Source organism: Aulonocara stuartgranti, assembly GCF_965226115.1.
Source record: "Aulonocara stuartgranti genome assembly, chromosome: 7".
Lineage (NCBI taxonomy): Eukaryota > Metazoa > Chordata > Actinopteri > Cichliformes > Cichlidae > Aulonocara > Aulonocara stuartgranti.
The window spans coordinates 64,574,693-64,646,066 of record NC_138945.1 but is presented as its reverse complement, the minus strand read 5'-3'; the positions used below and the strand labels follow the sequence as shown (position 1 = coordinate 64,646,066).

General features: G+C 39.4%; 4 protein-coding genes across 9 annotated transcripts; 2 read left to right on the top strand and 2 right to left on the bottom strand.

The window, feature by feature from the left end:
- Positions 1–14,520: 14,520 nt before the first annotated feature.
- Positions 14,521–15,623, bottom strand: phlda2 (pleckstrin homology-like domain, family A, member 2). The gene is made up of 2 exons (XM_082542621.1): positions 15,006–15,623; positions 14,521–14,859 (listed from the first exon to the last, which is right to left on the bottom strand). The coding sequence occupies exon 1, from the start codon at positions 15,460–15,462 to the stop codon at positions 15,046–15,048; it is 417 nt and encodes a 138-aa protein (XP_082398747.1). The 5' UTR covers positions 15,463–15,623; the 3' UTR covers positions 14,521–14,859; positions 15,006–15,045.
- Positions 15,624–24,487: 8,864 nt separating this feature from the next.
- On the bottom strand, positions 24,488–35,813 carry nap1l4a (nucleosome assembly protein 1-like 4a). Of its 4 annotated transcripts, XM_082541818.1 has the most exons (15): positions 35,716–35,813; positions 34,774–34,811; positions 33,787–33,859; positions 32,968–33,112; positions 32,343–32,429; positions 32,040–32,174; positions 31,883–31,954; positions 31,640–31,779; positions 31,253–31,398; positions 28,361–28,380; positions 28,119–28,238; positions 27,959–27,994; positions 27,731–27,784; positions 26,551–26,585; positions 24,488–26,195 (listed from the first exon to the last, which is right to left on the bottom strand). In XM_082541818.1, exons 2-14 carry the CDS (start codon positions 34,787–34,789, stop codon positions 26,580–26,582), a joined length of 1,050 nt encoding a protein of 349 aa, XP_082397944.1. In that variant the 5' UTR covers positions 34,790–34,811; positions 35,716–35,813; the 3' UTR covers positions 24,488–26,195; positions 26,551–26,579. The 4 variants fall into 4 exon arrangements, with proteins under 4 accessions (XP_082397944.1, XP_082397941.1, XP_082397942.1 ...); XM_082541815.1 differs by lacking the exon at positions 26,551–26,585; XM_082541816.1 differs by lacking the exons at positions 26,551–26,585; positions 35,716–35,813 and adding an exon at positions 35,600–35,706.
- Positions 35,814–53,627: 17,814 nt separating this feature from the next.
- Positions 53,628–59,657, top strand: th (tyrosine hydroxylase). Of its 2 annotated transcripts, XM_082538516.1 has the most exons (14): positions 53,628–53,806; positions 54,084–54,179; positions 54,281–54,484; positions 55,114–55,288; positions 55,385–55,473; positions 55,583–55,650; positions 55,746–55,796; positions 56,488–56,633; positions 56,786–56,921; positions 57,283–57,352; positions 57,438–57,494; positions 57,817–57,912; positions 57,994–58,127; positions 58,730–59,657. In XM_082538516.1, the coding sequence occupies exons 1-14, from the start codon at positions 53,723–53,725 to the stop codon at positions 58,887–58,889; spliced, it is 1,566 nt and encodes a 521-aa protein (XP_082394642.1). In that variant the 5' UTR covers positions 53,628–53,722; the 3' UTR covers positions 58,890–59,657. The 2 variants fall into 2 exon arrangements, with proteins under 2 accessions (XP_082394642.1, XP_082394643.1); XM_082538517.1 differs by lacking the exon at positions 54,084–54,179 and having other exon boundaries at positions 58,730–59,655.
- Positions 59,658–61,234: 1,577 nt separating this feature from the next.
- igf2b (insulin-like growth factor 2b) lies at positions 61,235–70,314 on the top strand. 2 transcript variants are annotated; one of them, XM_082539919.1, is made up of 4 exons: positions 61,235–61,433; positions 62,307–62,461; positions 65,056–65,233; positions 66,551–70,314. In XM_082539919.1, exons 1-4 carry the CDS (start codon positions 61,359–61,361, stop codon positions 66,788–66,790), a joined length of 648 nt encoding a protein of 215 aa, XP_082396045.1. In that variant the 5' UTR covers positions 61,235–61,358; the 3' UTR covers positions 66,791–70,314. The 2 variants fall into 2 exon arrangements, with proteins under 2 accessions (XP_082396045.1, XP_082396046.1); XM_082539920.1 differs by lacking the exon at positions 61,235–61,433 and adding an exon at positions 61,868–61,958.
- Positions 70,315–71,374: the final 1,060 nt, after the last annotated feature.

Sequence of the window (71,374 nt, the reverse complement as noted above, 5' to 3'; positions counted from 1 at the left end):
AAAAGCCTTTTTATAGCTGAGGCTCCCACAGAGCTTAAATCTGGGACTCTCCACCATTTGACCCTAGAACTGAAGAAGCTTCTTGGATGAGAGGTGAAACGTCTTCAAGCAACTTAAAGAAATCCAGACACTTTTCTTTCTAAGCTCCTTAGACCATAGCTCAGGCCCATTTTTTTCGCTAGCTGAGTCAGATTGACTCTGTAAATACTGTTGTTTACATTGTGCATTGTGCATTTTAAGTGTATAGTTGGTCTAGCATATATGGCAAAAGGTTGCCTCTGTGCTCAGTCTTGGTGCAGCATGTGAACAGAGGAGACCATTGTGTATCTGGGGAAAGACCCTTGAGCCTTGAAAAACAGGACTTCCTCTTATTTCAAGCTTTGGTCTTTCCATTTCCTCTCTCTGTAGGGGAGTTATAAAACAGCCACTTATAGCTGTGTAATTTATGTTGTTACAAAAATTCAGCAGTCAGCGTTCAGTTTTTATGAGGCCACACTGTTATTCTGACTTCTACTCAACAACGCTTGAGCACCGAGTGAACAAGATAAGCCCTAGTCAGCTGGCCGTGCTGTAAATTCTAGTTTTCGCTGGCCACTTGCTAAAAGCTCAAAAGTACTGACCAGGATTAGCTATTCATTTAGACTTTCAAGTGTTTGCAATCCAGTTTTATCCCGTGGAAAGACCTTATGATTCATTTAACAATACTATCTGTAACCACACCCTTCTACTCACAGGTCATTGAATACACCTGTTCAACTGCTTGTTAATGCAAGCATCTATTCAGCCAATCACATGGCCATGACTCAGTGCATTTAGTCATGTAGACATGGTGAAGACAGTCTGCTGAAGTTCAAACTGAGAATCAGAATTGGGATAAAAGGTGATTTAAATGAATCAGTAAGACCTTTTTCTCAGTCACAGACGTGCTTGCTTGAGTATTTCGCAAACTGCTAATCTACTGGGATTTTGCCATCTCTCTAGGGTTTACAAAGAGTAGTCAGAAATAGAGAAAATACACAGCCACACAGATCCCAGTGGCCAAAGAACAATTACTAATTTGAGTTTATTAGATGGTAATAACAACTCAAATAACCACTAATAAAAACCAAGCTATGCAAAAGAGTATCTCTGAATGCACAACATCTCAAAACTTGAAGCAGATGTTCTACAGAAACAGGAGACCATACTGGGTGCCACCTCTGACAGCTAAGAGTGGGAAATGGAGGCTACAATTTGCATGGACTCAATAAAAGTGGATAACTTCAGTAATTACTTCCTCCAAACAATCAATGTGTCTTTTTGACCCCATTCCTACAAGACTGGTAAAAGGAGTCCTACCATTAATTAATGCTTCAATCTGAAATAAAAAATATTTTTATATCTAAAATACTGTCTCTAATAATCGGCACGGGCCTTCAAGCTAGCAGTAGTTAAACCTTTACTTAAAAAGCCATCTCTTGACCCAGCAGTCTTAGCCAATTATAGACCAATCTCCAACCTTCCTTTCATCTCAAAAACTATTGAAAGACTAGTTGTTTAAAAAGCAGACAGATCATCTGCAGAGGAATGGCTTATTTGAAGAGTTTCAGTCAGGTTTCAGAGCTCATCACAGCACAGAAACAGTTTCAGTGAAGGTTACAAATGATCTTTTTATGGCCTCTGACAGTGGACTCATCTCTGTGCTTATCCTGCTAGACCTCAGTGCAGCATTCGATACTGTTAATCATAATATCCTATTATAGCATTTAGAGCATGCTGTAGGTATTACAGGTACTGTGCTGCAGTTGTTTTATATCATATCTATCTAATAGACTCCATTTTGTTCATGTAAATGGAGAGTCCTCTTCACACACTAACTAACTGATGTGTGTTATCTGGCTCCATGGATAGATAAAGTTGAGTGTCATCTGCATAGCAGTGAAAATGTATGCTATGCCTCCTGCTGATACTGCCTAAGGGAAGCATATATAATGTAAACAGAACTGGTCCTAGCACTGAACCCTGTGGAACTCTATAATTAACTTTAAATTGCAGGAATGTCTTAAAGACATAAAGACCTGGATGACCTCTAATTTTCTGCTTCTAAATACAGATAAAACTAAGGTTATTCTACTCAACCCTGAAAATTGTAGAAATATGGTATCTAACCAGCATTACCTTGGCCTCCAGTAGCTCTGTGAGGAACCTTGTGTTACGGCCGAGAGGGCCAGGCTGTGGGTGTGGACTCAAATACAGACACAGAGGGAGGCAAAATGGGCGTGAACACAGTGCTTTATTTACAGTGCCTAGTTAACTTACAAAGCAGGAAACTATGAATGCTATGAACGGAGAATGCTATGAACTGTGGAAGCTATGAACTGAGAACTATGAACATGAAACTCTGACTGAGTGCTATGACTAGGTGCTAGATTTCATGGACGGATCCTGGGAATGGAAAAAGGGGCAGCGGCTTGGATGGAGGTACGCAGTCACTATAATGAGAGGAGACAAGCAGTCAGTGGCAGTCTAGTGAATCATAGCCAAAAGATTAGACTGTGGTGGTTAGGGCTTACGCGTTGCAGGTTAAAGTGTCATACGAGGAGGGGGTGTCCAAGGGGTTCCGGGTGAGGAGTGTCCAGAGAGGGTCCAGAATATACTTGGAGCAAGGGACTTGGCAGGGAGGCAGGCAGGTGGAGTCTTATGATGAAAAGGAAGCAACCAGATGACAGAACCAGCGTTCAGGCAGAGATGCGAGTAGTTTAGCTTGGGAAACGACCCACCTGCCAGGTGGGTCGTGAGTTAGCAGAAGGTCTGGCAGAGGTCTGTTATGAGTGCTGGTCTTATATGCTGGTGACTTGATTGGAACCAGGTGTGGAAGCTGATTGGCGTCTCTGCCTGAAGGTGGAGCCCAGCGGAGTGGAAAAACCCCGCACTCACCCTGGCCATGACACCTTGGAGTAATTTCTGACCAGGACATGTCCTTCAATGCACATATTAAACAAATATGTAGGACTGCTTTCTTCCACTTGCCCAATATCTCTAAAATTAGAAATATCCTGTCTCAGAGTGACGCTGAAAAACTAGTTTATGCATTTATTACTTCCAGGCTCGACTACTGTCATTCATTATTATCAGGATGTCTTAAAACCTCCCTGAAAAGCCTTCAGTTAGTCCAAAATGCTACAGCAAGAGTACTGACAGGGACTAGAAAGAGAGAGCAGATTTCTCCTGTATTGGCTTCTCTTTATTGGCTCCCTGTTAAATCCAGAATTGCATTCAAAATCCTGCTCCTCAAGGTCTTTAATAATTAGCCCCCATCTTATCTTAATGACCTTGTAGTACCATATCACCCTATTAGAGCACTTCGCTCTCACTCTGCAGGCTTACTTGTTGTTCCTAGAGTATTTAAAAGTAGAATGGGAGGCAGAGCCTTCAGTTTTCAGGCCCCTCTTCTGTGGAACCAGCTTCCAGTTTGGATTTGGGAGACAGACACTATCTCTACTTTCAAGATTAGGCTTAAAACTTTCCTTTTTGCTAAAGCATATAGTTAGGGCTGGACCAGGTGACCCTGAATCCTCCCTTAGTTATGCTGCAACAGGTGTAGGCTGCTGGGGGATTCCCATGATGCATTGAGTATTTCTTCTTCAGTCACCTTTCTCACTCACTATGTGTTAATAGACCTCTCTGCACTGAATCATATTTGGCATTAATCTCTGTCTCTCCTCCACACCATGAGTGGACTCCTATATAGACTCCTGTCTACCTTTTCTCACCCCCACCAGTCACAGCAGATGGCCCCGCCCCTCCCTGAGCCTGGTTCTGCCGGAAGTTTCTTCCTGTTAAAAGGGAGTTTTTCCTTCCCACTGTCACCAAAGTGCTTGCTCATAGGGGGTCATATGATTGTTGGGTTTTTCTCTGTATTATTGTAGGGTCTACCTTAAAATATAAATTGAGGCGACTGTTGTTGTGGTATGGCGCTATGTAAATAAAGTTTTATTGAATTGAATAGATAGTAGGTCTAAAGGGATACAAAACTACATAAAAGCATGAATCCATCCTGCAATGTGTTAATGTGGACCAAAATTACTGAGGAATGTTTCCCGCACCTTTTTTAATCTGTGCTATGAAAGACTGTGCAGTTCTGAAGGCAAAAGGGATCCAAACTGGTTCTAGTAAGGTATACATAATGAAGTGGCACTTGACTGTATACTAACATTGTCATACGTACAGAAATTAACTGATAACACTAAGACTAGACAAGAAAATCAAACTTCCAATAAAAGCTTCAACAGAATCAAATGACTTTGAGTAATACGTAAGAGCTCACAACAGAATTAATGCGCTGCTAATTGTTTTGGTTTTATGGCTTCTCTTTCATTTTTTTTTTTTTTGGTTCATTCTTACTGCTCAGCAATATGTTTAATGACCTCAACAGGCATTACATATTGCTGGTACATTTATTAAACACTAACTTTCCAGTATTAAATAAACAGATAAAGTTGGCAAAGAGAAAAAGCAGTATGTTTCCCTCTGTGCTTGATAAACACCAAAAACAGAACTGCAAGAAGATTAAGAACAAGACTTGTTTGCAAAACTACGCGATTGCTGTTGTCTGCTAGATTTGTTTGCAAGTATTTTTAAACATGTCAGATAATAGGTTGATGTATCATTCACTGACAAAAACAGGATGTGCCACATATCATTTGTCAGATAATTCAATTGAAAATGATCTCAAAGACACAGACATGGTTGAGAGGTCTAGTTCAGTGACTCGAATTAGTCAATCCAGGAAGTTCAAGCTTTAACATACCCAATGGCTTCATTTGTCAGCCCTTGAGGTTGCTGCTTGGGTTTCCTCTAATAGGAAGAAACGAAATAAAAGGAACACGAGTAAGCTTGTAAAATATTGTGTCTTTCCATTAACTTGGTTTGAATTTCTTCTTCTCATCTAATTCAGCCATTCATAGGGTAAAGGTATATCTGCATGGAAATGAGCCCGCATATCAGTGTCTTTCAGCAATGCACATCTGTTGTATTCAGCTATGATTAATGGAATAATTTGCTGCTGTGTCTATACCATACTGTTGAAGTGATCAGGGAGCGGGAGCCATGCAGCGAAACAATACGGAGGATCTGGGACCCCAGGAATGCATTGTGTGAAAACCTGTGCTCTTACTGTGGGACTTTCCAGCTTCCCACGCCTGCATCTTGTCATCCCATCACACTGAGAAAGGCATTTTCGGAGCAAAATAGCCTTTTTTCTGTTTCACAGCTTGTTATGGCCCTGTCCATAATCTGTTTTGGTGGCTGTTGTTGTCTGTGCCTTTAAGTCTTTGCAGGTCCCGGAGTGGATGAGCTGACGGCTGCTGATTGGTCCCCTGGCCATGTGATCTTCATTCAAATCCCTCACCAGCAGTTGTCCCGGGGCAGCCACTGACAGCAGCAGCAGACCTGACCCTGGCCTCCAAAACCTGAGACTTTTTTGGAGTTTTGTATATAGTGTGTACATTAGTTTTCATTGTAAATAGCCTTGTAAATAGCACTGCAACAGAAGGGGTGAGCTGCCTTATTGTTTTTCCTTGCACTGTTTTCTCCTGTTTATTTCAGTTAGGGAATTAGGTGTAGCGCTTGTCTTTTGTTTGATGTTTGATTTCACATAGGGTTGTAGATAACACCTCCTCCTGACTTAGCTTGTTTTGTTTGTTATTTTGGCCTTTGTTCACCCCGGAGCTTCATTTTTGCAGTGCAGAAAAATAAATCACGATTCACTAAGAAATTGGTTTCCCTTTGTGTATGGTTTTGGGGACCAGGGCGGGGCAATTCTTTCAAACTTGTGTTGCGTTCCTGTACCCTTAGGCTGGGGTGTAACACAGCTGCATATACTAAAAATATCAAAATGGAACCTTTTTTCTCAACATTTCAAATGATGGTCAAATCACAAATTACAAAAATTATACTAATATAGTAGGCTAGAGATAAAAGAAGATGTTGCATATATGTTAGATCCTCTAATATGATACTAAATTACCTGGAAAGCTTATCTGTCTACACTATAGGTGTTGTTTGATTTCTTCAGAAAGACAGGGTGAAAGATTGATTGAAAATCATTTAGATGATTATGAGAAGGGTGCATTATCCTGATGCGTTACCAGCCCAATATATTGTTCCTGGCATGTTGTTAGCTTTGGTGTGGCACGGGGGAATTTTTCGCCCCTCTAAGCAAACTCTTCTGCTGCTACGTGAGATATTATCAGTGCTGGAATTTTTCCCTCCCTCCCTTTATGTGTTCATTTATCTTTCTTTCATTCTCACTTGCTTTCCTCTTGTGTAATTTCTGCCGTAAACTAATTTCCTCGTCTCTGGGCCTGGGGTCATCATTACAGGTTATTGAAGCCATTCGTTTCAGCTTCAGTTTCACGTTGCTGGCTTATTTGTTGCACTGACAGTCAGATGCAACTTGCAGAAACATGTGAGTGATGGCATTTAGTGACACTTGAAAAGAATCACACAACCCTGTGTCACCTGCACCTTGCCCTTGTAGTTTCACTGCCATTCTTTCGCCTTCTGACTTTGCATCTCCTTTCTTTATCTGCGCTGCTGTTATAAAGTTTGTTTTATAGATGATCGGCGTAAAGCGTGGGAAGAGTTGAGAAAAAAAGCTTTTATCAGACAAACAGAAAATCTCCACGCTTTTCTCCAGACATTGTAATAATGTCTTACACTAAACCCAATGAGAACATGTTTTCTGTGTTCCTTCCTTGGCCATCTCTTCACACACCCACACAGACAGGTGCTGGTAACTAAACCTCCCCTCAGGACCCGCGATAGTCTGTGATCAGACTCTGATTGTAGAGAGCAGCTCCAGACCTGCAGCCCAGCTGCTCAGCTCCACGGCTCTGAAACACATATCATTTAAATTAAATAGACAGAAGTTTCCAGCCAGCCAGATAATGCTGTTCGTTTTGTGAAAAGGTGGATAAAACGTCTATGAGATTTCAGCCGCCACATACTAAAAGAAATGGAGGGAAACTGATATTTCAGAAGCTTTTTTTTTTTTTTTTTTTTTTGCTTAAAATTTTGGATGAATATGATGGGAAATATCTGAGTAGTTAAAAAAAGGGTTGTTTCTGTTGCTGTGTACTGAGTTACTCCAGTTTTGTGGATCAGGAGGTGGCAGGATTGACATGAGTGCAGCACTTTACTCCAAGTCAGAGACTGTGGATGAAAGATGAATGTACTTTCTGGATCTGAAAAATGAAGCCAGTGTGGAAATGACTCATGGAGACTTTCTAAAGGGCTGCCCATTAAAAAGTCTTATTGTATAGAAGTCTCTGAGAAAATGAATCGCCTGTCACTTGATGCAGTGACTCAGTAAGCAGTTTCATAATGAGTTTATGGTCTCTGACAGGGTATAATCCAAGGTGTGGCTACCTTGAAGTTCACTTGAACTAATAATGACTGTGTGAATTCCTTCACAGTAATAAAAGTTTTAGGCCTCAGATTGGATTGAAGGCCTGGTGGGCCTATCAGACTTTGATCAGGTGACATGAACCATCCCTTTGTTATGCTGCCCCATGATGTACTAAGCATTTCTTTTTCACTCACGTCACTTTCCTTGTTTCCATGTACCACTACTGTATTTTATCTTTAGAAACTACTAAACTCTGGGTGCCCCTCCCTAAGTCTGGCTCTGCTGGAGGTTTCTTTCTGTTAAAAGAGAGTTTTACCTTCCCACTGTAGCCTGTAAGATAAGATAAGATAAGATAAGATAAGATAGAACTTTATTAATCCCTCGGGTGGGTTCCTCTGGGAAATTCGATTTCCAAAAAAGCACAGCACCGACAGAAGTTACAGAGTTACAGAATATTATATATATATATATATATATATACACACACACACACACACACACACACACACACACACACACACACACACACACACACACACACATATATAAATACAGAGACAAATATTAATAAAATATACAAAGGGGATAAATAGAATAAATAGGAATAAAAATACAAATACAAGTGAATTGCACTTGTATTTGTATTGTAGTGCTTGCTCGTAGGGGGTCTTCTAATTGTTGTGGCTGCTGTTTGTTTTTAATGTAATTATTTTAAATGAAATTTTCAATATTGTAAGTCTACAGTATAAAGTGTCTTTTGTGAAATGGTGCTATTTAAATAAAGTTGAATTAAATTGTAATTGAATCTATTTTTCATGATTTGTGGTGTGGACTGGAGAAGTTAAGCAGTTATTAGAGAGATTTCCCTAAATTTTGGTTCCCAGAGATTATATCCTACTGTATGTCAGAATCAGAAACAGAATCAGCGAGACTTTATTTATCCCCAAGGGGCAATTAAGATTTGGTTAACCTGTGACTTTTTCTTTTGTGTCCCCTCAGCAGTTCAAGGTTTTCACTTATCCTGTAAAATATTTAAATATTCATGAGATAAACCACAAAGCACGGTGATACGGCGGTTAGCACTGTCGCCTCACGAAGAAGATCCCAAGTTCAATTTCACCATCTTTCTGTGTGGAGTTTACATGTTCTCCCAGTGTTTGCGTGGGTTCTCTCCGGGTACTCCGGCTTCCTCCCACAGTCCAAAGACATGCACTTAGTGGGGATAGGTTAATTGGAAACTCTAAATTGTTCATAGGTGTGAATGTGAGTCCGAATGGTTGTCTGTGTCTATGTGTTAGCCCTGCTCCAGCACCCCCTGCGACCCTGAAAAGAATAAGCGGAAGCGAATGGATGGATGGACGAGATAAACCAAAAAATGTCTTTATGCACAGTGCTTCTAACCTGCTTGGGTGAACCTCACCTAAGTACCATTTGGTTTGAATGGCTCCACATTCATTAGATGAACTTGTTTGGTAAATGATAGTCTAGTCCTCATGTATTGCTTTCCTGATCTAATCTCTTAAGATCTGAGGATAAAAGGATTTTTTTCAGTTTAACTTTTTTCGTGATTTTTGTGTCGACTACAGAGGACACAAATGCTTAGGCTGGGTCTCAGGAGGCTAACTGAGCACTCACAGTGTTACATCCAACAAGCTTCATTCACATATATATAAACTCAAAAATATATTCTATGCTTTTAAGCAATTTCTTGCTACCACATACAGTCACACTTTGATGGATTCATCAAGAGCAATTTGGGGTTCATTATCTTGCCCAAAGACACTTAGGAATGCAAAGTGAAGGCACTGGGAATTAAACCACCAAACCTATGATTAGAAGATAACCCTCTCTACTTCTTGAACCTCACCTTCCCACAAATACACGTGTGCTAATCTTTAGTATGTTAGGAATTTATTATTAAAGAAAATTAGCCTTTGTAGTGCTTGGTTTATTGAAAAAGACAATACCAGGACATGTGACGTTAACATTGTTGTCACAGCAGCCTGATCAATATTTTTTAGTCCCGAAAGTTTAAAAAAGTCAAAATTAGAGACCGTTTCTGTTTTCAGGTTTAAGTCAAAACTGAAACTGCTCTTTGTCTAATTTTAAAGTTTAACGTCTACACTGTTACTAATCTTTCTGTTTCCTGCTTCCTCAAGAAACAAAAAGCAGTCGGAGCTCTGTCATCCTCAGCTTTCCACCCACTCACTGCCTTGTAGACATTCCTAACAATGTCTCCTCTCTCTGCTTGAAGCTTCTCCTCCGGACAGCTGGGTCTTAAGCAACATGATCCCACCCTTCACCCGCGCATGCCCTGCCAACACTTTGTCTGTATATATACAGCATGTGTGTGTAGTCTTGTATATCCAACACACGTGCATGTCATGGATATAAGAGGTGCCGAATTCATAAGATTCTCTCTGAAAAACAGGCCTACGGCGGGAGACATTTGCTGATTGTAGGATAATATCACCCTTAATCCCACATATGTTGACAATGTTGAGGAAGCTTGTGGTTTCAGACTCTTTAAAAAATAAATATGTTTGATAGCGGATTTGGTCTGGATGTAGAACACTACTAGGTTGCGTCAATGAGATGTCTCACAGATAAGTACCTTGCTCCCTCCTACTGTTTTGGTGTTACTGACTCCAATGAATCCCGATTGCGGGTTTCAAAAGTTGTTCCAGTGAAAACTCAATTTCTATTTATCTTGGGTTTGGTGTTCTTACTCAGTGTTATTGTAATTACCCTTATCTTTTATCACAATCACAGTCACAGGGTGGGCAGATAGAGCTGAAAATGCAACTCTGGGGAGTTCTTTTCCTGTGACTCAGCAGACAGTAATGGATACCCACTTAAAAACAAACATGGTCACCATAGTTGCACACAATTAGGCTTTATGGATAAGACCCGGGAGGATAGTTGTCCATTTTACCCACCAGACCAAATCTGGGAATCAGATGACCTTTAGTGTGATGAAGGAATGAGAAACAAAAAATGGCTTCACAATGCCTGAGATGTGCCCTGAGGGCGTGTGGGTCTGTCTCCATTTACTGAAGTATGTGCTCAGGTATTTTCTCACCTGAGTTATGCATCACAAAGACAAATTCCTAAAGAGGTTCCTTCCAGTAAAACGAGCCTGTCAATAGCATTTCTCTGAGTTAATCCCATTCCTGTGAATTAACTAAGCGGAAGATCTCATACACTGCTGCCAGCTTTTTCTGATAGTTATAATAATTCAGGCTCATCAGAACTTTAGTTAATTCACTATGGTTCAAAATTACTAGGCACTATTAGCGTGACACAAATCTTGGAGGTTGTTAGTAATCAAACCTTCTCCCATGGCCTTGCCTAACATCCTCTTCTGTTTGGGTTTGGGAAGTTTTTATTTATGTGAAGCACTAGTGTTGTGTCCTACTGGCTTCAGATTAGCCTGTGACGTGAAGAGCGAGTGGGCAAATAGCACAACAACTTAAGGTGGAACAAAGACAGAGGTTTCTACAATACTATATCAGTTTACGGGAAGTGGAGTGAGCCCAATTCTTTGTCATGCTATAGTGAGTCATGACGCACACCTGAGCAAACCTGTACTGTTGATGATGTAAAGTGGAGTGATCAACATGTCACATCAAGCTTTTGGTGAGCTCTAAGCCCATATGAGGTAATATTTGATGTAAAATTAGAATCATTGTTACAGCCTGAATCACAGCTTGTCTATATTTAGCCTCTAAACTGTCAATCCAACACATATAAACCCTTTAATATTCCAGTAAAGACAAAGAAAATTTGATTTCTTGCTAGTCGATCCTTTTACTATGTAATCACTTACATTGTATAGTGTTTAAAACTCAGGATGAACTTGCTCTTTTCTTTCCCCAACCAATCACAGCAGATGGTTACCCTTCCCTGAGCCTGGTTCTGTCTGAAGTTTCGTCCTCTTAAAAGAGAGATTTTCCTTCTCACTGTCACACTCAGTGTTTGTTCAAATGGGGTCATCTGATTGTTCTTTACCCTACAATATAAAGCACCTTGAAGTGACTGTTGAATGTGAATTGGAGCTGTGTAAATAAAAATTAATTGAACTGATGCTGAAATGTGCTGTTAGGAAGACCCAGCATGTGAACAACACCATAGGATCTAGAAATATAATTTAAAAAAAAAACACCAAACCAAACCCATCTGAAGAAAAAATAAATTTTCAAAGTTATTTATTCAAATCAAATCAGTTTTATTGTCACATCACATGTGCAGGTACGCTGGTACAGTACATGCGAGTGAAATTCTTGTGTGCGAGCTTCACAAGCAGCAAAGGTGTGCAAAATACAATAACATAAGAACAAAGCAAAATATAAGAATAGGAATGTGAGAATGATAAGAATAAATATATGTACAAATATAAGAATGTATGCGCATTACTGAATATGTATACTAAATATGTATATATACGTGTGTGTGTGTGTGTGTGTGTGTGTGTGTTTATATATATAAATATATATAAAATGGAATAAAAATAAAATACACAGAGGTCGGCAGTTGGACATTGTGCAAAACAAGTGGCATTTATGTACAGTATGGAGTGAATAATATTGAAGTTCCAGTAGTGAAGGTGAGGTGTCTATGAAGTGTTCAGCAGTCTGATGGCCTGATGGAAAAAGTTGTCTCTCAGTCTGCTGGTTCGGGACCAGATACTGCAGAACCTCCTGCCTGATGGAAGTAGTCTGAACAGTTTATGGCTGGGGTGACTGGAGTCTTTGATGATCCTCCCCACTTTCCTCAGGCACCGCTTCCTGGAGGGAGGGAAGCTCACCTCCAATTATCCTTTCAGCACACCGCACCATTCTCTGGAGAGCTTATTTATACTAGTGTAAAATTTCTCCAATTCAAGTTTTAGAATCAACCTTTAAAATGTACAATTTAAAAAAACAAAAACAACTTCTTCTTTTCTTTTTCTTTTTACAAAGTAGCACATAAATCCCATCGATTTGTTTGATATTTAGCATAACTTTACTGCTCCATGAAAAGTCTTCTCTCACATTCATTTATATGTTTGCTAATCCTTTGGCTTTCCCACAGACTGTGGTACTGTGGCCTCATATTGAGACACACTACTTCTCCCAGAGACTTAATGGGTTATTACTGGCAAGGATGTGAGAGGCGTTTGTGTAGGAGTGCTGTTAAGTTTATCTTTATGACAAAATAGAGTGTTTCTTCTGTGATTCTTCCTTCACCTTACAACGCATGGTCATCATCTTGCTTCTGGTGTTTATAATAAATGCCTCTGAATCACCGATTTTGTCAAGCTCAGTTTAGAAAAAATGAAGACTAATTGAAGATGTAGGGCTTAGTGCACACGTGTCTCATATCCTCTGTGTGCATGGAGAGCATAACAATGCACAGAGCGTTGTGCAGCCGTGCTTCTCTCACATAATGATGAAGTCTGAGGGGATGACGCCAAGGCTACAAGTATGGCCTGAGTGTGTTCCAGTGCTGCGTCAGAGGATGTTTACACAGCCCGAGGTCAGGTAGAAGACACAATGTGTGAGTCGCTCCGGTTGGTGGTGTGGGTCCAGAAGAAAACAAGATAATTTTACACCCTGTGGCCAGATGCAGAGCAGATGATGACGTTTGCCATCAGCTAATGGAATTAGGTGAACTTTTAGGAGTCACTTAAACACAGAAAGTTTAGAAAAGGCCACAGTTGGATGTTGGTGCTGTCTAAAATAAGTGACTGGTGAAAAGAAACAAACTGTGTGGCCTTTGGCTCGGGGGCCAAAGGTGTGTACATGTGTGTGCTGTAAATTTGTGAAGAAGTATTTTTAGAGAAGATTGCCCGTCCACTTGTGTAATACTCCACAGATCAACCCTTTGATGCGTTTATTGTAGCATGATCCTACTTCAAAGCTGCACACATGGACTGGATGGTAAAGGGCGGGGTGTGCCTCCACGATACACTTCATTATTCCTGGCCAGCGATTCAGCTTTCTGTCACCTCCGACCCCTGACCATTTGTGCTCATAACACGCTTCCACTCTGTAAGATTCTCGACTGGAGATCTTTATGTGCAGTGAGGACAGTGAACACTTTCCGTTTTATCCAGAGTACTGAAACAACTGCCCCTTCCTGTACATACTGACATTTCATTTCTGTTTTACTATTATTTCTTTCATGTTACTTCTCTATGGTTTCCCATTTATTTTTTTAGTAGACCATACTGCATTCTATGTGACCCTTATTCAGAAATGTTCTGTAGATATAAAAGATTTCTTCCATTATTCACTTTATGTTTCTAAGCTGGATATCTTTAAAAAAAAAAGCCTGGACCAGTTTTTACTGTACAGCTGGATGCAGTTCAAACTGTTCTACCTTCTTCATAGACTGTCTATGAACATAGAAATACACTAGGAAAATCTGCACACATATGACAGCTACATACTGATTTATTAGCTTTATTCAGCTCCAGGTCTCACAGAAGTTTTTGAAAAATGCTCACCGACGTACCTCATGTCTTTATAGCAGTAATCAAATAGGTGTGTATCTAGCATCACATTATTTCAAGATAGCCTGGTATAAAGATCAAAGGGATCTGATAAAAATGGTGCAGAGGCGTATTTTATCAGAATATGGTTCCAAATCAGCCTTAGTATCATTTTAAAAAGTTCAGCTGTTTAAAGCACACAATCACAAGAGCCACCACTTAAAATGAATAAATTGTTGAGCTTTACATCTTCTATGTTTCTATCTCAAGGGTTCCCACTGGGAGCTGTGAACGTGCCACACCTTAGAAGCAGGTATGTTCAAACGTAGTTTAGTCTTTTAAGTGTCCCGTGCAGCCCTGCTTATCGGTTATGACTCAATCCTGTAACCCTGCCCAGCAATAAAGCGTCACATTCCACCTGCCAGCAAAGAGGAAAGGGACTTTCCTGTCCTCCACTCCCTTTTTACGGCTGCATGTCTGGTATTTACTCAGAAGTGTTTCCGGTGAAAAGTGCGCCTGAGTTCCAAATATACTGTAACTGACTCCACAATTTTGCAATGAAATACCAATGGACTGATGGATTTTAAAGACAAGTGACAAAAATAAATGTCATTGATAAAATGACAGAAAAAACAAACAGATGAGATCGTAGAAGTATGTCAAAAAGAAACTGATATTTATTCAAATAAATACACACATGACACACAATGAAATAATTTAAATGACATGAACAGTTTGCCAGTAACACCATATTCTGGAAACAAATAAATTAACATCGTGGTTTTAGGAGTCGTTTCTTTCCGGAGAGCAAACATGAAATAGTTTTGACAGTTCGTGAGTTCAGTCCTGTGTGGTGGGGTCTGTAAAAGTGACGCTTTAGATCAGTTTCCCCGTTTCTCCGAGAACTTAATCCCGAACAATCCTTCATCTCTGGACCGGATGACCTCGTCTTCCTTTTGGTCCTCATATTATTTCTGTATGGTCCACAATGGCACTGTGGGGGATTAAAAACATGCCGTTAGTTTAAACTTAAAAAATATTTTTGCTGATTAGTACCGCGGCCGATTTTATTTTTAGCATATATGACTCATATTTTTATTCATATATTGTGGCAGCCATGTTTCATAATGTGTCTCTCACCATATTAGGAGTAGTTCACTGCCGGCGTTCCCATGGCGGCTCAGGGCGCTCTCGCCATGCGTCTTTCCTGCTGTCCCGGTGATGCACTCTCGTTGTCCTGTCTCGTTTTAAAGTCCTGGATGGCTTTTCTGTTCTGGTAATCAATCAGAGCCATGGTGATCACTGCGTTCCAGCAGTTCTCCTCTCCGGAGCACCGGAAATCGATCTCTTTATTGTCTGTGGTCACGATGGTGAAATAGACGAACTTGCCGGTGCGCTCCACGCAGTCTACTTTCTTGATGGACTGCAGTTTGAGCTCCTTGCCCTTGGAGCGCTTCTGCGTGTCGGGGTAAATGTTGAGACTGTCCGTGGTCAGGACGCACGTCTTCCTCTTCCAAAACTGGAGTAGGTTGTCGCTCCTCTTCTCCAGCTCTCCCTCCTTGAGAACCTGGCAGATCTCTGCCGCTGACATTTTCATCGTTTATGTTTGGCACGTTTGTGAACCCTCTGCTTTCCTGCTGGGTCGTCCAAGCCGCTTGTGGAAGGAACTTCTCTACAGATGCTTTGGTAATCCAGAGTGTGGTTGTGAATGAACCAAGCTACCAGAGGGCATTTATAGCACGCTCTGGCCTCAGCCCTTCCCTCTTGACGTCAGATGGTTGGAGAATGCATCAACAGTTGCCGCTGGAGTAATTCAAGGCTGTGTGTGGGCGGATGCAGGGGCGCGCGGGGGGTGGGGGTAAAGAGGAAGTCCTAACTTGAACCTAATTACACTGGCAACACGTTAATTAGTAATCCACATCCTACTGCGGAGATTAGTCTAAGTATTTGCCCAGTCTGCACCGCGTGATTCAGTCTTATATTACCAGATGTGCACACAGAGTGACTCTGGGCCATAAGTCTGACCTCTAATATCAGCTGTAATTTCAGAGGAAGTTAAGTTCTCTGTTAAGATTTAAAAATCAGCCCTTTTCCTCTTTATGACCCTAAACTGTACCAAGTAGGTTCGTGTGTTCTGGGCCGCCCTGCTCTCTGGTGATCCTTTTCAAAAAGTAATACTTAGACTAAATGTGCTTCAGTTCAGTAGTGTTTCATGTAAACTTTGCTATTCCTGTCTGTGGATGTCAAAACAAAAATAAAGCATTTTTACCTCAGGAGCAACACCAGTGAAAACATTCTGTGGTCTTTAAATGTAGAAACAGCAATTCAGTGTGAGGTGGTTAAGTTAAACTGTCTCACAAGTTAGAATCAAATGTTGGTGAGTTAGCCCACAGACTGTTGGCTTACTGTTGATTGATATATAGGTGTGTGTGTGTGTGTAATTTTTTTTATTAGCTCATAAAACTAACTGCAAACTATATTTGAATTTAAAAATAGACATTCTCTAGTTCGGGCCTGCTTTGGGAGGTGATTCATGGTTTTGATAGTTTCATCTTGGGGTGCTGGTTACTAAAAATGAAAGCTATACCGCATGACTGATGGAATTTGATAACGTTGCTAAGGTGTGTCGGCTCTGCTATCACCGTATCTCCTGCCACTCCCAAGTTGTGCTTCTTCACCAACCGACCAGTCACATGATTGACTCCGTCCTGTTTCTTCATGTCAAAGATATTAGCAGACACTGGATACGTATCCCTGAACCCTTGGAGCCTGTGTGACTCAGCAGGAGGAGATGGTAAGGAGGCAGATGTCATCGACTGTTCCACGCAGCCTGTCCTGTCCCCTTGGGGCTTCAGCCACACCAACACAACACTGACCTCAGTTCATTCATCTCTGTGTGTGCGTGTGTGCATAACTGAAGAGACGCTTATAGCACCCACTTCAGGCTCTTCTGTGTTGACTTCTCTATCTGTCTCCCCTCAAAGACATTGTGGAAACATCTCCCCTAAAGATAAAAAATGTCATGTGTCATCACCCCTCATCACTGGGTCTCTAGCGTTGTGCAGTAAATAGTCGGGGGACCATATGGACATAAAAATGCTTTGTGTGGCCACAATTTACAAGCCTACCAAAATAAAAAGGCCTCACACATCAACGTCACCACGATCATTCAGATCTGACAACACCAAAGATGTAACTACGGCAAGAAATTTCAAACAGATCAACATCCAGTGTCTTTTACAATTGCTGCGTGAGTATATGAGGATGTTGTGGTCAGTTTAATCCTCTGACCTCAAAGAAAACAAAACTACACGTGTACCGAGTTAGCCAGCTTCTGTTTAGTGAAAAGGTTCACCAACGCCTCTTCACTTCCTTTCCTCTTCCTTTGTTTCCAGGCCTTTGCTTTATGTCTCTGAAACATACATATATGTGGGCTTTTTGTTTGATGAAGTAAAGTGGTGGAGACTCACAGGCGTGCCCAGGCAGTGACTCAGGGAGCTGCAGAGCAGCTTACTTTGGAAGAGTTTGCTTGCCTAAGGTGGGCCAGGGGTTTGGGTGATGGTTTGTGGATGAGTGTGTTGTGTCAGCCTGTGTGTGTAAGGATGACTGTTTATTTTACAGCAGGGTTGGGGTATAATAAATTATGCTCAGCAGCATTATTGTAGAGCTTTTAAAGCTCTAAACTAAACTCTAAACTAAAGCCCTGAACTAGGATGGAAGCAGACATGACCATACTTAAGCACTACACAGTGTTTTCGTCACAAAAAGTGGGTTTGGTATCCCTGCAATAAACTCTCCACACAATTACACACTGCGGAGAAGAGTGAATACATTCAAAATTAACAAGCCACATACTGCGACTGCAATGCTCGAGCCCCAGCAAAACTCAAACGTGACACTGTGTTCCTCGTTTTTCAAGATTGTGGGAAAGTACAAGTATTTCTCGAGGGAACTGAGGTTTGTGACGGATCTTTGCAGGTGTGTTGTGACAACCTCAGGTTCAAATCAGTGCACCCGGTTCTTGCTGTCTCCGCAAAGACAAAACAAATCCCCCAGAGACATATGGGGAGGAAGTCAGATAATGAGAAAGCTACAACAAGGGAGGAGGGTTTTTGTCACATAATGTGGGCAAGAAGATTAAAAGAGCTTTAGGTTTATTGATCTTTTAACCTTGTTTGCTTCAGTGTCATGCAGCCTTGTAGCCACAGGCGCATGGGTGTGACAAGACAGCAGGTGGAAGGACCAGAAAGACCCAGAGTTTGGTAGTCATGTCAAGACATGAAGCTGCTGAGTTTAATGTGAGTCACAACACAATGGGGGAAAAAAAGAAATACAGACAGACTAACTGAATCCTGCTGCAACTGATTTGGACTGAAAATAAATCAGCACATGTTAGAAATCTCCATTAACAGCAGGCTGTGTTCCCTATTGTTGAACTTTAATTAGAGATGGAATAACTGAGTTATGACCACTGGAAACAAGAAGATTATTGATGCAATGATTTAAGTTAATATATCATTAATTATAATAATCTTTTTAAGCATGCATTTTTTATGTCTGCATTTCATTAAATCACGTGAGTCTGTCAGTTTGTTGTTATAAATCAGCCATGGAAACCAAAAGACTTGGCTATGTTTTGATCTTTTAACCTTTGATCTTTTAACTGCATTTCGTTGCCCTGTATCTGTGACATGTGCAATGACAATAAAGTTGAATTCTATTCTATCTGAATTTCCAAGAGCAATGAGGCATCAATTATTGGTGCTATTAGCAGTTATTAACACTAAGAACACATATTTAGAGAAGATGTACAAAGTGTTTTATCTGTTGGGTCCAGTTGGGTGTTTATCTGATGGACATGTTCTTTCTTTGCAATTGCCTGTTAACAGAAAATGGTAGCTTACAAAGTCCTTTTTAAATTTTTTTGTATATATCTGTGCATTGGTAAAGGTAAACAAGTGTTCATGCATTGCATTTGTGTGCTAGCTTGTGAAAACCTCCAACGGATGGGGAACTATACATAGTCAGCCTAACAGTGGGAACCAGTATGGATGGCTGCTTACAAGTACAGCAGAGCCCACAGGTAACAGCTGCATACTGTGACATGCTAATGCTTTGGCCTGCCGCTCGCTCGCACACACACACACATATACATACACATACACATAGATGTACACATAATCATCCTCTTCTGCTCCTTGGTGACATGCCCTTATGATGAGACTCCAGAGCTATTTGAGGCATTGTTCTGATAAGCCCTCTGTGTGTGTGCACGGCTATGCTGGCATTCAGCAGCGTGGGAAAAAGAACAAATGGTTGATGAGGACAGCGTGCAGTCAAACACAATGTTGCACGAGGAGAACAATAAAAACAGACGTGGCTGCTGTTCGTACACATTACGCTCTCTTTATGAACTGGACAGGGTCATGGCAAAGAGTTATTATTACAGCAAGAGACTCCTTTCTGTTATAGCGGCGTTAAATAAGATGACATTTGTTATGAGTTGAGACTATATAAATGGAATTTATTTGGTCTTTTTACTCCAGCAAATGTAGGATTCATCAGATTCATCCCATTCATAAATTCAAACAGGAAGCAAAACACGTTGCACTAAATTTCCTGCTCACATATTACAAGATAAACTGGCGTGAACAATGCAGCGTAGGATAACCACATTTCCTTTGTGCACATCTCATGAATGGATAAGTTTTATGAGATGCAATCTTAGGAGTCACTTTATTCTTGCCAATTTTACTCCATGAAGAATGACAGGTATGCAGGTATGCAATCCTTCTCTGTGGCAGGAGTCTAGCATTCACTCAAAGCCTGCACAGCTTCACTGCAGTTTATATGATAAACTTAGAATCTAATCTGTGGTAGGAGCCGGATATGTGAACCAGACTTGAGAGTTAAACATTTATAACTTTTGGGTTTCTGGCCTAGTGCTAAATCTGACACATGACTTTGGTTTGTTTTAAGACTTCTTTTCTTTCGAAACAATTTGATCTTGTTTTTCAAGGAAGTGCCACAGTGTAACATAATCTGTGTAAAAGCATGAGAAGATAATGAACGAGTGAGGAAATTCCATTTTACCTGGAACTAACTCATACCATATTATCATTCAGTGCAGAAGTTTTTATTGTAACAAAAAGCCAGTCACAGACGTTAACGTTCAAACCAAAACAAAAGCAAGCATGGGGCAGGATACAAATTTTACATACATTTAAATCAACCATGGCTGCATTCCTTATGTAACCTGATACCTGTTCATGTTTCCCACGTCTGACTGACGGTTTTATCCGTGCACGGAAGTTAAGGAGCGTGATTCAGGTTACAAGCGCCACACCTAGCTTGCCATTCATTTGACGACCCATTCACAAATCCCCACGGAGGAGCGCAGCCCTGTTGCTGTGCTGTAACTGGGCGTGAGGCTTTCTTTCCCAGACATACCAAGTAAAAATGTGATAATGCAATAAAAGCAGAGCAGATTAGCTTGGTTATAATGGCCATTGATTGCAATCTAACTTAAGCACACACAGATAAATGTAATTATGCCTTTAATGTGAGAGATTGTGCAGAGCTTTCTGATAATCAGCTGCATTAAATTTGGTCCTTGACATTATTTTTTTCCTCTCCATTCTATCTGATGCTTCTTTGTTTTATTCTGTGTGGTCTTGCTTTGTGGACAGCTTGGGTTTGTGTCCTTGCCGAGTCTTTTTTCTATTAGAGCTTCTCCCCACGCTGCCATTCTGCTCTTCCTCCCACAATGACAGAGATATGCCAGTCAGGTACCAGACATGCTGGGATAAACTCCAAAATAAAACAAACAAAAAGAGAGAAAAATGGTTGTATTTTGGCCAACAGCTGTCAACCCCCCCCCCCCCTCCCCAGTTCCGTCACCTGACGCCCACATATGACACTCAAACACAAAGCAGCATTGTGAAGCCTAGGGTGATGTGTTACTCACAGCCATGTTTAGTCTTGCTCTGGGAGGAGAGTGTGCCCCTCTCTCGTCCCTTTAAATGATGGCCTGCCTGAACAGTTTCCCATGAGTCCTCTGTGCAGTGTGTGTGTGGCAGGCCTTGATTCTGGATTGCAGGTGTTGTCGGTTGGCACTTTGCATGTTTTGTGTTGACTCATTTCCAGATCCTTGATTTGGTTTGCACACATTATTGCCCCTTAAGTTTCTGCCTTAAATTTAGTCTTTTCTTTCTTTCTTTCTTTCTTTCTTTCTTTCTCCTCTACTTGTGATAACCCACATAGATTCATTCCTTGATGTCTCGTGTTTGATTGCAACCTCTACTTGATGTTATTGCTTTGTCTCAACCTCTGTAAACTTTTGGATTTTTGTGTTTTTGGCAGCTCCTCTTCTGTTCTAGCTGTGATTGTATGACCTGTAGTTGCGTTTTAAACTTTACATTTTTACACTGAATGCATTTTCTGATCGTGGGCCTTAATGACAAGATTGAATATCCACTATCTTTATAACTCAGCTCTCTCGCTGATGATTGAGCTTTTTTCTGCCAAATTCACAAGTTATCCATTGAAAAGCTGGTTTTGTGACACTGGGTGTATTTGAAGTTGCAGGGTTACTGTGTAAACTTGTAAGGTGATTTCCATGATTGAAGATTGAATGTCAAAAAAGGTATAATGTCGCAATGTTAGCTTAGCAACCTAATAGTCACTATTTACCACTAAAAAAGTGGTGACCATCCACGGTCATCCAGTAACAAGGACAAAAAGTTAAGAGTTTCAAAGATGTCTCTGATTATATCTTTGTCTGTACTGAGAGTGTGCAACACCACCAATAACATCAGATCTAAGAGGAAATGGGCTCTTTTATCAAGGCTCCAGTTCAGCTCATTCATTTTTTAACACCAACCCAGCACCACCAGCATAAAGCGCCTTTCTAATCCCTTGTTTCACTCTCTCTCTCTGAAACTCAGGCTGGCTCACATCACTTCCGAATAAGAGAGGACGACACAGAACACTCCACACAGACAACCTTGTTCAGGCACACTTGTATGTGTGCTCACGTACACGTAGGAACGCTGCCAGTACCACCTTGAGGCCAAGAGTGGGACGTTAGGTGCAGCTGCAGCTCAGAGTCAGACTGGAAGAAGACTGCACCCTTTTCCCTTCAGCTAGATGATGAGGACACGACGGCAGGAGGTGTCAGAATAATCTGAATGCTCCTCTTTGTTCTACGGCTGCTAACATGCGCAACTATCTCCCTCCCTCAGAGCTCTCTAAAAGGATTTCTCTGTATTTGTTTACTGTTAAGAAGTTAACCATCCTCTCAGTCCTCCTATCAATGTACTGTATGAATATGTGATTAAACAATAAACAGCAAAGTGGCAGTAAGCTGATGAACCTTCACTGTAGCTCGAAAAGCTACATTTACCTTGGCTACCATTTTTAGATTCAAAAGTTACTTTTTATTGTTAAGTAACAATAAAATCTGCAGCCATCATGACTCCAGTGTGGAGTTCCACCTCCCTGGTCTAGTTCATGAAAATGCAGAAACAAATGGACTCCTTGTTACAGTGAGGCGATCCTCAAACCCCCACGCAGCAGTCTCAGTATGAATAATGTCTTGTTCACAGGTCTTGAGAGCAAAATCCCCAAAGTTACAGTAGAGACTTCAGTCTGTGGTTTGTCTGCTTTGAAGGATGGAGAGATCTGAATTCACATCTTATTCCCTTCATGCATTTATTTTAGCACCTTTTTGTCATCTTGGTGTAATCCAAAATGTTTTCCTGCCGTCTCACGTTGTCGCTTTTATGCCCCGACGAAGAGAGGCATAAACACACATAGCTGTAAGTGTTGTTGGATGAGTTGACAGGATAAGAAAGCACCCATGTCAGCACTGTGTTGATATTCTCCTCCAGAAACTTCAGAGTCCTCAGCCATTATCACCCACAATGCATCACAAGGATTTCTCAAAGGAGTGTGCATGCTTTCTCTATCTGCAAGACAGAATTCCACACTAAGTGGTTGCCTTTCTTGAGGTTGGACAGACTGAAACCAAAATTCCTGCAGCCTGGATACCAAACTGCTCTAACATTGTCACTATGGTGTTTGTGATGGACAAAAGGCTCAGCTGATTTGCTCATGTAGAGACTGCAACTGCATGCGCTGCTCAGAGCTTTAGTCAATCATTTGCAAATCATCACCTGATGTGTTTTTAACAGCATGTGCATTCACCTGAGAAAAAATACCAGAGCACATAAAGCACTCCACAGCAACACCGGGTAGGACATACAACAGAGCAGCTTCAGTAGCAGGAGACAAAGTGCTTTGCTCTCCAGGGACATTTTTAATATGTCACGAGGAACCTGTGTGCCGCATGTCAAATTTAGGATGTGTCGGTCACATTAGTATCAAGGAATTTTGCACCACTCTTCTTTATATTGTTTCAGTTAATTTCGATTTGTGGGGATTTATTAATGCACAGCATTTCAGTTGACTTCTGGACCTTGGGCCACCGCAACACGTTGATTCTTTGCTTTTCAAGCTACTCCGTTGTAGATTTGCCGATATGGGATTAAGCCCAGCTTTAACCGTCAAACAGATGGCTTCACCTTGAGTTCATGGTCGTCACGACTGAGAGGTGTTCAGATCCTGTGGCTCTAAAACAAACCCAAACCATCACCCCACCAACAGCATGTTGATATGACATTTAGCGTTCCCTGAAGGTAGCACTGTGTATTGTCTCATCTGTACAATAACTTGAGAAGGGTGTCATGCTGTAGAGATTTCTCATGGTAATTCTTCCTAGCAAGCCATACTTGCTCAGTATTTTTCTGACTATTATAATATGTCTGTAAAGGCCTGTAGAGTCTGAGATGTAGCTGTTGAGGTTTTTGAACTTTCTCTGAGCACTGCATGATTTGACCTTGCAGTTAATCTACTGGGATGTTCACTCATGCAAAAAAAAAAAGAAAAAGAAAAAAAAAGGCTAGTCTTGAATGCTTTCCACATGTGAATAATCTTTTGCACCGTGAACTTTCCAAATTGTTTGCAAATTTCCTTTCCTCCTCCTGATCGTAACGCATCACAATCTTCCACATGAGCAAACCCCCAAACACTTGCTTATAACTCAAAGTGCATTTGATTATCAGCACCTGATCCTCTTAATTCCTAGACAAAATAAAAAAAAGTGGGTTACCTGTGGCAGCTCGGTGGCACGGTGGTTAGCACTGTTGCCGCACAGCAAGAAGGTCCTGAGTTCAATTCCAACATCAGGCCGGGGTCTTTCTGTGTGGAGTTTGCATGTTCTCCCCGTGTTTGCGTGGGTTCACTCCGGGTACTCCGGCTTCCTCCCACCGTCCAAAGACATGCAGCTTGTGGGGATAGGTTAATTGGATAATCCAAATTGTCACTAGGTGTGAATGTGTGAATGAATGTGAGTGCGAATGGTTGTCTGTCCCTGTGTGTTGGCCCTGCGACAGACTGGCGACCTGTCCAGGGTGTACCCCGCCTCTCGCCCTATGACAGCTGGGATAGGCTCCAGCGCCCCCCGCGACCCTGAAAAGGATAAGCGGAAGCGAATGGATGGATGGGTTACCTGTGTTCCTGGCTAAACCAACACAAAACACAAACACACAAAGGACAACGAATTTGCATTTCCATGTCGCACAACTTTAATAGAATATTTTAACTAACTGTACAAATTGAAAAGAAATATTACGCAAGTAACAAATTGTGAATAAGAACCAGTTAAGGCCATTGCACACGGTCCAATGCAGTAGATCTGAAGATGTCAACCGTGGCTCTGAGATCTGTCTAACAAGATCAACAATCTTTTTTAAAAAGAGGGAGAGAGGGGTGGATAATATTTTGCTGTCAAGTCCTTTGATGATCAGTCATCAGGCACAAGCGCCCAAAACAAATGGCCAAAATCCCAGTGAAGTATATAAAATACATTGGCACCTTCTCCCATTTGTTTTCCCACTTTCTACTGATTCAATAAGTAGACAATAACAAATACTTATATATTCTGAAACAACTTTAAATGCTGAATTAGATTACACTGTGTTAACGACAATTGGCAAACAATTTAATGAACCAGAACAGCGTCTTTCATTTTGGCTTCTTGGCAACAGGATTTACATTTTATCCACACTTTGTGTCCCAACGCTGACTCTAAATGACACTTGTTTAGCGTAAGATACATACCAGAGGTGCCATCTTATAAAACAGCCACAAAAAGCCTAGGGATTGGCCACTGCTTAACTCTGTCATTTGTGAGGAGAATATTCAGACTGGATGTGAGGCCTGGGCTGGGGGGGAAATTCAAGATTCTTTCAAGTTTTGTCTTTCATGTCAAACATTGTAATTTAAAAAAGTACTCTCACCAAGCTGTTAAAACAAGAGCAAGGAGCATTTCAGGGGTGACTGAAGAAAATGGAAATATATAACCACATGCTTGTCTCGTGATTGTAGTTAGTGTGCTCAGTGTAAATGCTTGTTTACTCCACTACATCCGAACAGAAGAGAGCACTATCAATGCAGAACATGAATCTTCAGTCTGAACATGTTTTTAAAAAAAAACAAAAACAAAAACAAAAAAATAAACGACAACAAAACAAACAAAAAAAAAAATTGGCAGTATTCACGTTTTGTTAACCTGCTATGCTCAAATAAGCTTTGAGCCTATAGCTGCAGATGGGCCTAAAGCGTTCCCCAAAATGCACCGTATCACATAGCTGCATGACACCAGAATAAATAGTCCAATGACATGACAATGAACATTTAAAAAAAGTAAATTAAATTGTATGTCTCTTAAAAAACACTAAACAAATGATAACAACCCCAGTGAAAGATTAAGTCAAACTTGTTCAGCAGTTTCCTGGTAAACTCACATCGTGTTGGTGTTTAAAAAACCCTGAGTAACTGACCGATTTCCATGAAAACTAAAGTTTGGGATCCAATCCTTTTTTGCTTATTTTTAAACACTTTCATCTAATAATGCTCTGAGTTTTGCAGTAGTAACCTACTCCATATTATTAAAGACAACTATTCCTATATGATACCATGGCAATTTACATAGAGTCAAGTCACTTTATGCTTTGGGCTGAAATGAAGCCAAATAAACGGGACGAGATGGGCGCAAGACAAAAGAAAAAGAAGTCATGCACATAGTAAAAAACGCAGTTTGGTTTGCGTTCTATTGCGTTCAGGTAAGAGTTTGTAAAAAGGCGGAGCCTGTACAAGTAGTAGGACTTGCTGATTGGTTAACAACTGATTTGATGGACAGCAGGTCTCCACCTCCCCTGATCACCAAGGTTACTGCTGTTTGCACTCAGCCGGCTGGGGCTGTTCTTTCTGCAAGGAACAAAGACGAAAAAGAAAAAAAATGAAACGAGACAGGCAATGAAACTGCTCAACATCAGCTAGCTAGAAAGCAACTGCTCAAGAAAGAAAGCACCTTGTTTGGTACAGCAAAGGGAGGATTGTTAGAAACCTGGAATGGGTCTAAAGCAAGAAATGTAAATAGATGGAAACCAGCATGACTAAGAACAGAAGCGATCTACTCAATATGTAAACTGGGGGTCCTAAAGAGGTGGGAATGTTAACAAAAATTAAAGAGGTAAAGAAGAAAAGGAAAGCAAGAATAAACCAAAGCCACTGGACGAGCGAGTGTGATGTATGTGGGACGCCATCCTAATTTCTCCCTTACCTAGAAATGCATGGGGTGAGAATGTTTGATTATGCCTGTAAGGGAGAGGGGGTAATCCAGGGGAGGGAGAGACAACAGTATGAAGTTAAAACATTACATTAAAAAAATAAATGACAAAAAAAGCAGTGAAACATTGCTATTAATGAGCACCATGAAGCAAAAAACAATGGGTGATGAGGTGGTATCCGGGAATGGGAAAAAAGATAAAATAAAATTTAAAGACAAATTTATAAAAATAACACTACTAACTTATTACATGTTTTCAGGACACATTGTTTATGTGTTTATGTGATAGTCCAGTGTGATGGAGGAAGTATGGAGTATAGTGATCTTAACTACACCATCTGTTATCACGTGATTTTTAAAAAAAAATTTAAATCCGATAGCCTGAAAGAAATGAGACGTAACCTGTATGAACAGGTCACTCAATCAGCAGTTTTCCAGCACAGGACATTATACAACTGCACTGCAGTGAACAGATGACTCAAGAGAAAGTAATGGTCTCCTAAAACAGCTACTTGAAATATTGAGATCTTGAGGCTCTGGTGATAAAATATATAACCAGTGTCTCCTATATAACCAGAGCTTCCCCAAAGCAGTCTAACAACATTGAGATTGTTAGGGCTTGAAATTGAAGCCAAATCCTGACAGTCAGGTTTGTGCAGCCTGTGCATTTACAAGAGAAAATTAGAAACCAAAGTCAAGGAACTGTCATATTGTTTTTTTAAGGCGACTGTTTACATAACAGGACATTGACACTCTGCTAAAGTAACTCTCAGCAGGACTGCAACACAGCTACAGATGGAAAAAGGATCCAAAGAACTCTGCTTTCTTCACTTAGTAAAAATGCTAAAAACATAATAAGAATAGCTTTGCTATTGTGTGCATTACAAATTGGAGGCACAAAATTAGAGGTTCCTTTAATCCTGCAGGAGTTTGCGGACCCTCATTAAGAACAGAGTAAACGACACTACTTTACATGAACATAACAGTGATCAAGCTGGTGCAAATCCCACACATAAGCTTGTTTCTACCACTGACAAAACATTTTACCATCCATATGCCAAACTTATGTGATATATCAAAACTTTGACTTACTAAATTAAACTTTTGAGGACCTAACGGTTCAAATTGTGATAATTTACAATGATAGGGAAGGAAGTGTAGGGTGCAAACCGACCTTGGGATCAAAGTCTCCCTCATCATCATCGTCATCACCTTCCTCATCTTGTTCCTTAGACACAAACAGAAAAATGACACTTAAACATGCAAGAAATACTTAAGAAAATGTCACATTTATAGTAACTAGTATCATTTAAATGTTTTGAGGTGGTACACTTTAATCCCTGTGTGAAAGTCAGGGGCATTTCTTAAGATTTCAAGTGTTTGTCAGTGAACAAATAATTACCTCCTCTTCTCCCTCCTCCAGCTCCTCCTCTTCAAACTACAAAAACAAAGAAGGGGAAAAAAACCAAAGCATCAAAGTCAGTCTGCAAATATCCAACTTGTGGCTTCAGTTTTTTATATGGTCGTGTATGAAAGTGCATGCGTCTGAGGCAAAAACTCACGCTCTCGTCATCTTCCAGGGCCTCTCCAGTGAAATACAGCACTGCTCTGGGAACTATTCTTTCACGGAAGAAATGACCAATCTCAAAGTCTGTGGCTAGGGTGAACTCAGAGTCTTCATCCTATAAAACAAGAATAGAATAGAGCGTTATCACACAAATCTGACAGATTGAACAGAATGTAATACCTAAGAAATGGTGCAATAATGCCTTTATGAAGAACATTTCAGCAACATTATACTCACCATTTCTCCATCTGGTGGAGCTGCAAAGAAAAAAAATGTATATTAACACACTGAATCAAAGCGATGACAGAAAGGATTTAAACGGGACGAGAGGGTAAAAATAAGATTCATTAAAACAAAGGCCAATATCAATGGAAAGATTTATGGGATTAGCTGAATTTCACATAAGGTATGAAGACCCAGTAGGTTATCAATGACATCACAAAGCGAGGTTATCATACACAGGAAGTGACAGCCCATGAGCAAACACTTGTGCTCCACCACGCTGACTAAAAGCGACATCATCTGATCCTTCCTGTTCTTTGAACAATTCTGTATTAGAGGAAACTGAGACGTTACACTTATGAGGCTGTGCCCACACTGGTCAGTGTTATGTACATCTGAGTGGTCAAGTTTTATAGTACATTATTATTTGCAAATTTTGTACCTGTCAGGTCAATATTATCATGTTTACATGACAGATGATTTTTTACAAGTTTAACAGCAGAACCCCAACAGTCTTACACTTTAAGATTTACAACTAGCAGTGCTAGTCTTGGAAGGAAAATAGAAATTTATCCAGAGATTTTTAGTGAAGCATGCGATTTAAGCGCAACAGTATTTTTGGTATATAAGACTATGCATGTAGGGCTGCAATGAATCATCAAGTAATTTGATTATAACAAATTTGACACAAATTCTTTCCTTCGATGTTTCGTTTAATGCATAGCTCTGTAGCGCGTCAATGTGTTAAACGCAAATGGGAGCTTTTTACCCATATGTACAACTAAAAACAAACCTGCAATACAAACTTATTGAGAAGCAGCGTGTGAATAAAAAAAAAAAAACTTTTACAACATTAGGTCAAACAACCTCCAGTTTTTAACAAAAATACCAATAACACAACATCAGCAGTGATGATGACATTGACCCAATTTAACGGAATCTCTTTACACAATGCAAAGAGCAAAGAGGCAGAGCCGTTACAGAGACGGTGAGCTCAGGGTGAGCAAAAGAAAATGTGTTTCTAGCGTCCAAAACAGCAGCGGCGTTTCTGTGATCACCATTAAAAGCAGTACTAGGAAAAAAAAGCTAGCAGGAGTCCTTCATCAAAGCACCTGATCAACAAACTCTGATGTGAAGAAAGGCAAACTTTGTAGCTGTTCCATCCACCACCATCTGTTTAACACAGCGAGAAATCCACAGAAAATATTACATTTTTATGATTTATATCATTGTCAGGACGATAAATGTCTTATATCGGGATATGAGATTTTGGTCATATCGCACAGCCCTACTTGGACTGTTTGAGATTATTTATATATATTTTTTTATTTATTTTTCTTTAAAAAATAAAATTTCTGTATAGCATGTATACAATCAAAGGGTTTAGTTGTTCTTATTGACCTGTGCTTTATCTCTTTATTATAATATTTATTATTGCACATTACTGAGACAAAAGTACTTCTTATCCAATTACTCAATAAATTACTTGATTACTAAAATAATTAATAGCTGCAGCACTATATTCATGACACTTGGCATAGTTCAGGTCTGCTTATAAAGAAGTCCCACACGCACGCGCACGCACACACAAAACGACAGTGTAACTACTGAGAATAAGCTTCCTCCTAGGGCAGATGGAGATATCAAGCTTTATATTAAAAGTTGTATTTATGACATGCAAAACTACATGTATAGTCAAAAGCCAACATTTTCTCTGGCAACTATTTACCAATAAAAATTTTCAAGAAATCAAAATCTTGATATGTCAATGAGGTGCACAGCAGGTAAGTCACATGCAGCATTTGTGCATGTTCACATGAGCTTTGAATGATAGCCTATCTACTAATGGCCATTCTGGCCAAAGAGCTGCACACCCAAGCACTTGACAAGGAGGTATTTATATCCACTAGTCATACACCAAGACTATGACTGAACCAGTAGGGCAAACATTGGTGCAGCCAACGAGTAATCAGGTCACCTCCTCAAAGTCAGAATAAGTCCGGGCATGTCAGACAGGTAAGCTGTCTATACAGGAAAGACGACACAGTCATTGAAGGTGTATCCTGCCCTGACTTAATGATCTTTTGAATAAGAATATCAAGATTTTTTTCAAGATTTGCCTAACTGACACTTTATTATTCACCTGATGTTTATTCAACTGAAACTGACCTGCCTCGTTTTTAAATGAGGCAACTATTTCAATAAGGTTGCCTAATATCAGAATGGTTTGATTTGTTCATTTAAATTAAATTAACACCAAATTAATTTAAACTCAGCAAGCTAAATGCCTTAAAAAAAGAACCTATGGTACTCTGAATACAGTTAATATTGTTTAAAGAACCTAGAGTGCCAGCTCTGTTAAAATTAGTTATAAATAATAACATCAATAAACTACATGATGTCATTAAAAGGTGGTGGTTACCTTAAACCTAAAATTTTTAATTATCTCTTTATCAGTCATTAAAGTCACTGTTTAGCATCACAGTAACAAGCCTTTCAAGCTGGAAAATAATGGTAAAACCAAAGTTTATAAAAGTCCCAAAGCTGACTAATGAACAGCAGCAACAGCTACACTGACTGATACACCTACTCATGGCACTGTCTGAACAATTTCAAAAAGTGATTCTGCTGCCACCTGCTGTTCACTTTAGTTGAATACATGATTAACAGCTCATATTATGTGCTTACATATTTTTTAAACTACCTGCATGTAAACAGATGCTACCAGCCCATTAAGTGTACCCATTTCTTGCAACATAAGCAAATTTCTGAGTGGAGGTTTGGCAGATCTGTACACAGTTCTCAACTTGTGGGGTTTTTTTTGGGGTTTTTTTTTATTTAAAGAGAGAAGTATCTTTGAGAGTTCCTGAGAAATCCCAAACATTATGCGTGTCTGTGTGCTCTCACCTTTAACAGGATTAAAGAAGTTGAAGAAGGAGTCATTGGGGAGCTGTTTGGTAACAGTGCGGACAGTGCCACGCCCTTTATGCTTCTGCTTCTTCTTAATGGTTTTCACTGTCACGTCCTTCCCCTTGTGCCAATCTATCTGACAGCTAGAGAGAGGAAGTATAAAAAAGTGAGAGGCGGCAAAAAGCAAATATGCAAGAAAAAGGCAGAAGTTGGAAGGCCTGCTAAGAAGAGGATGATATGTGGGATGCAGAAACAGATTTATATAGAAAATACAAAAAAAATAAATAAATACTGCACAAACCACACATCTATTTCTGAGTTAAAACTTAACATCACATGTTTACCACAGTTTGACAAGCATATGTATTAAGCTCTGGTTCTCACCCCTCACAGTCAATGATCTCTGGTCCTTCAAATGAGAAAGGATCTGAGGGATCAGGCTCTGACTTCATCTTGTAGACCTTAGTGAGAACTGCATTGTTGAAGTAACCATTGGGCTCAAAGTGGAACCCTAATGTAAAACTCTAAGAAAGAAGGAACAAAAGGATAATTTAACACAACGACTTAAATCTTGCCCAAGTAACTAATGATAATCGACCATAATTACAGTCACTGGCAGACACTGACCATTGGCTCTCCAGGCTCAGAAAACTTGACTTGAATATCTTTCAGGTGTTTTAGGATGGGCTCATCATGCTCCTGTCACGAGATTAACAGACAAGTCAAGTACTATTCATAAAGTAAGTGAAAAGGGAGAAGAGGATCATCAGTCACTGAAATGTACCTGTAGCATGTCACTAAGCATGTCCACACTCTTGAATATAGTGAGCCAAAACTCAGGGATGCCTTTTGGGTCTTCTTCTGGTGTGGCTTCCTCTTTCTTTGCATCCTCAATAGCAGCTTTTTCCTTTACTTCCTCCTGTAAGGAGTTGACAGAGCGATAATCAACACTCACTGTTCACAAAAATCTATATCCAGTCGAACTAAGATCATGATTTATTACCAAATTATCAGACAGTTCACACTGCAGCAAGATTACATTAAAATGTGGTATCAGGTTCTAAAGGAAAATCAAATTTGTACTTACAGCTAGCTCCTCCTCTTCGTCTCTGTCACTCTGCCACTCACACTCCTCATCTGTGGGTTCCACTGTTCCTGTGACGATATCTCGTCTCTGTGATAGACATTATGGTGAAGTTAAACATTTTTAACAGAATTTTCAATATATTGATGAAATATAACTATGCAGGCAAACGTTAATTTGGCAAGCGTGGATTATTTTCAGCTTGCAGACTGACACCAACACCATTTGAGAGAGAGACTGACACACACTCACACGACATGCACACAGGACAGGTGCAGCAGGATTACAGCTGCCAGTCTCCAGCGTGATTAAGAATGGCAGACTTCTTGTCCCTATCTCTGGAAATAGCCTTGACTGACAAAGGACAGTCGACTACTTGGTGCAGCAGTTTTCAATTTAGCACAATGGATGCAGCCTTGCTGACCTCTGATTAGGCCAGAGACATACTTAAACACCCATTCGTATAGGAAACACCACAAGTGATCCTTACAGATTTGTTCAGTTTTATATTTAAAGCTAGCATTTACTCTGTTTGCATTAACACATAAAGAGTAAACGAAAATATCTGCCTAGTGTTACGTAAAATAACTTTAAGGAAATGTGTTAATAAAAACAAAATCTGTTGTACCTTGTCAAACAGTGGCTGATAGAGAGCAGCATATTTCCTCTCAAGCTCATGAACCTCCTCATAGAATTTAGCCTCTATGTTAGCACATTGCACCTGTAGTCTTTTCAAGGCATGCACTCGCCTCTTCACTGCTTTGGGAAGCATGCTATAAGGGAAGAGAAACATAACATAGGGTCATTAGAAAATGATGAAGGAAAATGTCTTACAAGAAAAAATGTAATCCTAAACATTTGTTGAGAGTCTACAACAAACTAAATCATGTTTTTGTTTTTAGGAGATTAAACAGGGATTTTATTTATATGTACTGCATAAAAAAAACAAAAAAAAAAAACAACTATCAGCTGTAGGAAATTACTCAATAGTGTCAGTTATCAAATTCATCTGCTGACTGGAGCAAGCCAACAATCCAAAAACTCGCTTTGTTGTACATGTGAAAGGTTTTGTTTTATGCCATGCATAACAGCAGAATAGTTCACTGTACTGAATAATTTCATATGATTTTACATTAGTGATTCTGCATTTTTGAGCATGCTGTCCAAATGGAAATTTAAGTAATTTGCAAACTTTTGGCTCCTTAGTGTCAAATGCCAAGAAAAATGTCAATGAGATATGTTCTGTGCCACACAAAGGTCAATGCAAGGGGGAAATAAATCTTCAAGAATTATTTAGTTACAATTAGCCTTAATGTTTTAAAAGTTGCAATTCTCTTGAATTGACATCTACAACGCTCAATGATGTGAACAATAAATTTTAATCATGAGTGTTTTCATTTTCAGCATATCTAAAAACGTAATCGAATCACAGTTCAGTTGCACTGACCTTTCCAAGAAGTGGAAGCTGACAGGTCTGTCCACCTGCCCACTTGGATTTTGCATCCCTTGATCCCCTTTACCTGCCAAACCAGCATACAACATTAGTAGAGATGTTCATCTCAAAACTATGATAACAAAAATGTGTATTAAATGTAATTACATGTAATATTACTTTAATATTTAGCCAATTGCAACCTTGTTGTATACAATATAAGGTAAACCAATCAATAAAACAACAGTCAACAAATACTGTGAAATAATGGACTAGTTAACATCCCTAGCCCTTGTCTTGGAATAAAGCAGTTACTAGCAATATAAAACCATGTTTGATATGGTTTTATAGTAACAGCTTAAAGTCCACAGACAGCCAGAGAGAGAGAGCCAACCTCTCCACTCTCTTATTTTATTTGTTTATGTCTTATGCTTTTATGAAACTTCTTGCTTTTATGTAAAAGCAAGAAACAAACTTCTTGCCTTTATGTTGCTTTTATTCTACTGTGTACAGCGACCTTGAGTGTTTTGAAAGGCACTTTCAAATAAAATGTATTATTATTATTAGCCAAAACCTTAAGCCCGTTAAGAGAAATGTTATAGTCAATGGTAATAAAGGCAGTACAGAGGTCAAACAATGACAACAATGCCCTACATTAGATCCCATTAGAAGATCATTTTAGATCTTCAAAGGGGAAATCTCAGTGGAGTGCTGATTTGGAAAAAGCTCATGAAAAGGACATTTGTAATATGCATAATGAGGATCTGATTTCATTTTTCACAACTTTTTCTAACAATTTGCCAACAAATTGCATATTTGAAGTAATAATTGCTGGAAGAGCTGGCATTAAGACTTTTTTTTTTTCCACTGAGTAATGGAAAAACTTACTAAACATACATACCTTTAACAACCAACAGGTACAGAGTCAAATCAAGTAAACAAATCTCATCAGATGCATTACTTTAACGTGGCCAGTGGGAAAAATATAAAAATTATATTTACCTTTATTGGCTTCCATGACCAAGTGTCAGCTCCTCCCTCTGTTTAGAAGTATATGAGATTATATAAGCCATGTAATCATCGTCAGCAATTAAAGTGAGTAAGTAACTTATGGAAGTAACACCAAAGTGAATGATGAATACTGTCAATTGTATCTCATCAGTGAGTCCTTGTAAATTAGAGAAGCTACTGAACTGCCAAAAATAACCTGCGCTGAAGGCTTATAATTAAAACCGATGCAGAAGAGTGACAGGCAGACCAGCTGAGCTAACTTTCACCGATCTACAGCAACAGCAGTGTTGAGCAAGCGCAGGCCGATGACGCATTGACATGCTAACAGCAGCTGGGCTAAGCTATGTCAACCAAAGTTAGCATCTCTCCATTTTTAACAAGTGTAAAATGACCAGCGCTGGTTATGGCCATCAGGGAACCTCTGGGCAACATCTAATGAAAGTGGACGCTAACATCACCTCACGTACAAACACATAGGTGTAATCACTTAGTATGGGCGTGCCAAAGATCTGACAGCAGCTAACCGGGTTAGCCAGCTAGGTAGCAAGAAACTACCAGCCAACGTGCTAAGAACAATGCTTGGGCGAGGACAAAGTGTAAGGGTTACTATTTTAGACTGTCGCCAGTTGGCTGAAGACAATCAGAATGGGGAGGCAGAGCAGCAGTGCTGTACAATTCCATTATGTATCTCGACGGATAACGGTACAACAGCTAGCCACTACCGACCGCATTGACAAGCTAATACCACCTAGCTTCGGCTAGCTCGCGCGTGAATTAAAAACACCAGTCAGACAAAAGTACCGTGAAGACAGTTTACCGGCGGTCCGCCGGGCTCATTAGATAACTCCGGCTGCAAAAGTAATACTCCAACATGGAAACATATGCTAAAATTAATGACAAATCTTTGCTTACTGACTGTTTCAGCAGTCTTACCTCTATATGAGCGGAATCTCGCCAGGCGCGTCGCTCAAGCGTATTCGCTTCAATCCGCACGCCCGAGCGACACACATGCTCCAGCTTCTTGGATTCTGATTGGACAGCCGGCGAGAGCGAGCTTGGTGCTACATTTAAGCACTGCGTTGCAAAAATGTCATTTTTGGTAACACCGATCACTTATCTACCTTCACTTGTGCTTCAGTCATCCTGGGTTTCTTAAACAAAGAAGTGTTTTCATGATTACTATGTAATCTAATTCTAGAAACCCCTATCAGGGTTTGATAAAAACATAAACAAACAAACAAACAAACAAGCATTTCTTGAGAGTACATCTTGTGTACGTGCAACACAAACGCACATTTCTTTCTTTCCTTTCCACATTTCATACCAAAAGACTTGTTTTCTTGTCAGAACAGTGTCATCATCTTCTGTGCACATTTGTATGTATGTATGGGGAAGTTAAGCATGCTCACAGGATCATTACTTTTAAAAATGCAAATGTTCTTGCATGCACAAGTTCTTATCTTGCACCCAGAAGATAACAGCTTGTGGAACAATGAATATAAGATTTGCATGAAAACTCCTATACATAGTGTCCAGCCTGCAGATGTTTCATTAGACAAGATAAATACTCTCTTGATAAATGCTTTCTGAAATGATCATAATGTCTCACAAGAGCCAATTAAAAATCCCACATTGGTGTCTGTCCTGGCCTGAGTTTTATTTGATGGATATTTGGAACCATTTCAGCCTTCATCTACACATCACATGGTATAATGCAACCACCATATTGAAAATTTAAGGTGGCTTGTAGTTTTAGAAATCTATGTTTTAAATAGTCCAGCATGTTTATGATTGTATATTTCAAAGCTGCATTTAAAAATCATGTGATTTCAGAGGACAGGTATAACTCAGGTTATCAGTTTTGGTGAGTACTTTCGGATGTAATTAATAATGACTACATTTTAGGGCACTTTAAGTCTTACAGAATTAAATGTAGGACTGCAATAGGAGAAATGCGAATGTTTTGGCACAAGAGACAAGCAAATTCAATTAAATTCTAGTGAGTGTTCTGAGTGATTGGCCAGATCACGTGTAGACCACAAGAGGGCTTCATATACTCATTTTGTCAGAGACAGTGACTCTTTTGGTATTTACCCTCAGAAAGAGACTCTAATGTTGTATAAATATATGAATAAGCCACTAAAAGATTATTAATGATGAGTGTTTTCCATTCCAAATAACATTTGTGAAACACTCATTGTTTCTATTATACTCAGGAAAACATCTGGAAGAATTAAAATGTTAAATTTTGTAAAAAAAACAACAACAAACAAACAAAAAACAAAAACAAAAACAAATAAAAGAACAAATAAAACTAATAATAATGAAATAAACACATGTAATAGCTCTGAGTGTTTTTTTTTTGGGGGGGGGGGGGGGGGGGGTGTTATATAGAGATTGAAATGTGTCAGCAACAAGCACATTTCAACTCCAATTACTAAAACGTAACATAAATTCTTCTCATGCAGAAGTAAAAGCCCATTGTCACCAAAGCATCTCTAGTATCAGCTGTGGCTGATTTCCTTGCATCCTCACCATTGTTCACGTTGACCTGTGGGATAGCAGATAGCCGCTTGCCTTCTGGTAGTGTCATCCTTTTAATCTCGATCATCTTCCCCATCTTTGCTGCCATGTGGCCATGCTTATGCACCCTAAATGACATCCCTGTTTTTGCTGCAGATCTTACTGAGTTGGGTCAATGAGCTGATCCCATGCTTGCCCTTGGCATACAGTTTCATCTTATCCATTAGGACAAAGGGTAACATTTGCCTGTTTTGTCAGAGATCATCATTGTCTTTACTGGAACCAGGAAATGACATGAAAGGAAATTTTAAATATGTGTAGCTTGGATTGGCACACCTATCTCATCCTGATATCATCATTCTTAATAAATCACCTGTCTTAAATTTTTTTAGAAAAAAATAGTTCAATTCAATCTTTTCTTTTACAAGTTCACAGAACAGGTCATGAGACTAAACTGGTAACGATCATAGAGACTATTTATATGCCACATCTCGCTGTTATAACATTAAGGTTTTTTTTTTTCTCTGTTTGAAATTTACGGAAATAGTGCAATAGACATAAAATCACTGAAATCTGGTCTTCTTTCTGTTCACTATCAACTGCAGTGTAGTCTACGCACTTGAGAGGAAGTGACAGCACTGAGGCCCCTAAGGGTAGGATTGTTGTGACCAGACTTTGTGCCTGTCACATTGTGACATTTACCAGCAGGGTCTGTACTTACAGAAGAAATCAAATGTGATTGTATAGCATTTGGGAAGAGCCAGGGGTCTAGAAACAACTGTATAATAACTGCCAATTTATACTATAAATGTATAGACAAACACATTGCGCACTACCAACCAATGTAATGTAGATATTTGAGGTAGCCATAAAAAGGGGGGAAATATATTTATCTGAAAGCTTGCAACATTATTGCAACCACTTTGAAATCTCAGACAAAGTCACATTTTTAGACAATAATAACACCCGCAGGGCAAGAAGTAGGGTGTCCTTCACAGCCAATTGTCAAGTAATAACTCACAGATTTCATCTTATCTCAGTTTTCTCTCCCCTGTCCTCCCACTTGGGAAGCAGAGGCACACATCAGGTGTTACATGCAGTGGTCCCTCTTCATTGTTCAGCTGTGTGTTCACACGTTTTATTATGTGATACAAGATTTTACCATGTGCGTGTGAAGAATGCTGGAAAAACTCTTGTAAGCAAGTCAGACCTGAAAGTATAGACAAAGAGTGTGTGGGCCACTTTGGCACATACATAGATACCTGGCAATACTTAGCGATAAGTAAAACTGGAAACATCCCTCATTTCTTTAGATTTTTGTCTCCCAGTGAATCAGACTTTCTAATTTTTGGTCTTGAGGAATAGGCTTTCTTTCCTTTGGACAATGGCTGCTTTTCCACTTTTTTAGTCCAGGCCTTATAACTGAACATTTAAATTGCTTGATAGATTCTTAATCATCCAGATAAGGAATTCCCAAAAAGCTGATTCTGTTCATCTTAATGTACCAGAAAATGCCTGTTAGATTAGCAAATAAGACGTTTTAAATTTCCCTGTTACAGAAACACACAATTTATACATACAAATAGACTGCCTTCGCCCATTCTTCTTGCAGTGTTTCTTTTTGTCAGAAGAACCTCCTTAAGGAGTGACCAGTGAAGCCTGTCTTATTTAAGCCTCTGGCTTACATAGTCAAATGTTTTTGTTGATATTAAGGTGTGTTATGGGTGCTTTTAAGTCTGTTAAGTGATTATGAAAGCAAATAACGCACATAAAGCACATATGCTGAGCACAGTATAAGGCAGATTGTGTGCAATATGTAGTGTGTGCTTGGTTTGAGTGTATTTAGTTGTTTCCAGTCTCTGTACAGTCATAATTAGTTCCTGGTTTACATTAATAGCCATGAATCAGATTCATTCCTGATGGGTGGTGTCCTCCAAGGCTGTCCTTTGTCACCTATTTTATTCATAGTATTTATGGACAAGATTTCTAGGTGCAGCCAGTGGGTGGATTGTGAAGGGTTAGTTGATCCTTGTTCCTCTTGAGTCTGCTTTTCACAGATGTGGTTCTGTTGACTTACCATCAATCTACATTCCTACCTATGTCACAAGCTGTGGGTAGTGACTGAAAGAATAAATTAATGGATATAAGAGATGCACCTGAGCTTCCGGTGAAGGGTGTCTTGGCTCAGGCTCAGAGATAGGTTGAGGAGCTTGATCATTAAGGAGTGGATCAGAGTAGAATCACTACTCCTCCACATCAAAAGGAGCCAGCTGAGGTAGTATGTGCATCTGACTATAATGCCTCCTGGGTACCTCCTAAGTTATGTGTTTTGGGCTTGTACTACTGGAAGGAGGCATTGAGGCATACTGGAGAGATTCCATATCTGGGCTGGTTGTGTGTTTATTTTAATTTCTTTATACTGCGGTCAAAGTGACCCTGATATATTTTAATTTTATGATTTAAAAACAGGTAAATAATGGTTATTTAGAATTACTGAAAACTAAGTGATCAAAGGACAGTAAATAAGCATTGAAGCAATACAAAATTGTACTCGGGATGAAAGCTGCATGTTTCATTAAAGTATAGAAATATCAGCAAAATAATAATATAATCACTTTTTCTTTAGTTAATATTCATTAGTTAATCAATATTAGCTTGTGGCTCCATTATATAATAGTGAATGCATTTCCTTTGCAAGCAAAAGTCACAGGTGAGGTGTCACAGGCATCTGGCATAAACCTCTGACAAATCAATTCAAATCAATTCAATTATTTACATATCACAACAACAGTCGCCTCAAGGTGCTGTATATTGTAGGGTAGACCCTACAATAATGCATACAGAGAAAAACCCAATAATCATATGACCCCCTATGAGCAAGCACTTTGGCGACAGTGGGAAGGAAAAAAACCCCTTTAACAGGACGAAACCTCCGGCAGAACCAGGCTCAGGGAGGGGCGGGGCCATCTGCTGCGACCAGTTGGAGTATGAGAGGGAAGACAGGATAAAAGACATGCCGTGGAAGACAGCCAGAGATTAATAACAGATATGATTCAATGCAGAGAGGTCTATTAACACATAATGAGTGAAAAAGGTGACTGAAGAAGAAATACTCAATCCATCATGGGAAGGATTCAGGTCCCCTGATCCAGCCCTAACTATATGCTTTTACACTCAATGTCATTTACCCTTACCTGAATATTGTATATTGTATATTGCATAGCTTTCTTGTTAAATTGTATTGTATTTATTTAAATTTTTACTTTTTAATTATTTTATTTGCATTTTTTAATCACTCTCTTATATTTAAATGTTCATTGCTATTTCATCTAGGGTTTGAGAGTAACGAAATTTCTATTCTCTGTATGTCCTGTACATGTGGCAGAATTGACAAATAAAGTTGACTTTGACTTTGACTTTGACTTTTGACTTTGAAAAAGGAAAGTTTTAAGCCTAATCTTGAAAGTAGAGATAGTGTCTGTCTCCCAAATCCAAACTGGGAGCTGGTTCCACAGAAGAGGGGCCTGAAAACTGAAGGCTCTGCCTCCCATTCTACTTTTAAATACTCTAGGAACAACAAGTAGGCCTGCATTGTGAGAGCGAAGTGCTCTAATAGGGTGATATGGTACTACAAGGTCATTAAGATAAGATGGGGGCTAATTATTCAAGACTTTTTATGTGAGGAGCAGGATTTTGAATTCAATTCTGGATTTAACAGGGAGCCAATGAAGGGAAGCCAAAACAGGAGAAATATGCTCTCTCTTTCTAGTCCCTGTCAGTAGTCTTGCAAAAATGCTGAACTACTCACTGTGACCCCTCATGCCAACGGAGCAGCTGAGTTTTAGGCAATTAAAATCCTAAGACCAGTGGAGTAATTGTTTTTTGTTTTTTCCACAGAAGTAATCTTATTTATTAAATGTTTGAAAACGCTCTGATTTTGTTCAAGAATACCAAATTACATGTAGGCATTAAATGCAAATAGTTTCCACCATGTGTAGTTTTGTCATTTTCGATGACTTGACTCACCTTTGCTGGTGTCAGATTTTTTTAATCCAGTCATGATTTACTGATTTCTGTTTTTCTCAGTGACTGTTATATGCAGCATTTTCCTAAAAACAAAAATAGAAATCTTGCAGTCTGTGAACATTTCTAATCAATTCTGTCTTTGTAGCTCAATTTCTCTACTGTATATATTCACTTTTCTTGCCAGTTAAACATGTGCTGATAATCTTTGACAGATATGATTGTGAAGGTGGCGTTTGGCGTTAAACGGTGACATGATGGCAAAGTTGTCTTGTTACCCTCTACTAGATTACATACTTAGAGAACCTCAATACTCTGTGACCTTGAATGAAATGAATCATTGAACCTTACATTTTCACAGATTGGCTTGTCAATTTCTCTGCCCTTATTGGTTAAATTTGAAAATTTATGCTACACATAGATTTGCAATAATATCTTTGCAATATTTAAAAGCTCCATAATGAATATTGTGTTGCTTCTATTGATCTCAGTTTGCAATAAGATTGGTTTAGACCCAGCAAAGCTGGTCAAAGCCTCTGTCGTTCACATTGCACTTAAACACACAAACCTATCCACATCCACACAAGAGAAGAAAAAAATCATTGGTGAAAGTGGATGCCATGATTGACTTTGTCTTTTTCTCTTGATTGAACACTGCATTCACTGGGCCACCTCATCCCAATGGGGTATTGGTTTTGTGAATGAAGTGGCCCAACTCCCAGATGACAGTATTGATATGGCCTGGAAGACAGGACAATATTTACGAGCTAGCCTGCCCTTGCATCCTGTGTTGTCCATTAAGCCCCTCTACTCGTAACGCGTGGGTAATGGCCTATCTGTACACCATAATCAGACAGACACACACATCCCCACTGACTGTAAAAAAGCCATCAATATAAGACACACAAACAAGCGCACACATGGCTAGCTGCTGCATTGACACAGCTGCAGTCATTATTCACAGGAGGGGGTCTTGAGTGAATGTGTGTGTGTTTGTGAGGATGGTAGGGAGGATGAAAAAAATGGCAAGCAGAACTACTATATCTCCTGTGAGTCAGCTGCATCAGAAGGATGTGCATGTAAAACAAATTCAGCAGAGCCGTCAATCCAACTTAGGGCAGCTCACGCTTTCCACACTTTGAGTGCAATTTACTTTAATCTGCACCAATAAGCAATTTCAATCATGACATCTTGTTTGTTTGTTTTGTTGTGCCCGTTGTCCTCCATCAGTCTAATTCTGCAGCGACAGCTAAACCTTTTAGTTAGCAGGAAAAAATGTCCATAACACCTGCTATCACATGAGCAGACACCCACAATGGCAGTTTTAGTGCTTTTGTTATACTTTGCTATAATTTTAACATCAAAACGTTGACGACAAAACTGCCTTCATTCAAATTTGGACAGCCAAGGATATTCTGTCAAGGGCACACTTACTTTAATGTTTGATCATTTTCATTTTTATTAACAGTATTAGTGTGCCGATATAGCAATATCTTTAAAAAATAAAGCTAATTATTAGGTTTTATGTCCTTAAGTACAGGTAACTCTTTCCTGTGAATGTCAGTAGGCCGATCTTTTATATAACCTCCGAAACCTTGAATGTTTTTTCTCTTTTGCCAACCAGATCTGTGTTGGCACACTGTTATTTTAGAGTAATTTTTTCCTGTAACTTACCCAGATGTACACATTTTTATTGTTTTCAACAAGTTTCTGTTTTTACCTCTGAATGCCATGCTGTTACATTCTTGCTTCTCTTAAACAGAAAGTTATATTCACTCTCAATAGAATAGGATACTTTAAACAAAAGAGGATGAATAGAAGGACATCAATATTTATAAAGTACCTAGAAATTCTCAACATGCTGTGAGCCTGGTTCTGCCATAGTGCTCTTCCCACTCAGGAGAAGACTGAAATTGAGATTCTTTTCCTTATATTTTAGGGTGAGATGACTGCAAATATAACTGAACTGAATTTAATTTTAAAAATGCCTGTTTTATCAGGTCAAGATGAAGAAATACAAGTGATCCCTGGAAAACACAATGTGTTCTTTGCAACTTATACATTTGACATCTGATGCAAATGTGAAAAATAATGAGCACAGTACTTCAAATTGTTGGAAAAATGGTGCTTGTGTTTTCAATTCAAGTCTAATGTCAGGGTCCACATGTATTTAAATCTGTGCAGTTACAGTTTGCTGTCAATAGTAAAGCTCGGTGAAGGATTACACAATCCATGTTCTCATATTATATAAAATATCTACTGATGCTTTTAACATATCAGGATAATTAATATGGTGAACTAAATCGTACCTTAGGTCCCCAACATCCTAAAGATAACAATGCAAATATTCTGTTTAATCCCGTTTCCCCATCATCTAGAAATAACTATGGTAATTGTTGTGTGGCAACCAGGAATCATTACTGCAAAATGTTGTGAACTGTATGCAAAAACGTGTGAATTAGCACACTGATTAAGATAGGCCTGAAAGCTGAATCTGATTATTAATTTAAATGCTAATTCATTTTCATAATTTTATTAGTAAGAGGAAACTAGGCTAAACTGGCCAAAAGGCCAAGAGGTTAAAATATGATGATGTTTTGCTTTTGTTTCCTTTCATAGGTCTTGAAGTGTGATAGGAGCATGCTTATGGGGCCAGAGTAGTGTATATTCTGTGTATTTATTCATCGATTTACATTTCTGAACTGTAATTTAAAGAGCTATACAATTATTTTGCCTGTATCACTATATATAAACAGTTTATTTGACAGTGGTGTAATATAAAATAGCCGTAACACCCATGTTTGATTCAGACATGTTTTTTTCTGTCTGGTTTTCAGATGAAGGAAGGAAGGAAATATTATTATGAAATTTAGTAGAAATGTGTAGTTTTACATTTTTCAGCCCTGATTCATGGTCATTATACTAAAACTAAGTTTCCAGGTAATCATCAGATTTTTTGAAGTTTGCTTTATTAGGTTATTAACAGGGAATCAAATACATTTGCTAACATTAAATAGAAACTACCACAAGTGTTTCCAGGAAATAGGCCACAGCATTAAATATGTTGCCTTCAAACAAAGAATAATGCCGTGGTATAAGTTATAACTTATGCTCCCTGCATTATTCTATTCTGAGAACTACTGTATCTCAGAGGAGATATAGTACTCCTGCTTGCCTTTATTATATGGTAAAGGTCTCCTAATATATTAAAATATCAACCCATATTACCTTTTCATGAGATTACTGCCACTTTAAAATCAGTGTATAAAAACTACCCCACTATTATCACATTAATATCTATATCTTAAGCATCCATTTTCATGCATGTACATAAATGGCTTAAACAACAAATGGCTGTATGGCAGAAAAGGCAAATGTAGCACTAGGTTTAGCTGAGGCTCCAGCTTGCTGATTTTCATCATGGGCTGCAGAAGCTTGGCCCCTCCAGGCTACTAGAGGACTCGGGCCCATTTAGGAAAGGTAAATCTAATTAGGAGTCTCTCCAGCTACAAAGCTCTGTGTCACTGCTGGAGGGGAAATGGGTAAAGCTACAGCATCACCGAATTGCTTCTTTGTCACTGGCGCTGGCTAGTGAAAACGTACTTACAGACAGCGTCGTATTTGTATACATTAGTCTGGGATTTAAAAAAAAAAAGCAGAGTCATTAGTGAGTTTCTCCCTAACTTCAGATGCTTGAAATGCAATTCAGGTCAGTGGATTTAACAAATCAACATGTATTATGTATATCTAAGGAGAAAAAAAAGGAAACTACAAATTACTGTATAGTGCTATAAATCCTGGAATCGAAATATTCATATTTCCTTTATTCCAAGTGGCCAGTAAACAAAACAATAAACTTATTTGTGCTACCTGTGACCAGTTCTCCGACCACTTATAGTGATTGATGAAAATCAATCACCACAAGTGGTCTCAGAACTCTTTGTGAAAATTTATCCTGCTGATCCTAATATGACAAACACAATAGATATTTGAATGCATCCGGACCACAGTCAGACTTATCAGATATGACATTTAGAAAAGCACAGGACGCTTTCAAAAAAAAAAAGAAAGATCAATAAAGATGTAAAACACGTGTACCCTTGAGCACTGATATGTATGGCAGAGAATAATCAACAAACACTTTAAAAGGTTAAAGCCCCTGTTTGCTTTGAAATAAGCTATTGAGAGTTTGAGTTTCTCTCAACATCTTTCCTTACCATCATAATCTGCTGTTCCTCTTCTAAATGGCCATTGAGATTCATTTGACACGTGTAATGTGTCTTTTTCCAATGAAAACTATGATTAGTTTAGTCTTTGCGCCTGATTTAGAAACCTTCAATCACCTTGCTCAGTCATAAACATGAAATTACATTTGCACATTGTGTGAATGTTTGTGCCTCTGCAAGAACAAACTACGATTGAGGCCAAAAGCCTAAATGACTTAAAAACTAGAATGAACTAAAGTGTGATTGGAAAGACTCCAATAATCATAATGGGGTTACAACAGCCTGCTGGTAGTGTGGGTAATGCGTACGGTTATGTCGCTGCCACAGTTGTAATTATCGCCCACCATGGCACCAACGTGATGACGTCAGTCATGAACCATTGAGCTCCACTTTTTCAACCTCACCCCCACCCCAAGAACATTCTGTGTCACTGCTGTCATTACACATGCAGAAAGAGGTAATAGAGAAGCACTCTGGATGATTACTCATTCCACTTGGCAGCTGTATTTTAATACATGGAAGGACAATAACAGTTATCACTAGTCATACATTCTCTTTAAAAAACAACGGGTAAAAAGTGTGTTTGAGTCATTAAATATAAACTATAAATTAGTTAGATCATGCTTCCTTTGCAAAATATTAACTTCTTAGAGTTTTAAGTTAATGTCATTGCTATAAATATCGAATTTTGTCTCCTTATCCATCCGTCCATCCATCCATCATCTAATTTTCTAACATTTAAATTCAAAATCTCTCATAAGAATTGATTTAGTTCTACCTGACTCTGAAGGCCCTAATACAATAACTTAATAATAATAATACTATATAGGTATTTACATAGGTTTGTGGGTGAGATTGGGAATGGTGAGATGAGGTGGTGGGATACTGGCTTACACTCACAGGAAGAATATTCTGTGTTCAGATCCACTTGTTGGCATGTTCTCACCGGGCTGCGCAGTTCTCCCCCCACAGTCCAAAGACATGCAGGTTAGCTTAAGTAACGATTTTTAAATTGGGTGTGAGTGTAACCTTGAATGGATGTTTCTATATGTGTTAGCCCTGTGACAGACTGGTCACCTTCAAGGTGTATCCTGCCATTTGCCCTGTGACTTCTGGTATCAGACAAGCAAAATGCACTTTGAAAAATGCAGCAGTGTCAGCAAAGCAGGTAAAAAAAGGGCCTATATTATGAAATGATGAATGTCAACAGTATGGGTTCAAAATGGTTTATATATGTTTTATAAAAGCAGTCTAGCACATTGGTAGGCTTTAAATTTAGCAGCATTCAAGTGCTTTGGTAAGTAACAGTGAGTGAAACTTTGTGTCCACAAGAACTTCACAGGACAACTTCCTTATAAACAACTTTTTGAGGAACTGCAAGTCACAAAATGTATTTGTGATTTATTAATTTTTCATTATTTTAAGTTTCAGTTCCGTCACACTACTTTCAAACTGCAAAGACCACCTGCGATATTTGAAAGCAAGGAGGGCAAGAGGTTCTTTTTTTTTGAAGAAATGTGATTTTAGTGAAATATTGTATAAAACATGATAGACTTAGTGTTTCACTGCTATTGATTTATCTAATAAGTGAAAGATCTCTAGTTCTTGCCTGTGAGGAGATACAAATCCCTTAGGGGCAGCATAAGGAAGGGCATCATGTTTAAAAAATCTTCAAAATCAAATATGCAGAGCTACCTGCTGTGGTTACCCCTTGGGCACAGCTGAAAGCAGCTTTTCTTAATACTAATTCTCAAACTGTGGGGCAGGCGCTACTGATGGTATCAGTCTTACTCTAATGCATACCGTACACGTAGAAGATGAGAAACAAATTTAAAAAGAAAAAAAATATAACCCCGACAGGCACTTACTGTTGCTTCAGTTAGTTGCAAAGTTCTTGTTGCACTTTTGTAATTTTTAAGGTTTGGAAACATTAAAACACCCATTTGTTTTCTGGATGGACTCATATACCATATACCAGCCATATTGGATTTGAATACACATCATATAAATCAAATAAGTACACATTCTTAAATGCAAGTTCATAAGGGTCTTGCTGGCTACAAAGGAGGCACTAAGCTGATGGCCTCATTTTGAGGTTGTTTACCCAACAATATTACAATTAATAGGGCATTTATTTTGTTTCTCTTCTTCATCAACTAGATGAGTCCATTGACCCCCACACAGGTGACCAGCATTGTTCAGCAGAGAGAGAGAAAAGAAATGTGGAGGATGGTGAATAATAGCCCAGCTGGTCGTGTTAGCTGCAATTAGCCCGTCTGAAGTCCCACAATTATACAGCTGACACTCACAAAGCCACAATGCTGCAGCTGAATCAATACATAATTGTAATAATTATCATCCTGGTGTCATTTGGGGACACATCCAACACACATCCACAGAGGTAGTGGCTCTTCAAGTCCAGTGTTTCTAACAAAAGGAACCTCGATACCTGGTATTCAACTCAGCAGTGATAATGAGTCAGCCCAGCTAAATGCTGCCAAAAAGGACTTTCTTTGCTGTTGAGCTACTGCACAGTGAACAGGTGTGAGCCAAAAAGAGGAAAGAATATCACAATCAACAAAACCTCAAAGTCAGATCATTTACAAGTTTTTCCAAACAGTTTCCAAAACACTCTGATACCCTGATATTTACTCATTTGTGCCCTGCTTGATAAGTACATACTGCACATGGCCAATAGGAATTTCTAGAAACCCCTGTAATCATTTAATGAATTTAAATGTAGTATTTTGTAATTTAGAGTTTCCGTTTTCTTTGCTTTAGCGTTAAAATACCAAGACTACCAAACGTAATAATCAAGAGCCCATGCTTGATGACTGTGTCATATCAAACCTGAGGCTTCCCTTTAATTTTGGTATAGATGCAGATTTAATCAACTTTAATTAATTTGAATTGAAAATGGAAACAATGCCATAATTGTTTTAAAAAAGGAGGAAATGTTTACATTTCAATAAATTTTGCCTTCATACTGGAACAACCCTAACTTTTCATTTGACTCATGGTCCCTCCAGTCAGGAACCCATAGGCTACTGATGACAATAAGACCCTGTCCTTGTGTTGGTCAGTGTCGAATCTATGTCTGAGACAACTGCAGTTCCTTTTGGCCTCCTTTTAATTCAGTTTTAAATTTGTGGTTGACCAGTGACTCTGCTGTTGTTCCAGAATTGGTGTTTAACACTATTTGCGTTGTTCCTGAGTTCAAACTGACAAAAGTGAAGACTATTCCTGAGTCAGGCATTGGGTGCCATCCATTGTACCCTCTTTTAGTATAGGATACACTGGACCATCCTTTAACAGAATAAGAGCTATGCCTGTTTCATAATTCCTGGCAACATATCATAAGACTGTCATAAAAAGCTGTTAACATACCATAACCAGACCCTGCAAACAAGACCCTTCTTGTCAGGAACTGCTTCAGTGATCTTTCCCATAATCCACGAGTTTCTTGGTGCACAAGAAGAATGACATCTCCTTCTGCAACGTTTCTTGATGCTGTGGCCCACCACTGATGTTCCTGGAGTTGCAGTAGGTACTTTAGTCCATGCCTTCCAGAATAAGTTGGACATGTATTGCACCTGTTTTAATCCACATCACGAGTAGAGGTTATCTTGGTCAAACAATCCTGGAGCCAATGATGGTTTTGTTTTCAACAGCAGGAGATGTTTAGGTATTAGAGCTTCTAAATCACTGGACACCTCTCTGATTAGTCGGTTGTTGATGATCCACTCTGCCTCATGTAAGACTGTATGAAGGCATTCTTCATCAACAATCTGCTCTCTTACAGTGGAGCTCCACCATGATGTGAAACAGTGGAAGGGTTCAATGTCCACTTTATCCCATGTTGGTGGAACAGATCTTGAAAGTCCAGTCAACAATGGCTGCCTTCATGTCACTGAGCCATTTCTGTACAGCTCAGCAGAATGTTAGGCCACTCCTACTGGAGTGCAAAGAAAATCATGACCCAGGTCATGTTTCTCATAAATTCACCTACTCTTTCACCTACAGTCAGCCTGATTCTTTTCTGTACTAATTTGTCTCTACACATGCATGCCAGAACTTTTCAGGATAGTTGAAACTCTGTTTGCCACAAATGTACGGAAATGCGTGGCCTCATTCTGGAGATACTTGAGTACCACCATACTGTCCGTCCAAAATATTGATTGTGCAAGGTTAACTTGTAGCTCTCTTCTCGGGACGCCATCCATCTTAACGGTTACTGTAGCAGCAGTCAGTTCCTGACAGGGTATGGTAGGAGGTATCTTGTCAAATCTTGACAAATTGCTGCTTTTATCTAACTTTTGGACACATGATTTGATGAAAATCTGACCTGTTGTTTAGAATATGTTTAGACTGCATGAAAATAGTTTGAAAAGTTAGGCTTTTGTTGCTGACATGACCATAAATCACTAAAAAGTGTTTGGGGACTAAAAAGCATGACAAAGTTTGTCTCTCTACTAGTTTTATTGTAACTCATGAAAAAGAGCAGAAGTAGGATTTGTGGGACCTTGTATGATGTAGATGTACAGACACTTGAAATAGCAAGCTAACTCCTTAAAAGACAAAAAAGACAGAGGCTACTCAGGTCAGAGCTATTCCCCTTAATGATCCCAAAATATAATGAATTTTGTATTTGGCTTTGAAAAAATGTTAGAAGCCTCTGATTAAATGTCATCTTACACAGGCGAAGAAATGCAAGAGACAAGAGACAAAATCCAGAGTGATAGGTTCAAGATCAGGAACAAACGATGGTCTGGCTGGAGAAATGGGTGGTGGAAGAGGAGAAGGTGCAAGGGGATGGCAAGATGGAGGAAGAGAAGCTTCATTAAAGTTGTGGCTGGGAGGAAGATGAGGGCAGGTTTAATGTGAGCTAAGCAGTGAACATGGCAGGTTAGCAAATAGCTACTAGTTAGTAAGGAATGGCCTAAATCTAAGAACTGGACAGCTGACAGGTGGACACAGAGTAGTTATGAGCTCGGTGAGGCTCACAATTAGTGGGCAAAGCATGAATTAGATCAGAGATGTAGTGAAACAAGGATTACTCAGCTGGCTGAGTCAGCTTGACCTGGTTAGATTCGCCCTTAGCATTAGTGTCACTTATGCTAACTGAAAGATCTGGTAAATAGTGGAGAGTGAAGTTAGTGCATATGTGCACAGGGACTTGATTAGTGGCTGTATGTAAGTTGACTGGATGAGCAGTAACAATTGCAATGTCCTGTTAGAAAGAGAGACAAAAGAGGGGACTAAGAGTTATCGGGAAAGGGAAAACTGTAGAAAACAATAAGAACGAGGGGAAGCTACTGCCATCGGCACAGAAATGGCTAGACTACACCATATCACTTCAAAATTAATGGCTAGAAATAATGCATACTATATGTCAGAGCCAGGCTTTCTGTTACATAAATAGCAGGGGAAATCAAGAGTGCTTTCTCTCTATGTGATGTCCAGTGGGCTATGGTCTTGATAAATTGTGCTGACACAGGAAGCAGACATTTGGAGGGAGGAAAGGCATGGATATCAGTTTATCTTCATCCTGATTCAGCCTGTAGCTCTGCTGTCCTTCCCCAGACACACTGAATTTGGTTGTACTTAAATAAACTTGGGTTTTATCTCTAGTATTTTGGAATACAATTCTTCTCCGGAACACTCTTCTCTATTTCGAGCACCACGATACTTCATTCTCTGAGCTACCAAATTCCTTTTTTTACACTGACATGTACTCCAAATGTTTTTTGTTTGCTTGCAATTTTAACACATTTCTTTCTTCACTTTTTTTTTTAAGAATACAACTTTTAATCAATATCACATCAAGTAATCTTTTTTGCAGCTCTTATAATTTACAGTTACATCTGGAATTATGTAGAAGGTGATGCTCTTAATGAGTTTGGCTTTGTATGTCACCAGAACAGATTTCAAATTGAACAACTGAGATGTAGATGAAATGCAGAATTTCTGCATTAATTAAACAGGCTGAACAAAAATATATTGAAGATTTAGGAATAGCAATTCTTATACACATATGTCTGTTAGCACTTCAAATATAATTGAACAAACCATCATATATTAAAATGTGTTTTAAATACTTTGAATTTTTGCAGACAATGGATTTCTAAAGTCTGAATCCTACTCAGATAACCAAAGAAATGTGTTTCACGTCCTTTCTCTAAATTTGATCCTTCCTCTCATTCCAGTAAAGATTAAACTCAGTTTCTGCTATCCAATATATTCTCTTTCAGAGTTAGCCTGAGTTTTTTTAATTTATGTTTTATTATTGAAAAAGCTTAATTGATTTCTGTTCTCGAGAGGGATCACTGATCATTGGTTTGCCTCTTCTGCGGAGGCCTCTGTATTTACTTTAGTGAAGTCAGTACTTGAACACACCATCCTCTTGAAAGTATTCTTTACTTGAATTAATGTAAGGTAGTTTTCACTACCATGGAAGTGATCATGTGACCATACACCACTGCTTTTTTGTGCTAAATCCATATCATTTTGTGTGGCCTAGTTCACCAATGTTTTCTGCTTTTCACAGGATGTACCAGACTGTTAATTTCAACACTTCTAATGTCCCAGCTATCTCTCTGTTGGATTTTTTTTTCACATACAGTATAAATATTGCCTATTTCACTTGCTTTGATGGGTCTTTTGAGGATTCAAGGCAGAGGTTTCAGAATACAATCCTTGCAATCATTTCCTGACCTTTTACCTGCTTAATTGTTAAATTATTAATGAATAAATAATTTATATGTGTACATGAAACAGCTTTACAGTCATTTGTTCAACTACTTTTGGCCCCTTGCAAGTGTAATTTGCCTGAAGAAAGAATTATTCCACATGAAAGACATGGATGGAAAAAATAGCATAAAATTATTCCTATCTCTGGATAAATGTCAACCTTATGTCTATTGCCAAGTCTTTTGTGTCATGCCACTTTCTGAAAAGGTCGTGATACAGAGAAAAAAAAATACATAACTAGCTTCTTTAAAAAAAAAAAAAAAGATACACCAATTTACTGTTTCCATGCAGAATTGTAGGCTCACAAACAGGGAATGGTAGTATCTATCGTACAGTCTGTTTGTTTCAGGTTTCTTTACTTCCTTAGACTAGCTCTCCTTCAATTAAGGAAGCAACCTGCATTTTCTGCGCCCAGGGCAACATCAGTGCTCTTTAGCATTTTGAGCCTGTGTTCGGGTTTAAGTAAGAGTCACACTGGGGCCCCACCTGCCTCCTCTGCAGCCTTGTATGGTTGCTGCTGTGAGAGCAAGTGGCAAAAGGTCCACAAATAATCATTTTACCTCTTCTTGCCTCTGGGCACTGTACATCACTCACAATCATGTTAACCACTAAAGTCGTCAGGCAAAAGCGGTACAAATTCACTTGATATGGCTTTTGCTGAGGTAAGAAACAGAGCAGGCAAAACAGGAAAACAATGCGTTGTTCTTTTTCTCTTCTGTCTGTGCATGTGTTTCTTTTTCCTTTTTTTCCAAATGAAATCTAATTTGTGAGGAGCTGTGGAGATTGGATTGAGCTGATAAAGTGACTTAATTTTCCACAGTTGACTTTTCTCTGGTCTAACCTTTACGTAAAGCCCTCAGGTCAAAGCTTTAATTATGGTCTAAAAATGACTACAGTGTATCCAACTGCTGCTTGAATACAACACACAGCTTCACCTTACTTATTTAAATTTTAATGAGGCAAACAACTTAATTAAGAAAACCGTATATTAATTTATTCATACAATATACTACAGCACATTATTACATTTTGCAGTTCACTTACTTCTAATTTTACCCTAATAACTTGAAACGTGTTTGCCTTTTTTACCTGCCAAATTTCGAAAATATAAGTGCATTCATAAAGGCCAATGAGAATGTGCCAAACATCTGCAAAAAAGAGCTCTGTCTCAAACTATACAGCACGCTCCAAATTGGGATGAGACTGATAGACTCTGCGCATTGATTGATTAGATTGAGCGTGTTTGACGTCAGAAACGGCAAACAAATGATCCCATAAAAAGGGGAAACCTCCGTGGTGAAAAAAAGAAAAGAAAAACTGTGGGCACACAGCACCGACTGAGAGGTTTAGAGAGAGCCAAAACCATACTACCACTTCTGCCACAGAAGCTAAGTCAATACAGACTTCCGAGCCTGAAGATGCCGCTTTCAACCAGCTCCACATCCTCCACAAAGAGCGTCCGCAGAGCAGCGTCCGAGCTGGAGAGATCTGATTCCATCACGGTAAGAAATATTTTAGAAAACACAAGTTTGTTTTAAATTACAAACAGAAATCTGTGATTGTCTATGGAGTCATCTGTTAAGAAAAATACTTTCAATGAATCACGGAAACTGTTGTATGGCACAAAGAAAACTTGGCAAGATGTTCATTACGCAGCGTCGCTGTCTGGCGCACATCTCAAACGAACAGCTTCCCAGGAAGGAAAAACAAATCCTGCACGTTTCAATTTTACAGTTGAAATCTGCTAAAATGTGTGCTGTGGTCGCTATTTACTCTTAGATATGTCGTAAGGTTTACCTTGATTGCATTGCCGATCTAATGCGCATTTGGAGATGTAAAGCGCACCCATCAAATATCAAGGGAGACATCCAAAAAGTAAGCAAAGCCCATCAGTTACGTCCATGTGGTGTCGTGTCTGTCTTTTCTTACAGTTAAATCGTAACAAGCAGAACTTTAATTTCTCTTTTTTAAAACAGTCTCCAAGATTCGTCGGTAGACGGCAGAGCTTGATCGAGGACGCGCGCAAGGAGAGGGAAGCAGCCGCTGCAGCGGCAGAGGCTGCAGAGGCCAGTGAACAGATAGTGTTTGAGGAGGACGATGGAAAAGCACTCCTCAACATTTTCTTTACTTTAAGAAACTCCAAGACACCTGCGCTGTCGCGGACACTCAAGGTTTTCGAGGTAATCCATCACAATTTATTCTAATAGAGTTTTAAGGGGTAACTAAATATTTTAAAGATTTATTTTGATTTATATGTGACTATTTATTTTGTTTGTTAATAATTAATTTATGAATGCTTCATAAATTCACACTAAGCTACTGGATTTGCTCTTTTGCAAAGATTCCCATTGGTCGGTATTTGTGTCTAGTTGGTAATAATACAGTTATCAACATTTGCACTCTAATATTGTAGCTGTGACCCATTTTCTGGTGAGACAACAGGGTTGCAATAAGTGTGGGAAAATTAAAACCGGTTTTATAGTAGGTAAGTAGTCAAGATTCACAACAAGGTAATTGTAAAATGTTTTTTATTTTAGTGGAATATAGTGGATATGTAAAGGTTGAATAATATTTTATTGGCTATTGTTAAAGTTGGTTACACATTTTAGTCACACAGAAGTACCGAAAAAGGTCATGGAAGAAAACCATTTGGAAAAAAAAATATCTATGTGTGGGTGGGGTGGGGGGTTATTCCATGTTTTGAACAGGAAAGTGTGCATCCAGAATCAGTTATTGTGCTTCACAAATACTTCTCACCTCTGGATCTCTGCTACCACAGTCACATCTCAGCTTGCTGACTGTATTTCAGACATTTGAAGCTAAGATTCACCATCTGGAGACGCGACCATGCCGGAAGGTCAAAGACACCCTGGAGGGCCTGGAGTACTTTGTCCGCTGTGAGGTGCACCTCTCAGATGTCAGTACCCTGATCAGCTCCATAAAGAGGAACGCAGAGGATGTCAAAACCACCAAAGAAGTCAAATGTAACTGATGAAATAATTGCGAAACATTTTAAATAGTCTGTAGAAGTGAGCAAAAAACAGAACAGTTTATTTTTTTCTCCCCGTTTTCTCAACTAGTCCACTGGTTCCCAAAGAAAATTGCAGATTTGGATAGGTGTCATCATCTGGTCACCAAATTTGATCCAGACTTAGACCATGACCATCCAGTAAGTAATGACATTGCCAAGAAGAAGAAATAATTGAATAGAAATAGCTGTCATTACTGGGCTTGTTACAGAAAATGTGATCTGTGTTTGGTATATTTGATTTAAACAGGGCTACACAGATCCTGCCTACAGACAGAGGAGGAGAATGATTGGTGACATTGCCTTCAGATACAGATAGTGAGATGGGCCTTTTCCTAAATACTGCACACACAACCATAAAAAATAGACATAAAATTGAAATGTAATAATTGTGTGCATATGTTTGTCCTCAGTGGGCACTCGATCCCCAGAGTGGAATACACAGAGGAGGAGATTGGCACATGGTAAGGGGCTCTTTCACGCTAGTTTTTAATATTGATAATATAAGATATGAAAAGTTAAGTCTGAAGTAGCAGTGAGCATAAAATTATCATTTACAATGAACACAAAATGTTTTTATCTATTAAAATACATTTCACTGTTATGTTGTTTTACTGTCAACACATTGTGGTCTACCCACCAACCAGTTATTTGCATATGATTTGTCTTTTATGGATGCTTCGGTAAATTAACTTCAGATGGAGGGTGTCACAAGAATAAACTTGAGGTGACAGCTCGAGCTTGTCTGAATAAAAAACATATCCATAGCCTGAGAACAAAGTGTTGTTTGCAAGTTAATAGATGTTTATATTTTACTTGAACAGTTTAGGACAAAAAAAAAGACACTAATGAATGAATTTAGTCACCAGACCAAGTAGAAAAATTATAGCAATGTGCTTTTTCATAAGATTTATACGATACGAGAAAAACACAGCATAATAAAAAAGAGCTCTATAAATATGATGCAAGAAATAAATTGCTTGAAATAGTTAAACATTGCAGGATAAATCCAATTTAAACACTGTTAATTAGCAGGCGCATAACACTAACCATAACTCTAAAACTACACTGCAGTTTTGCTTATTTCCAGTTTTTCCAAGATTTTGATTTTAATAAATGAAATCTCAATTTTTATGTAATTAAATCTTGATTTAGGCGAGAAGTATATTCAACCCTGAGGGACTTGTACACCACCCATGCCTGCAGTGAATACCTTGAGGCTTTTTGTCTCCTAGAAAGGCATTGTGGGTACAGCCCAGACAACATTCCCCAGCTGGAAGATGTGTCACGCTTCCTCAAAGGTAAAAATGGGATAAGACAAAATGAAAAGAAAAGATACGTAAATACAGACGCTTAGCGAATGTCGACTCCACCTATCAGGATTTGATTCTCGCTCTCTCTCTCTCTCTTGCTTACTGTCCCTTCACCACCATCCCCCTGAACACACATGCAGAGCGCACAGGATTTGCGCTGCGTCCAGTGGCGGGCCTGCTCTCAGCCAGAGATTTTCTGGCCAGTTTGGCATTCCGAGTGTTCCAGTGCACCCAGTACATCCGACATGCTTCCTCCCCCATGCACTCCCCAGAACCGTGAGTACTACTGTGACTCTTTTGGCTTTGTGCTTCAACTAATTATAAAGTATACAATCAGAAATAACTCCATAAAAACAAATGCAAGTGAAATTACACATAGCATCTGCTAATAGCAACAACAATTCATATTAAAAAGCTGCCATATGCAAAAGCTGTTGTGTTTATGTAATTATTTTAAGATTCGATATGTTTTTCTTTAGAGAACAGGCTTGCTTTCATTCTGTAACTGTTATGTAATCAGATTGAATTTCCAGTTTGTGATCATAAAGTCTGCATCCAATCAAACTGAACTGTGTGGTGTTTTTCATTCAAGATCAAACATTGTCGTGAATTGAAATAACTTTTGCTTTCTCTTCAGTGACTGCGTCCATGAATTACTGGGCCACGTACCCATGCTGGCTGATCGCACTTTTGCCCAGTTTTCACAGGTTAGTGCTGAAGAGATTAACAGCCTTACAGATCATTCAGTTCTTTTGTGCTATTTAGCAAGAACTGATCTATTATTTTCCACAGAACCTTGGTTTGGCTTCACTGGGGGCATCGGATGAAGATATTGAGAAACTGTCCACAGTAAGACTTTTGTCTTCGAACACAAACAACACATACAAACTGTATAAATATAACTGCAGTGAAGTTTGGGGTTGAACCTCATGTTGCCAGCCCATCTCCCAACAGAGACACACACACACACATGCTCCCACCCTTCTTAGCCTGGGCTTCGAGCACGAACTAAGATACATATCCCATATAGTAAACAATGGAATTAACTATTGCTAAAATATCTTTGAAAATGCATTACTTTGGACAGCCTCTTGTCTAAAATCTAACATGTAACTAATGCACTGATTGTCCATACTTCTTCTCAGTCACCTGCTTTCTGTTTTTCCATCAGCTGTACTGGTTCACGGTCGAGTATGGCTTATGTAAACAAAATGGTGAGGTGAGGGCTTATGGAGCTGGGCTGCTTTCCTCTTATGGTGAACTTGTGGTACGTTCAAACTTTTTTTTTCCTTTAATGCAGCACACACAGACAGCTGTTAGCTAATTCTCCATTTTTTTAAACTTCCAGCACTCTCTGTCTGATGAACCAGAGACAAGAGAGTTTGATCCAGAGGCTGCAGCAGTGCAGCCCTATCAAGACCAGACATACCAGCCTGTTTACTTTATTTCTGAGAGTTTTTCAGATGCCAAGGAGAAATTCAGGTACTGCTCTTTATCATACCAGACATACACATACATAAGAACATACAGAACTGATAAAAAAATGTAAAAAAACAACAACAACGAAAAACAACAAAGAGAGAGGTTATGTGAGGACGAGGTCAGAGAACAGCCAGCCAACCCCCGAGGCCACAAACTATTGTAGGTCAGCCATAGCAGCCAGAAGACAGCTGTTCCTAATGTAGTCTTCCTTACCGAGGCAAAAGTCTGGAGTTTTATTTGGCAAACAGATCAAATGCTGCCCTGCAAAACAAGTAGCTTAAGTGAGTGTTTTCACAATATTCAGCCTCTAGTAGAATGCAGCACATGACATCCCCGACACACTGGATGAGAAAATACCCGCACTGGAATGTTTGAAAGAGCACAGAGAACATTGTGAGCATCATTACATAGGAGTGTTTTCTTTATGTTGTGGAATCCACAGTCTCAATAATTTGCATGCATGTACAACATGGCAAATTATAACACAAGGACAATTTGCAGGCTTGGTTGCTTTAGTCCATACTTTCAGTTGGAGCAAAAAGACAGCCCCATTTGAGATCTTTAAGTTTCTGACTTCTTTACATCTTTACAATTTTGACCAGGGCTTATGTAGCTGGCATCAAGCGTCCCTTCTCAGTCAGATTTGATCCATATACCAGCAGTGTTGAAGTACTGGACAACCCAGTGAAGATCCAAGGAGGCCTGGAAGGTGTGAAGGATGAGCTTAAAGTGCTGACAGACGCCCTAAGTGTGCTATCGTGATGATGCGCTGTCTTTCACCATCCGCCTGTTGTTTGCTTTTCTCTCAGCTGAGTCCACGCTGTTGAAGATTGCCAATGTGTTCATATTTCTGTGCCGTACCTGCTGTATGAATCTGAGTTTTGCTCGTTGTGGTTGGCTGGTTTTCCAGCAAGGTTGCAACCATTAAAACCTCAAAACTCAGTGCTGACAAAGTATCCAAAGATCTTAAATGCTTGCATTTGTGAAATGATGGGGTTTTACTGACTGGACCATTCATGCTTTTAAAGTTTGTTGTTTGAGAAATGTGTCAAATCTAGAGTCACATCAAGGGGAACTCTGATAATGAATGTATTAAAAGAAGACTATATAGCTATGGTATAGATATTTTGAAATTAAAGAATTATAATGGTGTATATTTGGATCGTTTATTTTATTTAGAAAAAATCTGTAACTGCTCTGTCAAAAGCTTTATTTTCCAAATATGTGAATTTAGCATTTGAGTAATTAAATCCATGGCTTTCATATGCTGTTCTTGTCTTGCATTGTGTATTTTATGCTGGTTTCGTCTTGCAGTGTAAATGCATAATAAAAAGGGGGAGGGGAGAATCTATGTAATAACCTATTGATTAGAAACTATCAGATAATAAAGAACTGCAAATTAACATTCCACTATCGTTTCTGTGATTTATCAAGTTTTATTCCTACAGTTAAACTAAAAATATAAATAATTGTATTATATTTGATAGGTTTTTGCTCTTATCGCTGATGGGAAAACCTAGAAATACTTTGGCATGAATTATTATTTAACGACACCTGGCTGCTTCTTATGGAACGCCAGGACTGCCATAATGAATTAATTAAATACACCATTAAATAATTAATTAAATGTGTCAATAATTAATTAATTACATGTATCATAACTATTTATTTAATTAATTAATTCCAATTTTAATTAATTATTGCCACATTAATTATTTAATGGTGTATTTAATTAATTCATTATGGCAGTCCTGGCGTTCTATAGATTCTTGCTTTACATTTGTCTATCGCAAGAGGGAGCTGTCTAGCTGTTTTGGCCTGCCTCGTCATAAAATCACAGCATATTTATTGAATTTTTTTGAGAGAATAAATCTTCTTAAGGTTCTCTTCCTGTCACCAATCTCTGCTTTGAGACGTTATTCGGTCTTAAAAACAAGCTAAAGCTCACAAACAACCCCAAGACATTTTAATGACACTAAATGCACTATAGAAACTCTATTTAATGTGCTTTATTGAAAATAAATAAATAAATCAGAAATCAGCCATTTTTGAAACTGTTATTCTGCATAATCATCGCTAATATATAAATTAAGTTTATATATTATCTACTTTTAAAAGATCTACTTTTTACAGCGTGTGCTGTTTTGAAATAACCCTGAGAAATGCTGTGCATAAGAGAGAAATGTTAAGCTGTGAAAGAGAACACGAGTTTGCTGGGACACGCTTCCTTCTGTTCAGGTAAGAAGATGCGATCAAATCCAGGATTCAACATTCCAGCACAAAAGCTGGAAAGCCGAAAGCTGGAGGACAAACAAACGGAGGTACCGTAACCTGACCAGCAGGTGTCAATATGAGTCTGAAGACACGTCCAGATCTTTACCTTCACCAGAACACACACTGAAATAAGGGGACCCTCGAAGAGTTTTATAAAGCATAACGTGAATGTGCGTGTTTATATGCTAAAATCAGATTTTCAAAGTATGGATCACTCTTTGTCTCCTCTGATGGTACCTGTTCAATATCTGCATAAAGTAGTGCTGCTGGACTGTATGATGCATATTTGTCATAATGTGCATACTAATGCATTAGTAAAGCTCTCCATCATATGACCATCCATCATATGTGTGGCTTGAGACATGCCTGCATCTACTTTCCCACTTGGTGTCCCGCTGCATCCGCTTTCTACTCCCCCACTTTTATCTCCCCTTCACTGTCAGGCACCTTTGACCCCAGTGCCTGCATCTAAGCAGTCTGAGGGAAGCCGCAAACCTTGGCCACAGTGATTCCACTGAATGTTAATCTTAATTACAGCAGGGCGGAGACATTGACATTTTTCTTGGAGTCGAAGGAATTACCCCTATTCTTGTTCAGTCTGCGTCCTGTGTGTAAACATTGTGATTGTAGGTTACAGTGCGTAAACGTGGAAAATGCCCATGGAAGTGTTCCATATTTTGTGACTCTCACCCTCTTATTCTCCCTTCAAGCACTTTCATGAAACGTCTCTGGGCCTTCTATTTTTTTTCATGGGCGAAGAGGAGGAGCAAGGGGTGGGGTGGGTGTAAGGGGCGTGCTTTAGTATATAATACCTCTCCCTGAGAAGTTTTGCCTGTCGCCTAGTCTTTGGGACAGCTTCTCACTCACCATCTCTATAGTTTAACCAACTGGGAAACTAACTCACCTGCAATTTCTCCAACCAAATAACTCCCAACGTTTTGACTACTGCCATCTGACATGGAAACCCAGCAAAGATACGGACATCACTCACTTTGCCACACCTGCCGGAGAACGCAGAACAGCCGAATGAAGGTAACCAAAGAACAAGCAAATTGTTTTATACTCTCCGGCTCTGCCGTGTGCGTAATGAAAGACGTCTGACAGGGTTATAGCGGAGTTGTCTTGGTTTTATAAGTAGGAAAACCAGTTCGGGTTCTGTAGATGCAGTGCTCGCATCAGTTTTGTGCAGTATGAGAACCGGGACATCTTTTGATTTGTATGCAGCAGAGAAAGTTCAAGATGCATAAACGGCGAGGAGAAGCTTTGAGGCATTTGGGATAGAAAAAGAACAAGTAATTTTAGTCTTCTCGCGCCTGGATGGTGTCGTGGACACGGAGCAAACAGCTGATTTTTTTTACCGGCAGATAGGGGGCGGCAGGTTTGAGGGTCAGTGAGCTCATTCCGGGGTGAGCAAAGGGAAAATATATGCTGAGTTTGGTGTTTTCGGCTAGTTAACTATCGAGCAGCCGGCCTTGCAACTTCAGGAGGGTTGTGTAAGAGTGGAAAGCTGGTGATACTGGCGACTTGTTTTTTCCTCCAGAATAAGCACTTCTTCAGGTGCGACAGACATGACAGCAGCTGATAATAGCGGGCGGGGAAGGTGAAGAGTGGGTCTGCATATTGCGACATGATTTGAGATGATTTTCTTTTTCTGAATTTCTACTTTGTCGAACATTTGAGCACGTACACCGTACACAGCGGGAGCCTGTGATGAAGACTGTACCCTCTTCGTCTGAAAAAAAAAACAAAAAAACAAAAAAAAACAAAAAAAAAACAGTGGCTGATTTTGATTAAAAAATGGTATTTAAAAATGTCATTAACTGTTATTTCGTTAATGATTTCTGTATGCCACAACTTTCTGCATGTCATGGCTACATTTGGTGACCCCCATGCTTCATTCCGCAGGTCAAGAGGATGTCTTCGACGAGTCGCGCGCTGCTCTTTGCACTGGCCCTGACGCTCTACGTAGTGGAAATGGCCTCGGCGGAGACGCTGTGTGGGGGAGAACTGGTGGATGCGCTGCAGTTTGTCTGTGAAGACAGAGGTTTTTATTTCAGTAGGTTTTAAAGCATTACAAGTTTTCACGATGGGCTGTGTGAATGCTCATTTGCCTGTTGAATCTCTCTGTTGTTCGCTTGCACACATCTGTTTGGAGCAGAGGTGGGAAGTAACGAAGTACAAATACTTCGTTACTGTACTCGATTAGAATTTTCAGGTAAAACTTTTGCTCCCTACATTTTTAAACACATATCTGTACTTTCTACTCCTTACATTTTCAAAACAAGCTAGCGACTTTTGCTTTAATCCATTTGACGGTGGTTATTATTTAACGTCTTTGAGCCTTCAAACATCAAACCGCAATCACATTTGCGTATTAATCACCAGTGGATGTCGCACAAAAAGAGATGAAAGAGGCAAAAGCGAGTACCACAGTCAGTGGTTAAAGTTGGAAGGTTTTCTTTTTTATTTGTTTCTTTTTTTTTAAACTTGTTTAGGACAAACAGGTGAGTTTGCTGTACTGTGATGGATTTTAAGTAAAGAACAATGTGTGACTGGTACACAGTGGCTGTGTGCTCATGGTCAGAGGGAGGTTACATCAAGTGCAGCTGGTGGGATTTATTCACTGAATTCTACCTTCATATCAACTGTATATTGTCTAATATAAGGACAGCATAAACAGTGGATGGAAATCAGCGAGGACAATTTATGCAACATCTGCTGACATCTTGTTGAATTCAGCAAAGACCAGTAAACCTCAGAGCAGCAGCAGCAGTACAGATCAGCTAATCACAGCCTGTACACAAAGAAAATCTACTGGAGCTCTCAATAGAAATTCTCGTGAGTTGTGACTCTTTCCCCCACACTGAGCCATTACAGCCGATTTTAGGATCCCCCACCTGCTGAATCCCACTTTAACCTCTTCCCTACTCATTTTCCTGTTTAAAACCATCTACAATGTAGGCAACAGAAAATAGAGAGACTTTTTATTTTCCTCCTTTTTCTCTAAAATTCAGACTGAAATTCTGCATTCCTATCTACCAATATTATTTAATTATTACATTAGTATCACACAAGGTTCAGTGAGCTTTGCACAAAAATAACTGGTAGAAATATTCCTCAAAGAGCTACTTTTACTTTCTTACTTTGAGATAATTTCAGAGCCTGTACTTTTTCACTTTTACTTGAGTAAAGAAGTAGCTTCAGTACTTCAACTTTTACTGGAGTATTTTTTTAACACTAGTGTCTGTACTTCTACTTAAGTACAGAATGCCTGTACTTTTGCCACCTCTGGTTTGGAGAGCTGAGACTGTGCTGCGGTTGTGTGGTATGCGTGTTTGCTATTTTTCTTTCTCACGCACTCACTCACACTAGCGCGTGCGCATACACACAGGGGGAGATTATAGCCAGCTGTGTGTCTCAAGACCTGGTCCAGGCTTCTCTCTCTGCTGAGTCTGCTTACAGCCCATACCTCTCATTGCATATGAAAGACTGGTGAACTGCAAAGGCACACACACACTGGCGACACAATAGGCTGCTTGTTTACCAGTAAAGTAATAGCACCCCATGAGGCATACCAGTCACCTCAGCAATAGTGTTCCCAGGCCAGGAGACCACACTGATGAGTTGGTTGAGGTGGGGGGTTGTTGATGTCAGGCTAAGAGAAGAGCTCATCAATTCTAATCATTGCTTCCATGAAGATGGAGTAATTGTAAAGCAGTGTTTGAGGAAGCATTGTGGTAGCTGTTAATCCTAAACTGCGAAAGCCTCTGTTCGCACAGTCTGCACTGTTTGTGACATACATAACTTCACCTTCCTCTCAATAATCTGATTTCAAACACTTCAGCTGAAAAAAAAACAATTTTAGCTGTTGCTTTGAAAATCAAGGTGTTTTCTTTGTGTGCTGCTTGCCACAGCAGCTTCTTTACCAATCAGGAAGATCGTTATCCAATTTGGGCCAACATAGATGTGCTCCCTTCTCTTTGTCCCCCCACCCCCTACAGCACATTTTCGTTTTCTTCTGCTATCAAATCTGGCCATCCCATGAGATTTCTCAAACATTGTTTGGGTCACAGGACAGCAAACAAGGCCTTTATTCATTGTGGATAATGTTCTCCTGTGCAACATGCTAACCATCCAACCCTTTTTTTCTATACCTTTCTCTCTCTTGCTTTAGCCCTCTTTTCTTATGCATTCTTTACCTCTGTTTTGACCCTCACATTCCCTGTCTGCACCCATCCCCTTTCTCCTGATATCTCTACTTCCCTACTGTTCCTCTCTCCTCAGCGTATTTATCTCTGCTGACTTGGCAGAGAACAAGGTCAAAGAAGAGTTTTCCATTTTATATATTTTGCTATGCCTAATATACCTGAGAGCTTAGATGTCTTTGCTGCTCCCCTTTGGTCTCTACAGCACAGGGTGTTTACTTGTGTATTCACTCATTTAAGGACTTCCAGATAGCCCTAATCAGATTATCCTCTACAAACAAAAAGATTTGTTGCAGTTGGCCATAGAGTTCCTTTTATCCTCTTTGCTCCAAGGGCTGCTATGACTGTCGAAGTAATCCTGCAAAAACAACCTTGATTCATTACTGATGTTGTGTTTGCAGTCCCTAACCTCTACGTCTTCATTCCTTTTTGTATTTTTCCTCAGGTAGGCCAACCAGCAGGGGTAACAACCGACGCCCCCAGACCCGTGGGATTGTAGAGGAGTGTTGTTTCCGTAGCTGTGACCTCAACCTACTGGAGCAGTACTGTGCCAAACCTGCCAAGTCCGAAAGGGACGTGTCAGCCACCTCTCTACAGGTCATACCGGTGATGCCCGCACTAAAACAGGTACGTCTAAGCAACAACAACAACAGGCCAGTATGGGAAATAGTGCTAATCCCAGCTCTATCTGTCCTCCCATCTCCTGTGCCCCCATTCACCTCTGAGCCTAGCCCCTATGTCACTGACTCTTGAGTACAGTGTACCCATGCTAACGCAGTTATATCTAGTTAATTGGCCAATGGAAAGCACTCAACTTACAAAGAAAGTGCTGACAGTCATGGAAAACATCACAAAAGTCATAACACGTTATATTCAGGAAAAGGGTGTGTGTTAAGTGCGTATATGTCCTGTAAGATGGTGGACAAAATGTATTTGTGCCTGTCCCGAACCACCAAAGCTCTTCTGAAATATGTCACAGACATGCGGAAGAGTTTCAGATCTTTTTAATGGATTCACAAGAGCAGTTGCTTGCCAGACCTCTTAAAGCCAGTTAAACTTTTAAACAAGCCTAAAAAAGATGTTTTTGTTTTGACTGCTCATAAAATCAGTACTGGTGGCATGACACTGCTAAAAATGTATAGATATAAATACCGTTACTGAGGAAAGTAATAGGCATTTGAAAGAACGAAAGAAAGAAAGAAAGAAAGAAAGAAAGAAAGAAAGAAAGAAAGAAAGAAAAAACGAAAGAAAGAAAGAACGAAAATAAAAGGCTGTTAGGGACTTAGTTTGGACATGTCTCTAGTTTTTCTGTGTTGGGAGAGTTGATGGGTACAGCCTGCTCTGAGGGCCAGCTGTTCTTGGGCTATTGAGAAGGCCTGGAGTGAATGAAGGGGGATAAACACTCTTCAAGTGGCAGGACCAAAACAAGCCATTCAGATCTAGCACTGGCTACTCACGCATAAATTCTAGCTTCATTGCGACCCCTCCTGCTTTGTCCCTGGTGCTCAAGACAACACCTAGCATTGTTTAAAGGAGTCTTCTGCGTAAGAATTGAAGTTTGTGAATTGTGTTTGTATGCATTTCTGTGAAGGCTACAAAGTTCAATGAGTGGCTGAGTGAGTGCCGGCTCCTCATATGTATATGAGACAAGTGACCGCCCTTCCCTTTGACATTATGTTAAAGAGGCTGAACTAGGCGCTTGTTGACAGCTTCTCCCAGTCAAGGAAACTAAAACAAGGACAAGGCGAATCTGTTATGACGTTCAGCACTCTAAGAATGACATTTGATTTCCGTTTCACTGGCCCAAAAATGACTGAATGTTTTCACATAATAAACAAGGCTTTCCTCCATTGTAATAAGCACTTGAACAATATCTTATCACCCTAATGAACTGACTCCCTCTTTTCCCTTTTCTCCTCTATTTTCGCCCGCACGCCACAATAGGAAGTCCCGAAGAAGCAACATGTGACCGTGAAGTATTCCAAATACGAGGTGTGGCAGAGGAAGGCGGCCCAGCGGCTCCGGAGGGGTGTCCCCGCCATTCTGAGGGCCAGAAAGTTTAAGAGGCACGCGGAGAAGATTAAAGCCAAGGAGCAGGCTATCTTCCACAGGCCCCTGATCAGCCTTCCTAGCAAGCTGCCTCCCGTGTTGCTCACCACGGACAACTTTGTCAGCCACAAATGAGCCCGCTGCCAGCCCTTTGCACAGACAAGAGTTTTGAGGGTGAAAAAAAGACTAGGGGATTATAGCTTTGTCTCTGACGTCATTTCTGTGGCAGTCCTCTTTGACCTCCCCTGCCCTGTCCGAGCTCACCAATCCCTCCCCCTGCACATATCCACTACGTCTTGAACCCCTGGCCCTTTTCTAATGCCCCCCCTTCCCCCCGAACTCCCCCCTCCCCACCAGCCCACCCTCCTCTGGCACACAGACATGCCTTCACATTCTTCCTGTCTGAACTCTTTCTCTCCCACTCTCTTTCAGTCACTGATACAAAAGGCACAAACACAAATGTCGAACAAAAAGTTAACAATTCGGCTGAATGCGGTTCAGGTGGATCCTTAAGCAAAAGACAAAAAGAGAAGGGAAAAAGAAGATGAAAGAGATCTGTCGTTTGCAAGTGTCAAGAGGACACCTAGCGGAATGTTTTTTGTCCTTGTGGAAGACAACTGAAAGTGAAGAGCTGCTTGCATGAAAGAATCCATTCCACATCATTTTTCCTGAGGCGAAAAGAAAATCTCTGTTAGTTCTTTAGTTTGCACCTCTACCTATAAAGGGACTTCCACACTGTAAGGAATTATTTTATAAAATTAGATTCCTGTTCCAGCACCTTTTGATCACAAACAAAAAGCAGAAAAGAGTCTGCAAAATTGCACATTGCCACGGATTACGTCAAAGTAAAGAAAAAAATGGCACTATTTTTTTATGAACAATGAACGTGTAGCTTAAAAAAATGTCATGGTGCTAGCTTTGGGAATGGACTCAAAGAAGAGGTGGAAAAGCACGTTTTTTTTTTCTTTGAATTAATAATTAAAGCTTTCCGTTTTAAGGAAAGTGTGACTTTTTTTAAATAAAATAAAGGATATGGGGGAGCTCCTGGCAGTGGCAATGTCAAGGGGGAAGAGTCACTGAGGAAAAATATGGGCTGTGTTGGCATCTAGGCTCATGGTGAGTGCTAGCGGCTGCTATTTACTAGTTTGCCAGCATAAGCAGCAAGGGATGACCCGAGACCAAGTCCCTGTTCCTCCTGTCCCTCTGAGGCTGCTGGACACATGGAGCACTATGGGGACACATACGGGACACCATGGACCACCTGGATTGGGACAGTACTATAGTTTGGGGACAGTACTTCCTGTTTGCCATGGCTTTGTGGACTGTTCTGGCAGGAAGTAACATGGCATGGACTAAGAACAAGTGGGATAATGATGATTATATTTTATTTTTTGTCTTTTTTCATATCAATGTTTCAATGAAAAAAAAAAAAGGAAAACCCTGTCAGTTTCTGGTACCGTGACATTCCTGTTTTTCCAAGTTAGGCTTTTTTTTATTGTTATGATGTTATTTTACAGTTATAAAGAAAGGGAAAAAACAGCAATAATGTCAACTAACATTTTATTTTTATTGTATATCAGTAGTATTCACATGCTTTTGCCTGAAAACAAATACTTGAAACTATATTTATATATATACACGTCTACATGTATATATATATATCTATATATATATCTATATATATCTATCTATCTATATATATATATATATATATATATATATGTATGTGTGTATATATATATATATATATATATATATATATATATATATATATATGTATATATATATATATATATAGACATTCATTATAGATATATATATAGATATAGATATATAGATATACTATTAGTTTCCAGGGACGTTGTGTTATTTTCCTTTAGTCTGAGCTGTACCTTGCGTAATGAGCCGCCAAGCTTTTTTGTTCGTTTGTTGAAATACAAATAAGGGCACTGTATAAAGGCATTATTTATTTTGTTATAAAATATATTTGAAAAATTGGTCCAAATAATATACGTAGCACTGATGCTCAACTGCTAGATTTATTTTGTATGATCTCTGTTTTCCAATTGGAGTTGTAAGGCTTTTTTTTGTAGATGCTTTGTACCAAAAATGTTGTTTTTTTCCTGTTTCATTTGCCATAGTCCTTTAAATTAATATTTTAACAGCAGCATAGCCTGGATTGCTTAGGCATGTTATGTCACAAAAATAGGCACATACTCTTAATCTGTTGGTCTGCATGGATTTCCAGGAGCCTGTCAGGGTTGTCTGAGAAAATGAAAGCATCAATGAGTAACTTTTTCATTGCTGGAAAAAAAAGAGAAATAACTGTTCAACATGGATATTACTCAAACCCACTATGTTTTTTAAGCCACTTTAGTATTGATGGTAGGGGAGGGGGAATGACGAGTCCTTCATTAAACTGTGTTTTTATAAGTGTGCATGGTGTCCTATGATCTTCTAAGGAACATCTAATGCAGTGCCAGTCCCACTGATACTCTTAGTTGGGTCATGAGGCCATAAGTGTCCACTCAGCCGTGGAGTTGTGGGTTTGCATTACACATAACCAAGTCATCCTATTCATGCCAACGTTGGTGTGATGCTAGCAAACATCAAAGGTCATTTGAAAGTCACTGTCTGTCAAAGAGAGACCATCTATCTATCTATCTATCTATCTATCTATCTATCTATCTATCTATCTATCTATCTATCTATCTATCTATCTATCTATCTATCTATCTATCTATCTATCTATCTATCTATCTATCTATCTATCTATCTATCGAAGTCTCTTTTTGGTATAGCACAGTGACTCTGTACATCATCAAGATATCTTGATCTTGTGCATCATCAATATGCATCTGTATTTGCATTGGTATGTGTGTTTGGGGTTCGGGATTCATCCCTCACAATCTTCCACTAATGCATCCATTATGCATTTACTGAAGGGCTATCATGCTGAAACATTTCTGAAGCACTCAGGAAAAAAAATGTGCTCTCTAAGGGAGAAGTGGAATCGTTGCTGAGTTTAAGAGATAAGCTTGTTGTGGAAGGTGAGCTGAGGTTGTTACCCATACCTGGCCACAATAATAAGTTCTCTGTAACAAACCACTGAAGCCCATGTCAGAAGCAAGGTCATCCTGTGCCACATTATCACAGTTTCCTCCTCTGTTGTGTCATGCATCACCCCATGAAACGGTGACTCAATGGATAGTTGCCATATTGTGGTGTAGAGTCGAGAGAACACTTTGTCTTTTTTCTGTCAGAGAGATCTCAATTATCAAGGCTGCATCTTGTCTCTAATTATATTCTACTTCAGTTGTGCAACAAAGCAGGCAGTGCAATTATTATTATTATTGATATTATTATAATATTTTATATTTTATTTTATATTTTCCTGCTAGGACTGCATTCATTCACTATTGTAATGTTCAAACAGGCTACTCTAGTGTTCTTATGAATGGCGTGGAAGACAACCACTTCTTTTCGCTGAATATGAAGAAATATCTTGCTGAGCAAAGGCAACTTCTTCTGTGTCAGTAGATCACTCAGCCTGTGTGTATTTTATTGATTTAACCTCTGCACGCTAGGACGTCCGAAATGCACAATTCATGTACTTTCATTTTTAATATCAATAAAAAAACATTTTATCAAACATTCAATGCTGATTTACTACTTTGTTCTGCACATTTGCCTGCCTTGGATGTGTGCTTACATTTTTCTTTATATGTGCATTTTTGAAATCCCTTTATATCGGTTAAACCTTATGTACCCTATAAATGATTTATTACATCTTCAGGCCTTGCAAAAATCTCCAGCTGCTTTTAGCACCCACTCTCCTCCTCTCACTCACACCATTTTCTTCTCTCTGTCTCTCTCTCTCTCAATCTGCCTGCTCTTCAGACCTTCTCCTTCTGCATGCCACACTAAACCTGACCTGTTCTCACTGCCTTTGGCACACCCATCTGTACATCTATCCATCCATCCTCCAGTGGCTTGCCAACTACCGGAGTAATCTCCCCTTCAGAAGCCTATTTTAGTAACCAACATGTCTCAAATTATCACATGCATATTCTGTAAATGGCCCAACCTTTCATTGTTGACATGCATACACACACCCACCCATGAGATGTCTGTTGCCAGGCAGATTTACAACATACTATCTTTGTTCCCAGAATGGAACAGTTTGGGGCACAGGGGTTATCTTTGTTCAACAGTTTATTGAAGTTCTTTGCAGTGTTTCAGGCTGGAATCAAAGACTTTGAATTTTACAACCATAGGTGGAGGATCTATTTTTCTTTGGCTTTGGCGCAAAGTTTTGTCTTACAATGATGGGATGCACATGTGTTGCTTCTGGCAAAGTGGAGAAGCTGGTGGGCTAATGTAGAGGAGCTCATGTTCTGTGTTTTATGGTCATAAATCGCTCTATTAAATCACCTTTGCCTGTCTCATGAAACCTTATTGCCCCACTAAGGAGTCTGTTCCCCCACAAAAAACAGGGGAAAACACTGGAAACATATACTATCAAAAATGTTTTGTTTCTGAAGCGTGGCTCGTTGCGACGATGTGAACATGTTTTGCTCCATACTTGTTCCCTGCAGCCAGGATGACTCTTTACAGTTTACATATTAAAGCAGGAACTGTGCTCCTCAGCATCCAAAGCAACACAAGACACCAGTCAAACCAAAACATCTAAGGCTAAGGTGTCAAGTTTATTCAAGG

Bases quoted from the DNA above. Each gene is read 5' to 3' on its own strand.
- nap1l4a (XM_082541815.1), bottom strand. The intron at 31,780-31,882 runs GTCAGTGTCTGC...CTTCTTTCTTAG, and splicing joins CTGAGCCTGGAGAGCCAATG to AGTTTTACATTAGGGTTCCA. The intron at 28,381-31,252 runs GTGAGAGCACAC...TTTTCTTTGCAG, and splicing joins CTTCTTTAATCCTGTTAAAG to CTCCACCAGATGGAGAAATG.
- th (XM_082538516.1), top strand. From the start codon at position 53,723: ATGCCGCTTTCAACCAGCTCCACATCCTCCACAAAGAGCGTCCGCAGA. The intron at 54,485-55,113 runs GTAATCCATCAC...ACTGTATTTCAG, and splicing joins GGACACTCAAGGTTTTCGAG to ACATTTGAAGCTAAGATTCA. The intron at 56,634-56,785 runs GTAAAAATGGGA...ACACACATGCAG, and splicing joins TGTGTCACGCTTCCTCAAAG to AGCGCACAGGATTTGCGCTG.
- igf2b (XM_082539919.1), top strand. From the start codon at position 61,359: ATGGAAACCCAGCAAAGATACGGACATCACTCACTTTGCCACACCTGC. The intron at 61,434-62,306 runs GTAACCAAAGAA...TTCATTCCGCAG, and splicing joins CGCAGAACAGCCGAATGAAG to GTCAAGAGGATGTCTTCGAC. The intron at 65,234-66,550 runs GTACGTCTAAGC...ACGCCACAATAG, and splicing joins TGATGCCCGCACTAAAACAG to GAAGTCCCGAAGAAGCAACA.
- phlda2 (XM_082542621.1), bottom strand. From the start codon at position 15,462: ATGAAAATGTCAGCGGCAGAGATCTGCCAGGTTCTCAAGGAGGGAGAG.